The sequence below is a fragment of the Diadema setosum genome, chromosome 9, assembly GCF_964275005.1.
Source record: "Diadema setosum chromosome 9, eeDiaSeto1, whole genome shotgun sequence".
Classification (NCBI taxonomy): Eukaryota; Metazoa; Echinodermata; class Echinoidea; order Diadematoida; family Diadematidae; genus Diadema; species Diadema setosum.
The window spans coordinates 30,523,946-30,583,230 of NC_092693.1; the positions used below are offsets into that span (position 1 = coordinate 30,523,946).

At 37.3% G+C, this 59,285-nt stretch overlaps 1 protein-coding gene across 1 annotated transcript; it reads left to right on the forward strand.

Moving 5' to 3' along the window:
• The first annotated feature begins 9,704 nt into the window (after positions 1-9,704).
• Positions 9,705-54,271, forward strand: LOC140232833 (alanine aminotransferase 1-like). Its single transcript, XM_072312946.1, has 13 exons — positions 9,705-10,705; positions 12,780-12,869; positions 13,702-13,810; positions 27,087-27,220; positions 28,229-28,342; positions 32,272-32,401; positions 34,156-34,235; positions 38,703-38,836; positions 43,917-44,025; positions 45,168-45,233; positions 47,252-47,407; positions 48,641-48,753; positions 50,024-54,271. The coding sequence occupies exons 1-13, from the start codon at positions 10,445-10,447 to the stop codon at positions 50,127-50,129; spliced, it is 1,602 nt and encodes a 533-aa protein (XP_072169047.1). The 5' UTR covers positions 9,705-10,444; the 3' UTR covers positions 50,130-54,271.
• Positions 54,272-59,285: the final 5,014 nt, after the last annotated feature.

A 59,285-nucleotide genomic window follows, 5' to 3' on the forward strand; every position in this document is an offset into this window, starting at 1 on the left:
CACTATGCCATGCACAGCGCCCCCACAAACATCACAAAAAAAAAAAAAAATAAGATGTCTCAAACTTGGGAGCGGAGGAACAACAGGCGAAATAACTTGGCAAATAGCATGCAGGGAAGGATTTTACTTTTCTCAAATCATAATCTCACATGACCATTCCCGTCTCTTAAAAAATCCTGATATTCTAATCCCCTTTATCTCGCTGCTATTCATTTGTCCATTATTCATGATAGCCTGACGATGTCTGGAGCTGATATCCAAGTGCGACTTTGATCTCGATTGATTTGACTCAATTTCGATGCTTTAAATAATGACACGATGATGAAAATGTAAGGTAAGAGGTGAAAAAATACAGACCTACACGTTTAAAAGATATACACTCATCATTGTTAATGACTTTGTACGACACATTTTATGCAAATAAGCATTTCAAATATCAATACAGAAAAAAATGAGGCAAGCAACAGTCATATAAATGCTTGCCAAAAGCTGATGAAATTTACAGCCTTTGAAAATGCTAATTAACCCTGCGAATTATTCAATCAATATTTATAAGTCACACCTTCTAACACAATAATGTGCGATGACAAAGCTTGTAAAAACCCCAAAGTTGATATGGTTATTTCTCCCTCCATCTATTACTATCACTTTATCTTATACGGGCTTACAACAATCATATCCTAGAAAATAATGAGGATTGAGCAAAAATATCTAGCCCTAACCGAGCTCAAATTCTGTTGCCATAAGGCTGGGTTCACAAAAGAGTATACTATTCGGGTGGTAAAACACGGTGCACGTTTTCGAGGGCACGAGAATATAGCTTGAATCGAACGATAGGCTTTCCTAATTAGGGAGTTCATGGTTAGCGCATGTCTCATTGACCCCTACACCAGTGCAGACTTTCAAATAACATGGAAAGGACCTGTGACAGAGCATTTTTTGTTGAAGCATGCCACCTTTGTAATCAATGTCAATGAAATGCGTGTGCAGCTTTTGTTAAACATTATTGATGAATCACTTTCACCTGTGCGTTCTAACAAGGTGAAACACACAACTTAACATTCCAAATCCTCATTTGCCTGAGGATTCTTTTCGTTAGAAAGTCAATGGCAAATACACAAACATTTTCATTAATTGACCTTTATTTTGCACATGCGCAAATCGCAACCGTGAACTCCCTTATACGGGGGGGGGGGGTGTTCATAAAGCTTACGAACAACTTACGAGCGACTGGTGATCAGTTCTGATGTGCTATACTTATAAGAATTTCCATAATTCAGCACAAGAATTGATCACCAGTCGCTCGTAAGTTGTTCGTAACTTTACAAACAGCTTTATGAAACACACCCCAGGTCACAGACGTCATAAGAGGGCACTATTCGAAAATGCCGTATAGCTGCGTATCGTGCTTGTTCGATTTTCGTGCAGCGTATATCTCTCGTTTATGAAATGAAGAAAATATTGGTCTGCATTTGTTCTTTAGCAAAAGTAAGCACGTAGTCTGATATTCTGATGCAGTGTTGTGTATCATGATCATACATAATGTTTATTAAACAAATTAAAAATAATCAGTTTTAATTGATTTACCCAAAATTACCCCTAGTGGAGTTGGGTGAGTATAGCTTTCATGTAACAAAAATGGTACGTTCCAATGATATCTCAGTTTAGAAACTGTTAATAAGATTGCTGGGATGGTTGTGTGGGAAGAAGAAATCCTCCCTGCATGGGATAGGGAGTTGATGGTGCGGGTGATGGTGTAGGAATGGGTCGACTTGACGGCGCCAAAAGACGCACGCGTGCTACATGAATATACAAGACTAGTGACCCGCCATGCCCGAATAGCGTATAGCGAATAGCGAATAACGGATAGCGAATACCGTATACTAGTACCGTATACCGTATACTTCTATGTGAACCCAGCCTAAACACACAATAAATCGATGGTATATTGCATCATTATTATAAGGCCTTCTGCATAGCACCATGCTGGCAATCACATTCAGTTGTTTTCTTTCAACATTTATTTCGACGGAATTAAATGCCACACGATAATGTTCTATACACTCTAAGACAAAAAGGTTCTCAAATGGTTCTCGTCGGCTCCAAAATGGTTCTCATCAGATGGTTCTCGCAAAATGGTTCCGATGAGCACCTATAAATGGTTCCCAATCGAAATGGTTCCGTTCGTCACCATTTGCTAGTATGCGACCCAGTCCCCGAGTGTTATTTGTAGTACTCTTGCAGGTCAAACAATATCTTTAGGTCCACTTTCATTTTTCCCCTTGCTGTATATTTGAATGCCAGATGTAAGAATCACCCAAAAATGTGGTATTGGTACAAAAAAATTGTATGTGTTTCTACTGCTGTGATAATAAAAAGTACATATTGTTTTTATCGTAGACTAATGACTTCTCTTGGCTGCGTGCCAACTGACAGCTGCCAACATCCAATTTTAGCGCTCGATCAGATATGCGTACGCGTAAACGTACACATATTAGTACTGCACTGCATATTGCAACACCGTATGGTAGATCGTGCCGCGCCAGCATTTACACACACAAGATTAAAACATGTTGTGTGTGTACCGGCGCGGCACGCGCCGCGGCTATGTAGCCCTGTGCTGTCAGCTGCCTGCCTGTGCAAGCCTATGGATGCAAACCTACCACCACAGCGGACAGAGTGCCAATGCAATACCGTGCATGCTATGCTAGCGAGCAGCGACTGCAGACGGCGAGTGTAAACACGACTACACAGTAGGCCTACATGCATCACACCCATAATGAACGGCACCCGTCTAAATTAGACATTAATTTTGTCAAAGAGGACTGGAAAGGTGTCACTGTCAATTCCATTTTCGCCATGGCAGTCATCACAATTTAGGAGAATAGGTAAGATTTTTAGTTTCAATGTGGTTTTATCTCATTTTTAGATGACATTCGTTGGTACAAAATCAAGTTAGATTCATCACTAACTTTGTTTGTTTTTTTTTTCAGTCAGTGATTAATCTTTAACTTAAGTCGGTAATATCCTTTGTTAGATCTAACTTGATCGAAGCTGCTATCTTGTGTATAATGTTTACCAGGTACAGTAGATCCAGATCTAACAATAACATGTTAGGCCTAACACTTTACAATTAGACATTTGGCATAGCAATGGGTAGCCCGAACAGACACCGTGCGGAGCACGGCTGTCACGTTTTTACAGCAACTGGGACGGGCTAAGATACTTAGCCAGGCCTGCATGTAACGTTTATTGCCTATTAAAAGTAGAGTCTTCTAACTCCGAAACACAGCCCGAACGCGAAGATATAACTGTGTACAAGGACGGAGCGCCCCGGGGTGAGGCCTAGAAAATTGTTCTGTAAAGTTATAACTGTGCAAGTGCTTAGTGTTAGGTCTGTCTACAGCCCAGTAAACCTAACAAGTTAAATCAAAATCTTGTTCTAAGTAAGGAGTCACGTCATCTAATGCCATGTTCTGTTTATCAAATTATAGCAATGACTTTGTTTATTACCGCGGTGTCGGTCTATTGTATCTTTCAATTCATATGTCAGGGATGTGGACACACCAACAACATGCACAGAAACCAGGGAACAAGTAACTCCGGCCGGGACGACAAGGTAGACTCTACATTGATCAGAGAGACAGCCCGTGACAGACCATTGACAACATCGGCCGGAACCGTAAGCTTAACACTAGTCAAGAATAAGCAGGGCGGCCACAAGAATTCATCGATCAGAATAAGAGCCCGGGATAGCCCATTTACAGCATCAGCCAGAACCCTGGGCTAGTCGAGAATGAGCTGTGTGGCCAAGACAATACATCGATCAGAATGACAGCCCGTGATTCATAGCCCGTTGACAGCATCAGACAGAACCCTGGGCTAGTCAAGAATGAGCTGGGTGACCAAAAGAATACATCGATCAGAATGACAATTTTAGCCCGGATAGCCCGTTGACAGCATCGACCAGAAACCTACGCTAGCCAAGAATGAGCTGAGTCAAAGAGAAAACACTGATGCTGCCAGAGAAAACATTTGAGAAATATGTAGATAGGGTAGGTAAGTCCGTTTGCATTGACTTATAGTTTATCTTATAGCTGCTCTTTCAGAATCTGCCGTCAACCAAAAATTCATGTCTGGCGACTTTTTGTTGGTTTGTGTGATAGAGGGTCACATTATGAATTGTTATGATCCCAATACAGTATTTGCAACTTGCAATGAACCAGTGATAATGTTTCACTATAGTTTGCTTTTAACAGCTTTGTATCAATTGTATGGGGGGGGGGGGGGGGGTAGATGTAATGGGATCAGACCAGATGCCAATTTGAGAAGTGAAGTCATTCATAAAACGGAAAATGCTCTTTATACTTCTCCAGTCATTGTGTGGTCGATTTCTGCCCACCTTTAAAGTTTGCACCTAGACTGGTAAAACTTATTGCATTTATACCCACGCAGGAATTACTTATTGTGTAGAGAATTGAAGATTATGTAATTTATTTCCAAGCACTGACGCACCTCTTGTCACCAGTTTATATTGTTTTTGCAGAAATACAAAATGTATGTACGTGGTGGTGGTGTTTAAAAGACTGTTGCCAAATTTGGTGAACAAAATTAAATGGTGAACAAAATTAAATGCTAACAACATATTGTCATAGGTTATAGGACAGCAAATTCAAACCTCAGCTTTAGACCTGCATTGTATATAGTTTACTCTATAATGAATTTATGGCTCTACTTTTAAAAAAAAATGTAAACTTTTATTGATTCCCATTGTTATTTTAAATCATGGTTGGGGAATTTTGTTCATTCATGCTAGTGAAACTGTGTGGGTGTGGTATCCTAGCTTTTTTCCCCTTGGGATTCTTGTTATCCTTCACATTATAAAACAATGTGTTCTTTTTTATTGTGTGTGGTTCTTTTTTTTATTCGTAGGACAAGCTGTAAATTGTCAGAGGTCATGATTAACCTGAATTTATACTCTTGTATTTGCAGTTGTATAGATGTGTCTATGGTGCTTTCAAATTGCAGAACAAACAAAAAAAGGTCACTCGTTTGCAAACAAAAATAAGTTAATTCAAGTACTCGACGTTATAAATGTGAAGTGAAGTGAAGTGAAGAAGTGTAAAGCTTATCCTCTCCTAAATATCATACCAGCAATATAATGTATGTTTTCTGTGACAATACCAAAGGTCCTGTTTAATGGAATTGTTTTCCTGCCCTTTGTAGTTGCTTTTAGGACAAATATGCTTTAAAAGAAAAAAAAAAACCCAACACCAAACAAACTAGCAAATATGCGGAAAACGTTCCTCATACTACTTAAGTAATGTACTTGACTTCTGCATATCTGAAGACTGACACAATTACTCTATCTCATCCATGCAGGAATTATTTCATAGAGAATTAGAAATTTTGTTATGTATTTCAAAAGACTGCTGCACCTCTTACTATTTCATATATCATCTGTACAGAGATGTTTGATGGTGTTTCAAGAACTGCTCGGTACACAAATGACGAATATTGTGGGGAAAAATAGTGAACAAATGAAAATATTTTGTTAATAATATTTGACAGATTATAACATGACAAATGCAAACCTCACCTTTGGATTGTAAAAGTTAAGGTGAATAAATACATTTCTGTGAATTTGTGAAAGAGCAAATTTCTATGGTTTTCAGTTATTGAGTAATGTTTCATGAAAATATATTGGTGAATTTCATGTACATGTATTCATGCTTGTGAAACTGTGTGTGCATGAGTGTGTTACCCTTGCTTTTTTTTTTCCAGTGTCAACGATAATGTATGGCATGCTCATGTATTGCTAATTGTATGTTTTGTACGTACAACTTATGTTTGACTGATGAGTTTTGACAAATGAGTTTGTGATGCACATTTTCAATGCAGATACATACTTAAATGTCTTTAAGAATGGTGCCAGTGAAGCACCTTACCAGCACTGCATGTGAAACACACCAAAAATACACAGACATCAATTCACATACCACATTCTAAGGAAAAAAAAAGGTTCTTTTGAGCACCATTAAATGGTTCTCAGCACTGTCACAATAGCGACACCTTTTTTGGAGCCTGTGAGAACCTTTTTAAATGGTGCCTGTCAGCACCTTTTAACATTGGTGCCCATTAGAACCTTTTCCAATGAAATGGTTCTCATGAGCACCTTTTGAAAAGAGTCAAAAAGGTGCCCATCTTTAGTCAAAAAGGTGCCCATGGGCACCTTTCAAATGGTACTCACGAGCACCATTTCATCGGGAAAAAGGTTCTAATGGGCACCATTTGCAAAAGGTGCCGACAAGCACCATTTAAAAAAGGTTCTCACGAGCACCAAAAAGGGTGTCGCTATTGTGACAGTGCTGAGAACCATTTAATGGTGCTCAAAAGAACCTTTTTTTCTTAGAGTGTACCAAAAACAAGAGCATACAACTTGACACATTCAAGCATGCGTGTTATCACACAATGACACATTTACATCTGTAGACTGAGTGTTCAGTTATTTATCTACTTTTTTCTATTTATTTATGCAGTCTTTAAATTCTTTAAAAGCAGGCAGTCCAACTCTTAGCCACAAAGACCTGTATGAGCCCTGCGTCACTAACGCATTGTACCCACAATCAAAAACGAAAACAAAACGAAAATACATTATATTAAGCTAGTGACCACAAGTTTTAATACAATGTATAATATGATGATAGGGTTATCAAGTTAAGCACAAGATTTACAGGAAAACAGCTAAGAAATATACTGTATTAACAAGGCGTATGGTAATGCTGGCAGGACACGTTTTCCACTATAGCAGAGAAAAGGGTTGACTATAAAAAGTGGGCACCTCCTCCCCATCTTACAGGGCTACGGTCTGTTGTAACAACAACAGACTCTGAGTATCTATACACCGGTACAGGTCAGTATCTCTATGTATATCTCTAGTCATTATATTTCCCATAGAGTTCAGTGGTCCAGGTAAAACATTATTCTTGTTCTGAGCTGCAGTGTCTGGGACTGGTCGATGAGGGCAGGCTCCACCTTCAGTATGCTATGCAGTATGCAGTGCTTACGACACTGTCTGGACACCCGTTACTGTTGACGTAGCCAATATGCGCCAATGCAAAGGGGGATGACTGTGCACAGTGTGAGGCCTTTGGAAAGAGAAAGAAATCTAGCAAATAGTTAAGTAGGTCCTACATACCGATAGATATATAGACAGAATGAGATAAAGACGAATATATATATAGAAGAATGAGATATAGATAGATAGACAGGCAGAAAGAAAGAAAGAAAAATAGAATTTATACAGACTTTGAAATTCTCTATGCGCAATGTTCATCTCTATAACCTGTATGTAGTGGAATAATTCTTATGCAACTGTCGAAAATATACATATATTGAAGAGTTTGTTTGCAAAAACCGATAAGTCCATATTTGCCAAACGGAGATATTTGCGATTAAAGGTCAAGAAAAATAAAGAGAATAATAAGAAAATTTTTGCTTCTTTTGACCATAACTTCAAAAATGTACTTTATTATGTAGTGACCAATATATCATTTAAAAGGTATTATTTTGTACTTTATGACAGAGACCGTACTTCAAAATCTTCAAAAATGGACCTATCGGTTTTTGCAAACAAACTCTTGTATATACATGTAACTGTCACAGATAAACACGCTAAAATGAGGGATTGGTATACATTATCATAATTATTATAGATAGATAATGTATATATCTCTTATATATTATCTCACTTTGTTTGTTGGCTTGTTGGTACTTTATCTGTGACAGTTACGTCCTGATAACAAAGTTGATCTCTTGATTTGAGAAGGGTGTGATGAAAAGAAAGAAAAACGTATGCAGCAACTAACAAAATTTATTGCCCATCCATATCATAGCCAAATTACAACATTCAATCTTCGCACAAGTCAACATTAATTGTATAGCATTACAAGCTATACATAACTGTCACAGATAAACACGCTAAAATGAGGGAGTGCATTATCATAATATTATTATAGATAGATAATGTAGATATATCCCTTATATTATCTCACTTTGTTTTTGGCTTGTTGGTACTTTATCTGTGACAGTTACGTCCTGATGACAAAGTTGAGCTCTTGATTTGAGAAGGGTGTGATGAAAAGAAAGAAAAACGTATGCAGTAACTAACAAAATTTATTGCCCATCCATATCATAACCAAATTTATACAGCATTCAATCTTCGCACAAGTCAACATTAATAATTGTATAGCATAACAAGCTTCTCCAAAGGTTGTATATCCTCGTGCTTACACACACACACACACACACACACACACACATACACACACACAGATGCCAACCGATGTCGATGACAAAAATAAATGAAACTTTATCAAGTCTGTATATTTCACCCCTTTCCTTTTCACTTCTTCCAATTTCTCCGCATGCTATATGATATCGTATAGAAATTAGTTAATATTTTGCAGCTGGAGTTAATCCTCTATACGAACTAATATGGTGAGGTATTCCTCTAAGAACTAATACCGTGAGGTGGGAAATACTCTCTTTCCACCTCCTCTCTCCACTCCCTGGTTGTGGTATCGAAGGACCAAAGAGGAATTGGGGAGGACAGAGTTCAGTGCATGTACACGCACCAGTCGCCATGTAGCGACATTTAGTAGTTTATTTATTTATCTATTTTCACAGTAGTGCTCGTTTATTCTGAAATATTTCTTATAGGCCTATTTCAACCGTTGATCTGACTTCTATTCAATTTTAGAACAAACAACTTTGACTCAATGACTCCCCATCGTCATTGTAAACAGGCGTTCTTCATTAGATTGTGAGATTACGAGATTTGACGATATATAGACTACATGGCCGGCGCCACGTTTTCATAAGTGGGGACCCACTTCCGGGTGTCTTCAGCTAGAGCTGTCAAGCAAGAAAAAAAAACACACCAAAAAAACACAAAACAAAACAAAGAAAAACAAAAACAAAGGAAAAAAAGTCTTTTTAGCGCAAAATCAAAGGCCTTACCGCGCTTGCACTTCAAGGTATTTTATTTTTTTTTTTCTAGTGAAAAGGTGTGTGACAGTGGTGTCACCCTCAGATGTATTCAATCAATTTCACTTTATAGTCATAAAAATAGAAACATATACAGTGTAAAATGTGTCGGGGAGTTCACAAAGAAAACAAAAGGCCTGAGACAAAGTGATCCGGCCCCTTTGTTAGAGTTGAATACATATAAAAATAGACAAATGCAGATTCAGAGTTACATTCAGAGTACTTAATGACAGTTACAGTCATGGTCAGTTATAGCTATTCCTATAAGGTGCAAAAAAAAAATAAGATAAAAGTGCATGGGGGCCAATTCCCCCCCCCCCCCCCCTAGTTTCACCTTCCCTGTGGACGATATACCACCGCCGGCGGAACGTTTTCAAAAGGTGCATGGGGCCGGGGCCACTTCCGGGTTTCATGAGGTAACAAGCAAGCAAGCAAGCAAGAAAAAAAAAAAAAAAAAAAAAAAAAAGTTTCAGCTCAGCTCTTCCACTTCCGGGTTTCTTCAGCTGACAAGAAGAAAAAAAATGTCTTCAGCCCAAAAACATAACCTTACCGCACCCGCACCTTCAAGGTTTCTATCTATTTATTTTTTTCTAATTCTACAGTCCCACATACGCACTTCCGGGGTAAAAAAAAAAAAAGTTGGGGGGGGGGGGGGGCAAAGTAGTGACACCTTATGTATTCCTTTGTATGATGTAAAAAAAGGTGGGGGGGGGGGCGAGCCCAGCATACTTTATGTTTGGACTCCTGTCCTGAGTTTGGATTCCCGAAGATGGACTCCCGAGGACGGACAGTCAACTTTCTGTCCTCCCGGTCCCCCCAGCGACTCCTAAGGGGTATGGGAGGCTCACTACCACCTTTTAGTGCCGTGTACGGATAAGTACCGTGTACGAGCAAACAGGTGCATACCGGTAGTTTTTGTGCGTTCGCTAGCCTGTTGATGTAATACAACACAATCAAAGAGCTCAACTCCCTGTACGATCAGTAGGGTCCTACTGGTAAATTTACATCTTGCGTGAGAAAGTAGTGTAGCCTAAAGATTACAACCATCGATTATCGATATATCGATGGCCGACATTGTTGGTTCCATTCATAAAATGTGCACATCATGTGGTATCGATTATGACCCTTACTGACCTCGAGGTGTACTGTTCTTCCCTGTGCCACCATCTTTTCTTTCCACAACTTTACGCGCGCCGCATTCGACGAAAGAAGTGAATCGAACTGTTCATATTGTTAGTTATTATAATTAGATTCGTTCAGAAGAATTGCATAATCTTAAGGCGCCACTCGCATCCTGTAGACAGTGTGTGTTTCTCATCGTCACGCGGGGAGAGAGTGGTAGTTGTACAACCGGCGAAATCGCTCGCTCGACGATCGCCTCCATTCGATCGCCGCAATGACAGCCCTCAGACGAATTGAGCTCTCGAACTGGGCAGCACGCCTTGCCAACTTCGCGCGGCAACCTGCGATTTCCAGGATGGCTGCAGACACAAATCGCAGAATTCTCTCGACAGAAAATTGCAATGGATCTGGACATACAAAGAGGGGGAAAGTGTTGTCTTTAGAGACTATGAATCCCCACATACGAGTGATGGAATATGCTGTTCGCGGGCCCATCGTGCAGCGGGCAACTCAGCTGCAAAAGGAACTGGAAAAGGTTTGTTTTCGATGCAGAACATGTGCCGGACCGGGTCGGCCGGTCGGTCGGTTCAGACCATCGTTTATCGGGTCTTCACTCTCTGTCACTGCCCTGGACTCTTCAGTATTGATGAAGAGATGAAATAGTTCGTTTAGTTGTCTAAATAATCATATAAGACAAGTAACCAAGATTGTGGTCGTTTAGACGTCTAGACTCTATCCACTGGTTGCAGCCACCCTGTGTCCCTGCTGCATGATCATGCTAATCAATAATAATTTTGTTGAATATTCACTAAATTCACTTTCAGTGTTTGTTGATCACTGATTATCAGTGATCAACACTAAGATTAGAAATCAGTGATTATTTAGATTTGTACTATTTTAACTGTAAGACGTGTAGAACAACTCTAAACGTTAACGTTAGTTCTAACCCTGTTAGTGTTAATCTAACAAGGGTCTAACACTAAATTGGTGACAAATACTCGGTACTCCCAGTAGGCAGTAGCAGTAACTGTCAGATGGTCTAGATTCTAGTCAACCGTACTCCGTAGTGAATTGATATCTACCGATAAATGTTTGACGTCTAACATATTTCTGACACTAACAGACGTGTAACTGTCAGATATCTATTAATTTTACATTTCAAAAATAGGATCTACTGTACTGAGGAAGTGTGGAATGAGCTAACAAGTGTTACATCGATGAGGTGTAAACCAAGTGGCTCTGTACATTTACTTTCACACACACCCTTCAGGGATTTGAAGTTCTAATTTCTAAGATTCTAAACTAATGTTATGGAATGGTTTCTAACATTTTTGTTAGATCTAGACACCTAACGTTATCCATTTCCAATGTGCACTACCCTCCCCCATTGCCCCATTAATAATAGGGGGCTCAGCTCTTCCCACCACCTCCCTGGTTCTACAATACAATCTTTTAGTTACTTAGAACACTTTCGAAGATTGATAACTTTGCCCCAAAATTACTTCAAAGCTAAACACATGTTTTGTTAGGCAATGTTTTGTCAAAATGCCCTGCTTGACAGACATTAGATCTAGAGGCATAAGAGCCTAATGTTGATAGAGCCTGTAGATGTTCTATGCATTTATTTTTAGACGTTACTAGAGTCTAGAATGTTATAGAAACATCCTACTATGCTTTTCCTATTAAACAGGTCAAATAATGAAGATTGAAAACCACTGTTGCTTTTGCCTAGAAATGCTATTGCCTACATTGTATCATTGTATTTCACACAAAATCATGTCACAAATTATGAGAAATTCTTTTGCTAGCACATTAGATTTTCTAACTACATTTTGACTGCTTAATTTCTAAGCATGATTCAGTACTATTAATAAATATTCTGCACATTGTGTAAAACATTAAGCATTCTTGAGATCATTGCCTGAATGCCCTTTGGTTATGATTTCTTTTTTTTATTTCAGATTCCCAAAGATTTGTCATTTATTTTTGATATGTACAGTGTACTTTTTTGTTTGTTTTTTTCGTTTGCTTAATTGCTGTTAGTAAGTGTTACAATGTATGAGCTACAAACACAATCACTGCTAATATCTTGTTATTGTGGATGTGGGAAGGAATTCAGTGTTGGATGTCAAGCATATACTACACTGAGTTAGATATCTAACTCATTGCTCTATTTTGTAAAGGTTATAGAAGCAAAAAGTAGACTGATTTCTCAGAATTTTCTAGTACAATGTAGTTAATAATGCTACCAATTGTAGATCTAATAGTGCTCAAGGCATTTAAAGAGTGAAAAAAAAAATGCAAACAAGCAAAAACACAATTTGAAATTATTAAGATGAGGAATGAGATTGATGTTGAGGCAACAATGCTCAAAATATGAACACGAAAGACATGATAGAATTCCATCAAGGACAATAATAACGTTCAATCATCATAATGAACTTTTTAACTTCATTTTTTTTTTTAATTGCAAAAGATCGAAGCAGTTAAGTTTGTTTGGTGTTGTACCTTTTAATAAATGGTATCCTTGCATTTTGTACTGTGTCCCGTTTCCATAATATTATTTACTTTTACACGTATGCATCATATTTTTATCTTTTTATCTTCAGGGAGACTCGAAGCCTTTCACATCAGTCATCAAGTGCAATATTGGAGATGCTCATGCAATGGGACAGAAGCCACTAACATTCCTGAGACAGGTAAAAGTTAAAGGGAATGATCTCCACAGTTCCATTTCAGAGCAAATATCAAATATATGAATTCAAATCAAAGCAGCAAGAACAGTCAAGTATTCATTTAACTTCCTCATTCATTTATGGCTGTTCAGTTGTGGCTTCTGAAAGTCTTGGCATAGCCTTTGATTGTCCATTCAAAAGAATATTCTAAGAACCTGAAATTGTGCCTTTTGTAATTAAAGCAAAAAATAAAAATTCATCTACCTGGCTGCACATCAGAGTGAGACCCAGTTTAACATGAAGATATTGACATTTCATCATCACTAGATGAAATGATAGAAGATGCTCAAAAATAGAGTTAAAATGATACAAGAAGATGATCTGTAACATTCTGTAAAGAAAAAATCTACAATATGTGCGGGCTTGGGTCATGCAGACGTATTCAATCTAATGTGCAGTGGCAATTCTATCATTGCACAACTTTCTTTGTTGATTGCCTTTGCTTCTATGCCTAATTTGCTTGTGATTTCAGTATTACCTTGATTTTCACTGCATGTTGATGCCTCATTGATGATACATACACGTATGATAAAACTGGGTTCATGAAAGTATAATAATATGCTTGCAAGTATTGCTACTTGTGCAAAGTACAGAAGTTCCTTATGTTAATAACCAAATTTCATGCAGAGTGTTCATTGCTAGTCAGTACAAGAGCATTGACCTACGTGTACAAATACCAAACTGCCTATTGTAGTTTTGTTTTTGTTTTGTTCTTGCTTTGTTTTGTTTTGTTTTGTTTTGTATATATAAATTATCATCTCATTATTTCTGGTATTATTTTGACCATGCACTGTAGGTGGTAGCTCTTTGTACATATCCTGCCTTGCTAGATGATCCACAGTTCCCACCTGATGCCAAGCAGAGAGCTAGAAGGATACTTGATGGCTGTAAAGGGGGCAGTCTTGGTAAGATAAATAGTGCAGTAAAAAGAAAAAAGAGGGAAATAAATTGCATTGGCGCACTGAAATTAACTGCTATAAATTCTGTTGCCTCTTTGGTTTCTCATGTATATTTTGAGGTAATACGTTTTGTCCCACATTTAGAACTTTCAAATTAGATGTAAATACAATATGTACAAATTATAGGAGTGAGTAAACAACTTTCCGATATTAACGGTGGCCAGAGTATTAACAACTCCCTATGAACTCGACTGTAAAAGTCACATACACACGTTTGTAGTAGCAGTCAGACCAGGGTCAGAGCTCACCAAAATCAATTCTGTTGATTGCAAGCACTAAATTAGGTAATACTAAAACATTCTGTGCTGATGGCCTGCTGTATGCTATTGTATGGATGGTTCCCCCATTTCTGTGATATTTCTTACCAAACTGAACATTACTTTTACGTGCACCTGTAGGTCCTTATTTTTGTTTTTTAGCATTTGGTCTAGTTCTTGTGTCAAGAGGCCTACTAATGTACTCATCAGTGACAGTGCACTATTGTACTCCTGCCTTTGATTGTTTTTAACCAAGACATAGTTTGTTTGCCCTTTCAGCTTTTACCACTACCACAATATTTGCTTGCAATCTGTTTTATAATTTGTTCTCGGCACATTAATATCTTTGTAATTGGCACACGCAAACAAGATGGAAAAGTACCAATTGATGTGCATGATCCGATGTGTTACATGTGATGTTTTTACTGCAGAACGGGGTTACTGTGCCTTTTTACATTTTTTCATTTCTTTCAACATGAGGAATGGAAGACTTAATTCCTTATGGTGATAATCTTTTATCAACACTCACCCAGAGTTCACATTTTTGTGATAGCTTTATTATTCTGATAACCTTATCAGATGTCACTTGAAAAACAAGTTTTTTCTTTCTTCTTTTTTTTTTTTTTGACTGTGTACTCTAATTATACATTGTAGTTGGAAACGCCTACCACTTATGGAATCAAAGTTCAGTGTTATGATATATTATTTAGTCACAGGCAACCTGAAGTGTAATAAAACTAGCTGAGATAATGCACACATGCTGTTAAACAGGGCTGCACACTGGCGCCGGTCCGACGGTCAAAGACCGGTAAAAGTCACTGTCGGACCGGTAACTTTTCAGGAAATCCACAAGTTACCGGTCCGACATGACCAGTAAAAAAAAAAAAGCATTGGTGGGGTCAGTAGAAAGAAAAAGAGCAGCCCCGATCAGGGAGAAATAGAAGGCAAGATATCGCACTGTTCAACAAGTTTACGCAAGTTTTCGTTTATGTCTACCGGTGCACTTTGTACAGTAAACATACATTAGTTTTGAGCAGTAGCAGTCGACCAGTTATTCGCCCTCGCTTGCGCATTTGGCGCTGCTCACGCACTGCCATGCAACGCAATACATGCAGAGCATGTACAGTGTAACTGCTTTTCGTTTGCTTGCGATCGGTGGTCATGCCAGACAAGAAGCATTGATAGAAGCGCACGCATTTCTGGGTCATTTTACTCATGATTTTTTAACGCAAGATCGATCCGATCCCGGCTTCGCAGCAGCGTGGCAGTTATGTTAGAACTAATCTACTTGTGTCGATTTTTAGAAAAAGTAAAAACACATTTGATATTCAGCGATACAGTAAATGGATCTGATTGCGTTCATTTTCATTTTACACAGTCATTTCACAAATGAATATTTTCATTCGCTCAGAATGGTCTCATAATGAAGATAGGCGCAAAAAGGATCACGAAATCGGCTCTTCCTTGTACTTTTTAAGAACGCATGCACAAAATATGAATAGATAATCAAGGGAGGAAAAAAAAATCATGAAATCATGGCAGTCCCGCTTACATATTTGAGGTAGAAATCGTCCCAAAAAGGATCATGAATTCGACCGGCCGCGTCGTATCTTTCAAAAGCTTATGTACGAAATGCGAAGAGATTATAGAGGAGAAAAAAAAAAATAAAGGACACATTTTGGTGAGTGCATCATAAAAGATTACAGCCGAATAACAATTCATGAAATCAACGCAATCCCATTGAAATTTGAGGAAATAATAGGCGCAAAAAGGATCTTGAATTCAGTCCTGCCTGCCGTGTGATGGTTATCAAAAACGCATGCACAAATGCGACGAGATTATCGGGAGAAAAAAAAAAAAACACACATTTTACCCTTTTGGTGCGTGCATCATAAAAACATTACATCTGAAGTAATTCATGAAATCGCCACAATCCCGCTGATATTTGAGGTAGAAATAGGCGCAAAAAGGATCGTGAATTCGGCCGTGTCGTATACCTTTTAAGAACGCATGTACGAAATGTGAAAAGATTAGCGGGAGAAAAATAAAGGACACATTTTCATCCCTTTTGGCGCTTGCATCATATAGATTACAGCCGAATAGTAATTCATGAAAATTTCGCAATCCCGTTGGAATTTGAGTAAACAATAATAGGCGCAAAAAGAATATCGAATTCGGCCCTGCATGCAATGTATAATTTTGAAAACGCATGCACAAATGCGAAGAAATTATCGGGAGAAAAATAAAGAACGCATTTTCAACCCTTCTGGTGAATGTATCATAAAAGATTTCAGCCGAAATAATTAATGACATATCGCAATCCCGCTGATATTTGATGTAGAAATAGGCGCTAAAAGGATCGTGAATTCGGCCGTGACGTGTAGGCATGTACGCAATGCGAAGTGATTATTGGGTGAAAAATACAGGACACATTTTCAAACCCTTTTGGCCCGTGCATCATAAAGATTAGAGCCGAATCTGTAATTCATAAAATCATCGCAATCCCGTTGAAGTTTGAGGAAACGATAGGCGCAAAAGAATCATGATTTTTGGCCGTGTCGTGTATCTTTTAAGAACGCATTTACGAAATGCGAAGAGTTTATCGGGGAAAAATACAGGACACATTTTCAACCCCTTTTGGCGCGTGTATCATAAAAGATTGCATCCGAAGTCATACATGAAATCATCGCAATCCCGCTGATATTTGAGGTAGAAATATACTAGACGCAAAAAGGATCGTGAATTCGGCCGTGTCGTTTACCTTTCAAGAACGCATGTACGGAATGCGAAGAGATTATGAGGAGAAAAATAAAGAACGCATTTTCAACCATTCTAGCTGGTGCGTGCATCACAAAAGATTACATCAGAAGTATAATTCATGAAATTGCCACAATTCGGCTGATATTTAATGTAGAAATAGGCGATAAAAGGATCGTGAATTCAGCCGTGTCGTATACGCATGTACGAAATGCGAAGAGATTATTGGGAGAAAAATACAGGACACATTTTCAACCCCTTTCGGCCCGTGCATCATAAAGATTAGAGCCGAATCTGTAATTCATAAAATCATCGCAATCCCGTTGAAGTTTGAGGAAACGATAGGCGCAAAAGAATCATGATTTTTGGCCGTGTCGTGTATCTTTTAAGAACGCATTTACGAAATGCGAAGAGTTTATCGGGGAAAAATACAGGACACATTTTCAACCCCTTTTGGCGCGTGTATCATAAAAGATTGCATCCGAAGTCATACATGAAATCATCGCAATCCCGCTGATATTTGAGGTAGAAATATACTAGACGCAAAAAGGATCGTGAATTCGGCCGTGTCGTTTACCTTTCAAGAACGCATGTACGGAATGCGAAGAGATTATGAGGAGAAAAATAAAGAACGCATTTTCAACCATTCTAGCTGGTGCGTGCATCACAAAAGATTACATCAGAAGTATAATTCATGAAATTGCCACAATTCGGCTGATATTTAATGTAGAAATAGGCGATAAAAGGATCGTGAATTCAGCCGTGTCGTATACGCATGTACGAAATGCGAAGAGATTATTGGGAGAAAAATACAGGACACATTTTCAACCCCTTTTGGCCCGTGCATCATAAAGATTACAGCCGAATAATAATTCATAAAATCATCGCAATCCCGTTGAAGTTTGAGGAAACGATAGGCGCAAAAGAATCATGATTTTTGGCCGTGTCGTGTATCTTTTAAGAACGCATTTACGAAATGCGAAGAGTTTATCGGGGAAAAATAAAGGACACATTTTCAACCCTTTTTGGCGCGTGTATTATAAAAGATTGCATCCGAAGTCATACATGAAATCATCGCAATCCCGCTGATATTTGAGGTAGAAATAGACGCAAAAAGGATCGTGAATTCGGCCGTGTCGTATACCTTTCAAGAACGCATGTACGGAATGCGAAGAGATTATGAGGAGAAAAATAAAGAACCCATTTTCAACCATTCTAGCTGGTGCGTGCATCACAAAAGATTACATCAGAAGTAATTCATGAAATTGCCACAATTCGGCTGATATTTAATGTAGAAATAGGCGATAAAAGGATCGTGAATTCAGCCGTGTCGTATACGCATGTACGAAATGCGAAGAGATTATTGGGAGAAAAATACAGGACACATTTTCAACCCCTTTTGGTCCGTGCATCATAAAGATTACAGCCGAATAATAATTCATAAAATCATCGCAATCCCGTTGAAGTTTGAGGAAACGATAGGCGCAAAAGAATCATGATTTTTGGCCGTGTCGTGTATCTTTTAAGAACGCATTTACGAAATGCGAAGAGTTTATCGGGGAAAAATACAGGACACATTTTCAACCCCTTTTGGCGCGTGTATCATAAAAGATTGCATCCGAAGTCATACATGAAATCATCGCAATCCCGCTGATATTTGAGGTAGAAATATACTAGACGCAAAAAGGATCGTGAATTCGGCCGTGTCGTTTACCTTTCAAGAACGCATGTACGGAATGCGAAGAGATTATGAGGAGAAAAATAAAGAACGCATTTTCAACCATTCTAGCTGGTGCGTGCATCACAAAAGATTACATCAGAAGTAATTCATGAAATTGCCACAATTCGGCTGATATTTAATGTAGAAATAGGCGATAAAAGGATCGTGAATTCAGCCGTGTCGTATACGCATGTACGAAATGCGAAGAGATTATTGGGAGAAAAATACAGGACACATTTTCAACCCCTTTTGGTCCGTGCATCATAAAGATTACAGCCGAATAATAATTCATAAAATCATCGCAATCCCGTTGAAGTTTGAGGAAACGATAGGCGCAAAAGAATCATGATTTTTGGCCGTGTCGTGTATCTTTTAAGAACGCATTTACGAAATGCGAAGAGTTTATCGGGGAAAAATAAAGGACACATTTTCAACCCTTTTTGGCGCGTGTATTATAAAATATTGCATCCGAAGACATACATGAAATCATCGCAATCCCGCTGATATTTGAGGTATAGAAATAGACGCAAAAAGGATCGTGAATTCGGCCGTGTCGTATACCTTTCAAGAACGCATGTACGGAATGCGAAGAGATTATGAGAAGAATAAAGAACGCATTTTCAACCATTCTAGCTGGTGCGTGCATCACAAAAGATTACATCAGAAGTAATTCATGAAATTGCCACAATTCGGCTGATATTTAATGTAGAAATAGGCGATAAAAGGATCGTGAATTCAGCCGTGTCGTATACGCATGTACGAAATGCGAAGAGATTATTGGGAGAAAAATACAGGACACATTTTCAACCCCTTTTGGCCCGTGCATCATAAAGATTACTGTCAGCCGAATAATAATTCATGAAATCATCGCTATCCCGTTGAAGTTTGAGGAAACAATAGGCGCAAAAAGAATCATGAATTTTGGTCGTGTCGTATATCTTTTAAGCACGCATTTACGAAATGCGAAGAGTTTATCCGGGAAAAATAAAGGACACATTTTCAACCCATTTTGGCGCGTTATCATAAAAGATTACAGCCGAAGTTATTCATAAAATCATCGCAATCCCGCTGATATTTGAGGTAGAAATAGGCGCAAAAAGGAATCGTGAATTCTGCCGTGTCGTAAACCTTTCAAGAACGCATGTACAGAATGCGAAGAGATTATGGGGAGAAAAATAAAGAACGCATTTGCAACCATTCTCGCCGGTGCGTGCATCACAAAAAGTTACATCCGAAGTAATTCATGAAATCACCACAATTCCGCTGATATTTGACAAATTTGTTTGAGGTAGAAATAGGCGCAAAAAGTATCATGAATTCGGCCATGTGGTGCATCTTTTTAGGAACGCACTTACGAAATTCGAAGAGTTTATCGGGAAAAATAAAGGACACATTTTCAACCTCTTTTGGCGCTTGCATCATAAAAGATTACAGCCGAAGTAATTTATGAAATCGTCACAATCCCGCTGATATTTGAGGTAGAAATAGGGGCAAAAGAGTATCATGAATTCGGCCACGTGGTGCATTTTTTTTTTTTAAGAACGCACTTACGAAATTCGAAGAGTTTATCGGGAAAAATAAAGGACACATTTTCAACCTCTTTTGGCGCTTGCATCTTAGAATATTTCAGCCGAAGTAATCTATGAAATCGTCACAATCCCGCTAATATTTGAGGTGGAAATGGGCGCAAAAAGGATTGCGAATTCGGCCCTGCATGTCGTGTACCTTTCAAGAACGCATGCACAATGCGAATAGATTATCGGGAGAAAAATAAAGAACCCCTTGAAGCGCGTGCATCAGAAAATATCACAGCTAAAATAATTCATTAAATCGTCGCAATCCAACTGACCACCAAGAGCAGGTTACGCAACAAGTTCGTGCGCCGATGTTTAGAAAAAGTCACAAACGCATTTGATACAATCTGATTTTGTTCATTATCATTTTACATTGTAATTCACAAACAAACATTCTATTTTTTCCCATCTTTTTTTTTTTATTTCTTGTGCAATGAATAATGCAAGTTTAAAAAAAAAAATTAATCTGTAAAATGTTCATGGGTAAGGGGGTACGTCCATAAAAAACAAGAAAATAAGTTTGCAAGTCATTTAATGCTTTTTTAGGTTGTCGTTGTTGACCGGTAAATATTCTGTTCGGACCGGTAAAAAATGGTAAAACGGGGCATTTACCGGTCCGACAGAGACAGGTTGGACCGGCAGAAAAAATGGGTTAGTGTGCAGCCCTGTGTTAAAGATAAGCAAAAACCTCTTATTAGAGTCTTTGATACCTTTACCCTCATTATCTTCTGAAGGCATAGTGAAATAAACCGTTTAGCGTGTCATTGTCAGCTGAGTTCTCGTTACAAATCTGTTAGCATGGGGAGACTATATTGCAAAGGTTAGCTTGACTTTCAGTCTGATATATTCAAAAGTGTCCACTACAATTGTGTTCCGCTTAATATGCAGCACACACACAGCCAAAGGATTTTGACTGGAGTGGAACGTTACCAGTGAACATACACTTCAGTGTACATATTTGCTGATGGCCAATTCTTTTCCAGCAGACCTTCGCTATTCACACTTTTATGAATTAATCCTGGTTGGCAGCGAATGAAGGTCAAATTACATTGTAGTTGGACCATCCATCCCATTAATTGTATAGATCCCCACTCTACCAAGTCTTTACAAGCAATACAAAATAAATTCAAAAACCCCAATCAAAACAAGCAAAAGAGAACTAAAGTAAAAACAGTGTATATATATATATATATCCATGTATATAATTTAAGATATATATTTGCAAAGACAGGATGCTTCAAGAGGAATACTAAGTATTGAACACACAAACATGTTCCATGAAAGTGACGCAATTGTTTTCTTCTCTCATGCGTGATATATTGTATGGAAAAAGATGAAATTACAATTGCATGCCATTACGTCATATAAACAGCATCTTAAATTTTTATCTTCAAGATATAGGGGGCATGTATAGGGTTGTACATTCATAACCATATTTTTGCTACCAACAGACAGCAACTAAAAATCAACATTATTACATTTGAAATGATATGTACATATCATGAGCTGGATGTATGAAGTGATCTACAAATGATGGCACTTGTATAGCAGCTGGGACTTGCATTGCTTTATTTTCATGTTTTCTTTGGTTTGTTTACATAATTTTTTTTGGGGGGGGCGGCAGGAGATTTGAGAGGAAGAGGAGTGTGAAGTACAATATTTAGGCAGAAAATTAATGGTCCATGTTGCATGAAAAAAGCAACAGACACGTTTACTGAATCCGTTCGTGCAACAATTTGTGGCCAAATGCCTCTTGCTCTTTAATCACTAGAATACATGCTATACATTGTAGATAGCATTTACTTTCTTTTGTAAAGCTGCATACAAGTGTGTGTGTGTCTTACTTTTGCATGTTTAGAACTACACTACATGTACTTTGTGGCAGAGGCCGCAAAAAAAAAAAAAAAAAAAAAGTACTCTATACCTTTCTACATTACATGTATCTCTTTAAATATTAGTTACATTGTAAATGAAATGCAAGAAGCAAAAGAATCAATTTTGCAAGCCACTTTTATCATCCCTTGTTCTGTTTCGGCTTTCTACTGAATCTTAGACTTGGGGGGGGGGGGAAGGAGAAAAAAAATTGATGACATGTCTTTCTATCAGTGCAAACAAAATGAACAATGAAATGTGAACAGTCTCCCTGATGTAAAGTATGTGTAGGTGTATGAAATAATTCTTCTTAATACACACTGACACTTGACAGCAGTGGATGGAATTATCAAACACATTGTGTGTTGAGGGATGTAGGGTTGGGATGAAAATCTCAAGCTTGAAGCAAGTTTAATGTTTCAATTTAATTGTTGCATTCACCAATGTTTTTTCATGCTTTGTTTATGCAAGTAGAGCATACTTGGCTCTCAAAGACAATAGTTGAGCACATTCAAATTTAAACTCAGGATACAATGTGTAAGGTTTTACTGCTGAATTTACAAATGTAATGTACATTTTATGTGTGGACATTTATCCTATGTGACTATTGGGAGTGTGTGTGGGGTGTTTTTTTGCTACCATATTGATAATGGCTTTGCTTTGTGCTGCTCATAGTATTAAAAGCATGATACTTGATATTAGATTTAGCTTGTTCAGAAGTTGATGATAGCAGTCTGCAAAAGTATTATCAAACCTGTAGGAATGTATGATTGGTATCATTTATTACTCTTCATCTTTAAGATAGACATTGAGTTTGTTAGTGGGGATTTCAGACCCTGTTCATTTTCATCTGATTATGTGCATTGGTTTTTGCCTGTTACTGGGTTCAAGAGTACATTGTACACAGATGTATTCATGCCTCTGCCAAAAATAGACCAGAGGCATTTCCATGTTTAGAAATGACAGTGTTTTTCAACATTGAAAGTGACAACAAGAATGAGTAGAAAACTGTGGGAAATAGAACATTTTGGAAATTCATGATTGAAATGCCATACTCAATATGCACCGAATTGACATGGTGCCTTGAATATGAATTAATGAATATATTTTTTGCCTGTTTCTTGAGAACTTTCTGGCACTTCTTCATATTTCGAAAAATTAGTATGTACACACTGTAGTTTGAGTCTTGGTTTCACATTGTTTTCTGGTACATTGTATGTCAGTCACTTTGCGAAAACTCTGGGAAAGTCAGTCTTCAGCAAGTTTGGAGTCTTTTTTCCTTTTCAGAAGTTCAGTGGTCAGGGGCAAAGAATTTCATCAAATCTTGAAAGGAGTAACGTGTATCCATGAGTGGCAGAAAACATACTGGTACAGTTTGTATATCAGTAACGAGTCAAGGGATTGTGTACTTTTCATTTAAAAAAAAAAATAGATTAAATTTTGTGGAAGGCAGAACAGTTCGCCTACATGTGAAGAGTCACCAATTAGATTCTTTAATTTTCCTTTTTCTAGTACTAAGAGAAGGCAAGAATTCCAAAAGTCTGTCAGGACACTGCTGGGAGTTGTGCAAGTGTTGCTCTGTGTTTTACACGTATGTGCATTTAATAGACATGTATAGGGACATGCATTTCACTCTATTAATCCTCTTCGCACTCCCCACTGGGTTAGACTGTCCTCCCATGCATAATGTCCATGTACATCTGTTCATCATGGTTGAAATTGTGATCGTGATTGCAACCGCTCTGCCTCCCCTGTGAAGCTAGGCCAGGTAGTGCACTCATTCATATTACGGCCAATTGGAGGGGAAAAAAAAAAGCTAGGACTGGGATCCGGTATTCAATGAGATTTCATTGTTATGAGATTTGATTGTAAATTCCGGTCACAGTTCAAACATGGATCACCCCATTTCCATCACAAATAAGTGGATATGCAATGCTGCTTTTTCTGACGCTTTAGATTCAAACATCAGTGGTCAAGCACCATATAAGTTTGGCTGTTGTTCATGGGCTGAGAGTAAACATTAGCTTGATAGGGTGGGGAAACTTAATAGCCCTTGTGTGCAAGTAATGTGATATACATATATGTACTCGTATGTATGCATGTGATATGTTATGATAAACTACCTTTCCTATATACAGATGAGTGGAAGTGACCAGTCACCTATTGAATTAAAAGGAAGGGGTACTGTGAAACAAATTTTCACATGCATGAAACTTTTGCACATTTCTCTAGGAGCCAAGATTCGCGAAAGCAACATGTTGCAAAAGTGTTCATCAAATTTTTATGCCACAAAAAAAAAAAAAAAAAGAATGAAAGAAAGAAAGAAAAGAAGCCCTTGGCTCCAATTCAGGAAAGTTTCATGTCGGGAATGTTTCTTGTTTTACAGAATTTATTAAAGCTTTCAACAATGAATTAAAAAAAAAAAAAACATCTCTCAACTTCATTGTCTTGTGCCTTTTGTGAAAAATAACTTCAAAAAATGTATTTTCAAAAAATTACATCATGTTAAGAAACTAAGTGTTCTTCATATGAACAGGATACATATGATTGTATGGTGCAGTGTTTTGTTTTGTTTTTCAGCACTCTAACTACTCCTGCTCAGTGACATTGCATTGTTGTGGTTTAACCATTTCACACATGTATGATAGTCATATTATACTGGCGTGAATGTTTAGTAGGGCAGATCTCTGCACCCTGTGCTGTATTTTCAGTTGCATGCATAGCTGTCACCAAAATCTATATGTTGAACGTAGCACAAGGACATGTGTACCTCCAGGAATGTGTACAGTAGTATCATGCTGATCAATCAATATGAGCCTGGCATATTGCGTTTTGTGTACAGTGCCAGACGTGTTCTAGTGAGAGGAGGTTTAAGGTGTCTGCAAGTGAGACTGATGTATACATCACACTTGTAGTTGGATGCATTCCTTCGGAGGTGATTCTCTCACAAATTGTTTGTGCTGCCCTATTCATGTATTGTTTTTGTATTTGTTTGCCTGTAATCAGTGAAAAGAAAAAAAATCCGGTATTGATTAATGATATGCACAATAATCAGTACACAATCCCCCCCCCCCCAAAAAAAAAAAAGATACATAAATAAATAAATAAAAATAGGGGAAACTGTGAATGACTTCTACATGTATCTTTATCAGTTTGCAAATGAACAACCATGTACAACTGTACAAGTGTATGCACATAATTCACCTTCATTAACATAAGGATTGAGAGAATGTCGCAATATTAGTAGAACACATCATTGAAAGTTTGAGGAAAATCGGACAATCCGTTCAAAAGTTGTGAATTTTTGAAGTTTTTGTGCAGTCACCACTGGATGAGAAGACTACTGCAGTGTATGATGTCACATGCATACAACAGTATAAGGAAAATAAAAAGAGAATTTCACAAAACTTTTTTTTTTTAATAAAGTGCACATTTCTTCGACTCGTAACTGACGTATGTTAAGGGAAATATTAATCCCCTTGCCTTCTGAAAGAGGGAAGTCAAGTGTTCTTTTGTTATGTGAGAAAAGTTAAAATATGTTGAATTTTCTTTATACTTTCTTTATATCGTTGTACTCATGTGACATCACAAGCTTTAGTAGTCTCCTCATCCAGCCGTGACTGAGCAGAAACTTCAAAAATTCATAACTTTTGAACGGATTGTCCGATTTTCCTCAAACTGTCAGTGATGTGCTCTACTAATATTTCTGCATTCACTCAATAACCCACATGTCTATGAAGGTGAACTTGTCCTTTAATGTATTACCTCTATCAATTTTGTGTGTGTGTGTGTGTGTGTGTGTGTGTGTGTGTATGTATGTGTGTATGTGTGAATTTGCCATCAGCATGGAGATTTCATTTAAAAATCAGAAGAAAAAAAATCAGGGTTCTACAAGTATTGTACATGTGCTGAATACTTCATCAGGATTTTAGTTGCACCAATTTTGTGTGTTTAAACATTGAAGAATTTGGCAACTCAAAGAAAATGTCGCCCCCTGGTTGTCTTGAGTACAACAAATGAGAGCAGTGCACGTACAAACACCATACATGTACAGTATGCAACATGGGCAGGCAGTTGTTCCAGACAGATGACTAGTCTACCATGCACACCTATGCATACAAGATTCCTGCAATTTAACCACCAACAACTAAATTGTGTTAGAATTCACAATCACAGGGCACAATCTTCTCTAAAAAGTACATTTTTTATCTCTGAAGTTTGTGTATTAATGAGCTTGTCAATTGATGTTGCCTCTCCTCCCTTGTTGCTCCCAAACAACCAAAGATGCATCTTTATTTCTACAATATGGCTGGCATCCTAATCACCGATTTAATTTCATGCTTTGTAAAGCACTTTTGATTTTTTCCAAAGGTTTTTTTTTTTTCCCCCTCTTGTTCTTCATCTTCTTCAGCAAAAGTTTGATTCCTATGAATATAATAGTCATTGACATGCCAACGACTTGGGCTATACATACAGCTGTATGGTTGTTGTTTTTTCTTTTTGTGTGTGTGTGCATGTAGGTCTGTGGTCTTATTCTACAAATGTATGCTTAGATAAACACTGTGAGATGATATTCTGTAATGGACATTACACTCAAAAGTAAGATGCAGGATGACTAATGGATCTTAGTTAGATGTGAAGTGCTAGTATCTACATACTGTACATATAACAATGAGTGCTTTTATACCTCCCAGTTTGTCATATTTGTTTACAGATCTATCTTTGTTTATATGCATTTAAACCATATATATGGAAATATCTTAGCCTTTCTGTGTTCTTAAAATAGGTTGTGCAATTTTGAAAACTTGATCATGATTTAAAAGGTTTGAGAGACTGTCTGTGTGGTTGTTATGACTCATGGATACGCTGCATCTCAGAGATTTTTCCATTTGTCACTGTAAGCTCCACAAAGCAGTGGCAGTGCTTGAGATGCATGGTTGTGCCTAATGGGGGAATAATTGATTTGGGGGTATCTTCGGAGGGTAGTGCCTTGACGTCATCCAAGTTGGGTTTATTGTTGCCTGCATTCGTGTTTACCTTAGGTTCATACAGCGAGAGCGTTGGCTTGGAAATAATTCGGCAAGACGTGGCTGAATACATAAAGCGACGAGATGGTGGCTTGGAGAGCAACCCTAAGGACATCATGCTATCGGCTGGTGCAAGTGAAGCAATCAGGGTAGAGCTACAGAATCAGTTCTTTTTTTAAATCTAACTCTTGAAGTTTATTAACAGGAGGGATGATTAGTAATTGAATTTTTAAAAAAATACATTCATATGTACAATTACAATAGACTGGGAAAAAAATGCATATAATGATGATATTTGTCAGAACTTGTGATCAGGTAGTATTTGAAACATACGTTTTCTAGAGGATGGATATCAATTGCCATTGCTGTTAAAATATTTGACAGCACAGTGCACAGTGTAGGCCTATGCAAAGACTTAAAATGAAAGTAAAAATTATTGTGTGTATGGCAACTAACAGTACATGAATAACTACATTTGTACTATGTACATGTACATGTATGCAATTGTAGAGATAGACCATCTACATGTATATTAAAGGGGGAAGTGAAGTATTCAATTAAATAACCTTTTTTGTTTGATTAGCATGATTAAATGTAACAAAAGTTTTCTATTAAGCATTCAATACTTTTGGACAAAAAAAAAGGTTTTATAACATGATCTTTGTTGACATTGCTATGCACAGCACTCCACTGATGTCCTTTATTCCATTGTTTCTTATTGTAATGTATAGTGATGTAGCATGCAGGGGAATATGCACTTATTTTTTTTTTCCCCATGTAAGCAAGATACCAAGTACAATACAATGTATGTCTGAACTGTACCATATAAGCTAAAGGGTATTGAAATAAGTTCTGTTATCTTGCGATAATGTATCCACTTGTTGGAAGTAATTCAATCTTTGAAATGGTTATGGTACAAAGTGAGAGGAGAGTTTACCTTCAAATTTTGATAGATCATACATCTGAAATGCAATGGTTGTACGTCATGTTTCTTCTATTTTAGCGTTGTGACATTCAATTCATGGAAATGTTAGTGCTATGTATTGTGATAGGTGTGGTCTGCAGGGACAAAATTGACACGTGGCTACCATACCAGCAGGTTTTCAGTAAGTGTAGCACTCTAATCAGCTTTGTACCTTTCCGTATCCTTGGTTTAGATGGTGCTCAAGATGCTTGTCTCTGGAGAAGGCAAGGGTAGGACAGGAGTGATGATCCCCATTCCTCAATATCCCCTCTACTCTGCTACACTGGCGGAGATCGACGCAAAGCAGGTAAGGACAAAAATTTGTCTTCAAGGTACATCCATTCAATGCTTGCAGGGGAAAAAAAGAAAATAAGTATTTCTTTTTACCATCTGACCTTGATGCTATTTGAAGCATGTTGTGAATTTTGCAGGCAGGTAATAACAAATACAAATATGTGGAACCTTCATTTGAGTGTCATATGATTTGATTTACGAAGCACAAGATTGATAAACAGCCATTTTTAATTTGCCAAAAGTGTACCGGTACTTGCATGTTACGTGTGCTTGCTTTTGAATTGCCTATTATGCTGATTGGAAAAATTCAGGACTACTGATATTTTTCACATCCTATTTGTGTATGCAAGGAGATTCAAGAGAATGGAGTCACAACCTTTGAAGCCAGGTTCGATGCCGCCACTCGAAAGTATTTGAAGCATGTGGCAAACTGGATCTGCCGCGCAGATAGGAAGACAATTGACTCATGTCTCATTGCATAATCATCAGCCACTTTCTAAGGAAGATAGTGATGGTAATTACGTGTACTTTTCGCCATCCCTGCTTATAAAAGATAGGTGATAGATAATGTTAAAGACACGGGGACGCGCGAATAGAAATTGGGCAAAAAATGATTAAATGAAAATGAAGATTACTCGACTGGCCATGCCCAGCCACTATTAAATCTGATATATCTATTAGGAAAGAATTATACTTGAAGATTATTCCATATCAGTTTTATTTGTCGGAATTAAGTGGAAAAGTGATAAAACTGTAGGGTACAGTTTTAAACACTTTCACATGATACAGCTCTGATTTACACTTTTGCACATATTTCTGGAAGGGATTGACCTTTGTTTAATGTGCTTTATCATTAAGTGAGATTTCATTACATTTAATAGATAAACAAGGAAAATATAGCCAACATTATGTTAACATTCAAAATGAATCTTTAGATTGCTCAGCAAGATGGCGGCATCAAACCCCATCATCAAAGACACAGATGCACCTGTGGAATTCTTTTGTACATCAATAGAAAAGTGACAGCTGTTTGAATAATTTATTACAGCCAGTTGGAACTCCATCTCGTAAAGGTGCATACTGTAAAACATATATTTGCGGCATGATTGAATTTTTCGCGAATTGGAGCTGACGGCCTTTTTTGCGGCATGAAATTTTCGCGAACTGCCACTGGCATTCAATGCATATAGTCATGAATCTCCGCGCTCGCGAAATTCGCGAAATTAAAATGCATGTGAACATTCCTCGTTTTACAGTAGTCCCGGTAGTGTAGAGGGCACTGTTGATGATACTGCCGATCACCGTTAGCATTGATACGAAGATTGCCGAAGTTGAGCTGAGTAAAGCGCGTACGTGTTGCTAAGTAACGTTGCCGTCGTTTTCTTTTCTGCGCATCACGCAGTCTGTAGTAATGCCAGGGTGCATGCATATGTGCTTCTTATTATGATATCACAAAAGAAGTTTGCTAAAGCTGTCATCCCCCTCAGCCGAATCATGAACCGAACTGTGATCGGACCACTGACTACAGTGGATCGGACTTCTTCGGACTCGGGGAAGTGGGCCACAGCGTAAGCGCCAAAGAGGAGTCGGTAGCATAGGTCTCTATAGGAAACTTGCGCCATGTGCCCATTTGACTAAAACACCGGGACCATGCACCTTTAAACCTTCTTGGTGGATGATATTGTGTGTGTATTTGTGTGGATGTGCATTTTGTACCTTAGCATGTTCATGTCATGGCTACAGTTTTTGTCACAAAACATTATGCAAGTGAGTACTCTACGGAGCCTAAATGTAATCTATGACTGAAAAGAATGATTCTGTAAGGGTTAAATCCCCATAGATTAATACCTTGATCTACAAATATACTATGGATCTTTCTCACACTTTTCGTCTGTTTAGTCTAATATACAAGAGTCTCACATTGATATTCAGTGTGAAGTTCAGCCAGAACCTTGTCTCATCTAAATTCGATTGCCCTTCATGGTACGTGGTGTACAGTGTTATTCAGATCTGTTTGTTTGGCATCCTATCAAGTGAGGGTCACACTCAATTAGCAAAGGTCTCATTGATGGCCAACTCGAGCTTGGTTGCGTACGTGAGAATGCAAGCTGCTATAAAGGGTAAACATTGCATGTCCTTACATTAAAGCGTGTACACGTACAATTTGTACGTGTACATAAAACAAGTGCAAATGCATTGTCACCTTGTATCCGCAAAAAACTCATTTCTGTGTCCTAAACTCTCATGTATATATTCTTGATTCCAATAGTAGGCTATTTCTGAATATCAGCACATTTGATGGGATGATTTTAATTCTTTCCTCAAAATCTACCACTTACCAGTCTAATATTTGATTTTGAAAATGGACTGTATAAATCATACTTCATGTGACTTTTCACTACATGACTGACTGCATTATGCAGAGCATACTATTCAAGAATATTAACTTGATCTTTGTGGCACATGGGACTATTCTAGTCTATGAAAGAAAAAAAAAAAAAGACGGCTGTCGTTTCTGCTCCAGCTAAATGTAAATGTATGGTGTATTACTGATGGAGTTATCTTGAGTTTATGATTTGAGGTTTTTTTTAACAGTGATGTTTTTTTTTCAATCTATTTACATCTTTGATATAGACTTTTAAAAGGTCAAAAGCTGTTGGGATACTTTGTTGTTAAGTTGATTTTTCATTTCATGTTCACATTCTAGTTCAGTTTTGCTCACTTTCTAATGAGACTACATGGGCATTTTTAGTTTGTATAATTTGTGCTGCTAAAATACAATGTAGGTTATTTTCCATATTCCAAAGTGGGTCAGTCATTCTTGATCTACTAAGAATTTCTGAAAATAGCTAGAATGCAAGTCTAATGCACCATGTACGGTGATTTTAAGTCTCTGATGAGCATGAACAGCATCATAGAACACATAATCACTAAAAGAAAAAGAAAGAAGAGAAAAAAGATAAGCTAGTAGTTAGTCATTTCATTACAATTACCTGCATGTAGTCTACACTGTTTGCTGAAAACTGATGAGGCTATGTAATTCTTAGTTTTATGACTCATTGACACAGCAGAATAGCATGTGAGTATTAACCACCTGCATTTGTGCCTCCACAATCCTAGTCATGTACCGAGGTGTTGAATGTGATATCTGCACCATGTCTGGTTGATGAGAGATGCCATGCACCCACACACTCTCTTGGGATAATGAGGTTTAGGCAAGTCATGAGGTAGAGGCAATGAGACAAGTGTGTTCTTCAGTCTGGAAAATGACTAGACCTTGACAGTTCAGACACTTTCATATTTTGCAGAACTTGACAAGCCTACATGTTTTCATCTTTATACAACCAAAAATGTTTGGATCAGAAACAGCAGTCATACAGTTTCATATTACATAAATCCTGTTTGAATATGAAATTCATTTTAAACATTTATCGGATGTTTAAAGTGGTACGGTCAAACCTGTCTATAGTGGCCACCCAAGGGAGACAAAAGAAATGGCCATTATAGACAGGTGGGCGCTAACATGGCTCTTCTTGTGGGGGGGGGGGGGGGTTAAGTGGCCATATAAGGCAGGTGGCCTGTGTAGACAGGTGGTCTCTGAGGCAGTTTTGACTGTATAAAGGGTTCGTAGCCTGTTCTTCTATTTGACACGTGAGAATGTATACAAATACATATGTATGCATGGTACATGTATATATGTGTGGAAATGGCCTGCTAATGCATATACTTTATGTGGTAAATAGAAATAGAATCTTTGATTTAGTTTTTAGCTGCTCAGGAGAACTTGCTCCAGGAATACGAAAAGCATGACAAATTGAAGACATGACAATACAAACAAAACTAAACCCATAATACACTTGAGCAGTCAATTTCATCATTTTTATCATATGGCTAATTATGGCTGAAATACATATGATATCTCACTTCTTTTTTTTTTTTCAGATCAATTACTACCTTGATGAAGAGAATGGATGGAGCTTAGACATCACTGAGCTGCAAAGGTCAATTGATGAAGCAAGAAAACACTGCACACCCAGAGCCATAGTTGTGATCAACCCAGGCAATCCAACAGGTACAACGTACCACCTCACTTTCATTACCCATAGATTGAATGTTTCTGATCCCATGAGAATCCCTGAGCGGGAGTGATGGTGTCTAGTTTCCTTCGAGTTATCTTAGCATGTCCATTACCAGAGTAGGGGACATTTTGTCACAATTGAATGTTATGTTTTCTTTTCACAACAATGAAGATTGAGATAAGATCTCTTGGATGTACTGTATTCATTACTGTGCTGGAAAAAAAAAATCAACAACAACAACAACAGAAAATATTGGTTTTCTTCATAATTACACTTCCTAGTGTTCCAAATGCAAAAGAAAAGTCATGTGAATTTGGAAAAGTGGCTTTTTGGTATTAAAAGTCGTCTGATTGTATTTCTTTTTCACTTACAGTCTGCACACTCTGCATTGTTTGGTGCAAGCTATGCAGAGTTATAGTGAGAGCTCCCTTTGATGCTATGTGAGATCACACTTACAGGGAGAATTTGTGGGCACACGTTCAAGGATGCAGTATGCATACATACGTGCAGACATGCATGTTAACATATGGCAGCACAGATAGTATCAGTCACTTGTCATCAAACACTGCATTTGTTTGCATTGGAAGTTTAGGCCTCTGTGCAGCGGAGATGTGACCCGGCCACACACCCCTGTGCTGTTTGTGACTAAGCTGAAATATAATCCGACTATAAGCTTGCATCATCTGTGTGTTGTCTCATACGCTCAAGGGGTTCATTCTCTCGTACTCAAATTTCAGAGAGAGAGATCTTGATTAAAAAAAACCCTCAATGTGCATATCCTCAACTCAGAAGGAAAGGTCTCATTTCATCTGTTCATCAAAACTATACATATTCTCATTTCTCCTTGAAAATTTGGAAGTTGAGTTCTTTAGATATGATTATTATATGTGATTTATCAAAAAGCATCAGCTCTAACCACAAAAGTTTAACTTCTATAAATCTGTGATTGTATCATCATATGTACAGATGTTCACTGTCAAAGTTCTTATGAATATTTTCATATCAGACTATTTCTTTGTAATGTCACCATATCTCTTCGTTTTGACAAGAAAGAAAGAAACAAACAAACAAGTAATTGGCAACCTGTGAGCGATGGATATCAACTGTTAACGTTTTGAGAGGGGCAGGAACTACTTGGTTTATAAATGAATTGTTGGGAGTATCATTTTATGTCACTAGATAAAATGTCATTAACAATTTAGTAATTCATTTTATTAACATGTCGTAATTCAGATTAGTGTCAGACAGTTACAGTTGTAAATTGACATTAGAGTCTCCTTTTGGTCAACTTTTTTTTATATTTTAAAGTTTTAGTTGGAACACTAATAGTTCAGTTTATATAGGTGTTTAGGTTGTCACCCTTTCTCATTGATCTGTCCTTGATATCTCTCATCACCTTCATTCCTTTCCTATTCAGATGTTTTCATCCATTGCATCCCACATCTAATTCTTTTGTTTGACATTTTGTGATATGTATTGGCCCCAGCTAGTTGCCATCTATTCATCGTCATCCTGCAGTTTTGGTGAACTAGGTTCTTACACTAGTCAGGGGTGAAAACCCCCACCTGTCCTATGTATTCGTGTTTATTTACAGGGATCATTAAAGAAAAGGTTTAATAAAAGAAGGAAAACAGGCATGTGTCTAAATCTTGTTTAATGCACCTGTTGAAAATAGCAGAATTCAATATTGATAAAATCCTCTTTATCCTCTTAATCTCATAATCTCAATGTTCTCTTCCCATCATAGGGCAAGTGCTGAGCCGACAAAATATCGAAGACATCATCAAGTTTGCATACAGGGAAAAGCTCTTCATCTTAGCTGACGAGGTAAGAAATCATGATAGTGTGTCATACACATTGCACAACAGTTGCAAGTGCAAATAAATTTGCTGACAGAAATATTATTAAATTTGATAAAGAAAGAAAGAGAGGTGCCAGAGATTCAGTCTACAGCTCTTCACAGCACACTGTGTTTAATTTCATCAGTAAATTTTGTGAAAATTGATTGATTTATTGATTTATTTAGTATTCTATGCCGTGAGTAACCCCATTTGTTGTTTGTACACTTTTTCATGGGAGCCCTCCAACATGTTTACAAAATAAAAATTAATGAAAAAAGCACTACCAGTATTAAAGTAAGAAATCAAGGACATTTAGTTCTACCTAGCAATATACAAACTATGGCAATATATTATGTGTAAATAATGCAAAGTAAGTTATTCAAAAAAAGAAATGATTGTTAAGGAAAACAGAGTGAAACCTTGACACAATAAAGGGATACCAAGTTTGCTCGTTTTTAGAGATATGCATGCTCTAATATGAATGTTTGAAGGGAGGAGGTACAGGGAGCTGATTCCAAAGACGGGCTGCATTGTGTGAGAAAAATGTTTTCCTGCTTGAGTGTAAGCTGATTGGATTACAAGACCATTTTTAGTTGCTTTTCATGTACCATATGAGTGTGTATTACCTAGAGGTATGATGAGTTTTTGCATGTGTGCAGGCACACTGCCATGAAGTGTCTTAATAACTGATTTACAAGTGCTCAAACGCCACCTCTCTTCAAGCATCATCCACTATGTAGCCTTCCGAGCAGCTGGCTGGTTGGCACCGAGTGGTCCACGCTTAAAACCATGCTAGCCATTTTCTTTTGTCGTATAATGAGCACATCTTTCATGCTTTGCGAACAATTTGACCATATACAAAAGTGTGGTAGAATGAGTGAATTTGCCAGAGTTTTTGGTATCGCTTTGGATTAAGGTGTCCTATTAAAGATGTTTTAGCAATGCCAGTTGTATGGCCTTTTTTTAAATTTCATCCATCTTACCACGTAAGTACTTGAAGTATTCAGTACCTCTGTCAATTTGAAGTTTTAACTCATCGGTGCCTAGCAATCTTCTTAGTGTTCCAACTAGCGTGAATTGAATTTTCTTGACATTCAGCATCAAACGCAGCATCAAATGAGTGTATCCTAACCACCTGTTTTCATCATTTAATTCAATATTCAAAACTGATTCAATCTCACGTGCATTGTTTCCACTGTAAAACAGGGCCATGTCATCTGCGTATAACATAACTTTATACTTGTTTACTGCTTTGGGCAGGTCTTGAACACAACTGAGAATAAAAGTGGCCAAAGTATTATACCTTTGGGAACACCCAAGCATACATTGATGTGATCAGCATGCTGTAAAACATGATATATTCGCAGCATGAAAATTTCGGGACTTGCCACTGGCATCCAATGCATATTGTATATGTAAGAACTTTTGCCTGCATTTGAATTTTGCGAATATTGCCACTAGCGAAATTCGCGAAATTAAAATGCACACGTACATTCCTTGTTTTACAGTAGACACCTTTTGAGCTCTAACCCGTTGAGGATGGGCTGATTTTGCTTCAACATGCATTTCCCATAGACACCTGCCTATACCGGTACTTGGAACTAGTCTTCAACTGGTTAATGAGGTTCATTGTGCACAACCTCTCAAGTATGAATGAAACTGTCTCAGCTCAATTCCCTTGACTGCATTCTATGCAAATTTGTTCGAGTAGGAGCTCATGGTTTACCAAGTTCAGAAGCTTTCTTTAGGTTCAAATATACCACTCCTGTTTGATAGCCTGTCATGGTGCATATACTTTTACAAAAAAATCAATGAAGTATGTAAGCACTGTGTTGGTCAAGTGATTTCTTCCTCTGAATCCAGATTGTTCTGGACACAAGAAGGTTGTGAGTAAAAAAAAAGTTGCAGCTGATTGTGGATTACTCTTTCGAGAATCTTCATGACTGTGGGTATTACAGAGATAGGCCTACAATCGTTAATAGCTCATTTTTGTCTTTGCCCTTACGAATTGGGGTAACTTTTGCCTCCTTCCACTCTGTGGAATTCCCATTTATAAGAGAGAGATTAAAGAATCTGATCAAATGACTGATGCTGTGAGTTTCAACAGTTTTGAATCTATTCCATCAATTCCAGAAGCCTTCTTTATATCAATCTTTTCCACAAGTTCCAAGACATAAGTCATTTTTATATCATCGAAGCTAGAGATGTCCCTTTGATATGGGTGGCCACACCAATATCTCCTCCCCTCTGTATTTTTTAACCTGGCATTGATTTGACACCAAAAGAAGCAAATATTTGGTTCACTTCATTTGCCATTTGAGTAAAATCTTGAACATGAACTCCTTTAATCATGAACTTTCAGTAGATGAATTACTTGTGTTTCCTTTAAGGCTCTTGAAGTCTTCAAAAATTGTAAAGGGTTACTCCTATTTGCAACAATGTTCAACACATATCACGATTTTTAGCTCACCTGAGCCAAAGGCTCAAGTGAGCTATTGCGATCGCCCTTCGTCCGGCGTCCGTCGTGCGTCGTGCGTCGTCCGTCGTGCGTCGTCCGTCGTCCGTCGTGCGTCGTCCGTCGTGCGTAAACTTTTACATTTTTATCTTCTTCTTGAAAACCCCAAGACCGATTTTCATCAAACTTGGCAGGTAGCATCCCTAGGGGGTTAGGAACTCAATTTGTTAAAATGGGCACCATGCCCCACCCAGGGGGCCCCCAGGGGGGCCCAAACCCCCCAAAATTAAGGAATCTGTAAAAATCTTCTTCTCTAGAACCAGAAGTGATAGAGCTAAGTTAATACTATGAGTTAGTACATTGATGACTGTAGTTTCAAGTTTGTTCATGGCAGAATCAGGGGTGCCCCCCTTGGGACCCAGGGGAGGGGGGTGGGGAGGGGTCCTAATGGGGCCTAAATTATACATTTTCATCTTCTTCTTGAGAACCCCATGACCAATTTTCACCAAACTTGGCAGGTAGTATCCCTAGGGTGTTAGGATCTCAATTTGTTAAAATGGGCACCATGCCCCACCCAGGGGCCCCAGCGGGGCCAAACCCCCCAAAATGAAGGAATCTTTAAAAATCTTCTCTAGAATCAGAAGTTATAGAGCTAAGATAATACTATGAGTGAGTACATTAATGACTGTAGTTTCAAGTTTGTTCATAGCAAATCCAGGGGTGCCCCTCTTGGGGGCAGGGGGGGGGGGGTTGGGAAGGTCCAAATGGGGGCCTGAATTGTACATTTTCATCTTCTTCCTGAAAACCTCATGATGGATTTTCGTCAAACTTGGCAGGTAGCATCCCTAGGGGGTCAGGATCTCAATTTATCAAAATGGGCACCATGCCCCACCCAGAGGGCCCCAGGGGGCCCCCAATCCCCCCAAATGAAGGAATCTTTAAAAATTTCGGCCCTTATTGTACATTTTCATCTTCTACTTGAGAAGCCTGGTCAAATTTTAGTAGAGCTGTGAATAATTTAGATTAGTGACTGCGTGAAAGGTGAACTTGCGATACTCAGGTGAGCGCTAGACCCGCGGGTCTCTTGTCTTCAATATAAACCTGAAGTTATGATTTCTACATGAATGATAGCATCACTACATTCAGCTTTATGCAACAATGATGCATCTTCATTGTTAACCTGACTATATTCTTCCCTCTCATTCTTATTGTGACATCAGGCCCATGTATGTTAGAAATTTCCAAGAATGTCTGTGTCAATGAATTCCATTGACTGTATATCGTGCTGTGATTCACGACAAGTATGTAGTGGCAGAGAACTTGCAAGTTCATGTAAAGTTTGTGCATCAGATCATTTAAAGCAACAAAGTGTAACCATTTTTGGCTGCATATTTGGCTGATAAAGCTTAAATGCAATCATCTACAATATAGCCTCAGAAATAAAATTTTGTTCGCAGATGTTGTTTTATGTGTTCGTTAGTATAATATACTGTAACTCAAGCTCTAACTAGCCTCTGTCACTCTTGTTGGTTATTGTACAACCTGATCAGTCACATGTCATCTAAGAGTTTCCAATAAGATTTAAAAAAAAATCCAAATGGTATATATCAATTAGCTTCTCTGCCAAAAATCACATGCTCCTAAAATACTGTGCACAATCCAATGTGCAAGTTTTAACCTCTTCATTCTAAACATTGATAGCTGTAAGGTTTCAAGTGTCACTGATTGTCTCATCCTGTGGGTTGTTGTAGTCTCCCTTCGTGTTTGCAGTTTGGTGAAAATGGATAATCCTCCCTTCTCGGATTGCCTTGTCCTTCAGCAAGCGATCTTTTACCATACTGTCATTCCTATTGAAAAATAGGTAATAAAGAAAAAAAGAAGAAGAAGTGTATGTGTCTTGTTAGATTTCTGTATGTACAAAAGTAGTATCTCTTTATACCTGATAGTTACATGCATGATGATGACTGTTTTTATTGTTTTCTTTGTAAATTTCCATAGGTGTACCAAGACAATGTGTATGCAGCTGGCAGCAAATTCTACTCCTTCAAAAGAGTCCTTCATGATCTGGGGCCTGATTTTGCTGGCCAAGAACTGGCATCCTTCATGTCCACCTCCAAAGGCTACATGGGAGAGTGAGTGTCAGACACTTCTTTTTAACCCTCCCCCTCCCCCCCCCCCCAAAAAAAAAATAATAATAATAATAATAATAATGATAATAAAAAAATATATATATATGATTCGCCTCAATTGTGCCTTACATCCTTCACATAGTTCTTGTGTGTTTAGAGCTGCTCCATGACTCAACTTATAACTGACCCTTCTTTTGTAATCTGTCCAGAATAGGATACCAGTACTTGCATACTTGCCAACTAGTAAGATTTTATCAGATTCAGTAAGATTTTTTACTTAAAAAATAGCAAAATCAGATTTTCTGTCAGAGAAATCAGATTTTCAAAAAATATTTAGATATACCTTTCATGTGTATTTTTCTGAAGATTTGACCGAAAGTAAGATTTTTAACTTCAGTTTGCATATGAAATAAGATTTTTGCAATCCACGAGTAAGATATTTCATCTTGAAATGTTGGCAGGTATGTACTTGTCAGTGGTTGCAGTATGCCATTCATAAATTACTGTAAAAGTGGAAATTTTCGCGGTGTTGAAATTTTCGCGCATTTCGCGCAACCAGAAACTAGCGCGAAAATAAAAGCCTGCGAATACTTTTGCTTGCAATATGTTCCTGTGCGTGACGTCTAGATTCCGCGGAATTAAAAACACGCGAAACTCTTGTGACCAGGCCAAGCGCGAAAAATTAGTCGCGCGAAAATATCCACTTTTACAGTAGATAAAATTCTGTGTTTGTTATGTCTTTGTGTACACATGGACATATTACAATATAAAGGTTGATTACAAAATTCTGCAAACACATTTTTCTCATGAAAAAACAAACAAACAAAAACCACGTCAAATGAAATAAGTCATATGCTGTGTCAAGGGAGCTGTAATGTTGGGGATTTGCTTGGAATCTCTGCTAGGATGAAAGGGATTACTGGTACACTGTATTATGAAATAAGATACAAATGATTACAGGAAATGAGAAATTTATTTCACCCACATTAGTATCTCTTTAGAAACTTAATGTGTGTTTAATGTAGCAGTAGAATATGGGGTGGGGGAATTTGTAAAATATGTGAAGCGCCCAATAATGTATGTAACCTTGGACATGCATATGCCAAAATAAGCTTATCTGTATTACAGCTCTCGGCACTTTCATACTCCCTTGCTACAGTAATTTGTAATAACTTTCACCTCCATTTATTGACTTGGTGTATATCTTCTTTTGTTTGCTGCTGTTCCCCCTCATTCCTCTCCAGTAGGCACTTTTTGATAATTCTCTCTTCCCTTCCTTAGCCTTGGATCTGTTGTTGTCTTTTGTCACACCATTTTATTTCATTTCTGACACATTAACCATGAGGCCAGAATTAATTTTCCAGGAGTCCTTCATAAAAAAACCAGAGATCTGAGTGGAACCGTTCGTTTTTACCTTTTCTTCTATGTTCCTTGTGCATGTTCAGGATTATGATACTGGTACTCTGAGACTTTTAAATATTCAGTAGGATGAGCAGCTTTATTCAAAAAGTACTCTTGGGTTCATTTGAAGGGCCTGTGGTATAGCTACTGAGGGCTCAATAATTTCTTTATTATTATTTCTTCTCCAGTAGTATATGTTAATTTTACTGTGTGTAGAAACCTATTAAAAGGTAGAAGAAGATACTTGGTGATTATTTGTGCACCTGTGAAGAGGTAGTTGCATTTAAAGTGCAATTCCACATCATGATAAAGTTAAGTTTCATAAATAGACAAATAGAGTGAAAGAGGTTTAGAAAAAAAATAGATTTAATTAAGACAAGAAAGTTTTGGAAGTTCAGATGTTCATATTTTTACTAAAGACATGCAAATTGTAAAACATGGGGATCTTTGTAATTCTTCAACTTTTTTTCTATCCCATTTTCTTTGCTCAATTTTTCACTAATAAACTTTTTTTATTGTTAGATGTAAGGTCATGTTTTCATGAAACTCTTGCCATTCTGTTTGAATTATCTCTGTTCATGAAGCCAACTTGGCCATGATGTGGATTTGTACTTTAACCCGTTGAGGACGGACTGATTTTGCTTCAACACGCATTTCCCATAGACACCAGCCCGAGTATACTCGGGACTCGTCCTCAACGGGTTAAGTGTAATTGCCGCTTCACAGCTGTGACTGCACTTTAATTGAATAACATACCATCAAGGGGCAACATAAGGTTGCATTGTAGATGAATCTATTATCTTGAAGCTTAGGCAAGCTTGATGCCCCCCCGAGGGGTCTTGTTATGAATATCTGTGAGAGTGCTCACATGCAACAAATGTACAATGGTGCATGACTGGAACCTCTGCCTACGTGGCATCAAATCCTTATGACTACTTTGTCACATGTTCTCTGTGTGAGACAATACAGAGCTCACCAGATCTTTTATGTTTTCAATGCTCTACTGCCCAAGTCTAGATAAATCTTGGTTCTTTGTTGTTCTCAGTCTATGTGTACAACACCTTGGCAAACCACATTTCCGACAAGCGTTAACCCATTGAGGAGGGACTGATTTTGCTGTAACAAGCATTTCTCATAGACACCTGCCCGAGTATTGTCAGGACTCGTCTTCAACGGGTTAAGATTGTGGATAGGCATGTATTCTAAATTCATGGCAATGCTGCCTATGCTAATGCACATTTATATCATGTTCTGTTGCTCCTTATGCCATATTCATTTGTATTCCTGGTCAATAATCTAGCATGTTCAGACTTCTCCAGTTACAGTTACAGTTTACTAGTTATGAAAATGGCAAGCTACTTTAAACATCTCTGGAACAGTGCAACTTCTTTAACCCGTTCCATATGGGAACCCGGTGGCCTGTGTATTAAGTCTAAGGGCATTTCAGAATTCAGTATGGAACAGATTAACAAAAATGTATGTACAACGTCAATAAACAAGTACATTTTACAATAACAATAAGGGTCCATGTGTTATTATTATTGATGTGATTTAATAATGATTATCATCAACACTTTTATCATTACTAGTGGTATTGTTAAAATTCATGAAGTCAGTGGTATTATGTCATAATCTCATTTGATTTACAGAGAATATATTTTTTTTTCCGTTGATGAAGCCAGATATTTTAGAGGTGTACATGTTGCAAGAAATTCCCTTTACAAAATTTGATTACTGCACAAGCTGAAATTTTTTGCATGCAGATTCTTTTCCCGATTTGCTACTTGTTAGGCATTTTGATTATTGTTCATTGAAGATACCAAGGGTCTAGAACTCATTACTTCACATTTTATCAAATGTAAGAAGACTTAACAAGCAAGAATTCTAGCACTTAATGTTTTCTCTCTGATTCCCTGTACGTAAACAAGTGGTGTGTTCTGTATTCAGAGCAGTGATTATTTGAAGTACTGTACCAGCATGTTGTTAAGCCTCAGATTTTGCTATGTCATGGCCTACGCAGTGTGCTAACGTACAGTAGTTTAGTTACACGTAATTTTGGGCTGGCATAGTTTGATTTTTATGCCTCCGCCACGAAGTGGTGCCGGAGGCATTATGTTTTCGGGTTGTCCATCCGTCCGTACGTACGTCTGTACGTCCGTACGTCCGTCCGCTTTCGTTTACGCGATAACTTGAGTAATATTTACTGGAATTTTACCAAACTTGGTCCAAGTATGAAGTATGATGGGGCAACGATTTGATAAGATTTTGGGTGAAATCGACTAAAGGTCAAAGGTCAAAGGTCAAGGTCAAATCATGAAATTGTATCCGTTTACGCGATAACTCAAGACTGTATGGAGCAAATTTCACCAAACTTTGTTGGAGGATGATGTATGATGGGACAATTACTTGATTAGTTTTTCAGTGAAATCAGACAGAGGTCAAAGGTCAAAGTTCAAGGTCAAATCCTAAAATTTATCTGTTTATGTGATAACTCAAAACTGGATGAAGCAGCTTTCACCAAACTTGGTCCAGGGATGATGTATGATGGGACAATTAGTCGAGTAGATTCTAGTGACATTGACAAGAGGTCAAAGGTCAAAAGGTGAAGGTCAAATGCTAAAAATGTTGCTATTTCCCCCATATCTATGCAATGCCCGCAGTTATTTTCTTGAAACTTAGTGTAGACATGTACTACTGCGTAAGGATTCTCCAGAGAGAGTTTCATGTCATAAGGTCAAAGGTCAAAAGGTCAAAGGTTAGGTGAAAATGTTTCAATATCACTTTTCTCGCAAATGGTTCAATGTATCTTCATGGAATATGGTACATATGCATGTACTGACTGGCAGGGATTATCTAGGGAATTTAGGGGTCATGGGTCAATAGTCAGGGGTTCAAAGGTCAAGGTCAACTCCTCAAAATGTTACTGCTGTATTTCCCTCATACATGTATACTAGTATATATGCAATGATTGCATTATTAGTTTTAAAAGTGTTTGATATATGTACATGTATTACTTGATGGAGATTCTCTTGGAAATGTCCAGCCAGAAGGTCAAAGGTTAAGGGTCAAAGGTCAGGTTTAAATGAAAAAAAAAAAAAATTTGTACTGTAATTACACTCTTCATACCTTGAAAATTATACTCAATGCATAAACTTATAATAAGGTCGGTCAGAAGTCAAGTAAAAATTTTCAATTCCCCAAATATGTGTACCTGCACTCTTTAATAGACAATTATAGCAAACCCAGTTCGTGGAAAGTGAACATTCAAGATATTTCTGACAAACCTGTTATTTTGATATTTTGCCAGTTATGTGAAACTGTCATCACACATTGTCAAGACATTGTACTATACACCTATTGGGAGAATCATGCATTATGGCGGAGGCATCAGTCGCCGTAGCGACATTTCTAGTTGGATTTGTTATGATAATGTTTTCATGCATTGTTGTGTGTGTACATTTTTATATTTGTTGCATTTGTATTTTCTTAGTTCAAAAGCAAAATCATGAAAATGAAAGTACACAAAACTTTCATCTTGTACAATAGTCTAGTAGAAAACCTGCATCTTTCTATGGCATTTCCTCTCCCAAAGTGTATGTGAGGTGTGTGATTGTTGTTCAAATGTGTCAAAATGTCATGTCAACATCAACCTTTCTTAACATATTTTCATGTCTGTCTGCAGGTGTGGGCTGAGAGGAGGATACTGTGAACTGCTCAACATTGACCCTGAGGCTCAGGCACAAATGTTCAAGGCTTGCTCAGCAAAGCTTTGTCCTACTGTCAGTGGCCAAGTAAGAGTTTTTGCTGATGAATATCTTTGTGGTCCTGCAGTCGTCTGTTGCTAGACGGCCAAATTTCCTATCAAAGTGACAAACGTGGGTCTTCATTGCAGCTGTCTTTAAGAGTATATGATACATAAAATGATATATATTCATGATATAAATATATATATATATATATATCATGTGTACATGTATTGTATCCATACTCTATGATTAGTTTTTATAAAGGTTTTTGAATATACATATAGTTCTTTCTTTTTTGCTTCTTTATCACGCAGTATGTCATATTTACTTTTTTCTGATGAATGATTAGTGTAGGTCAAACAGATGTGACATTCAGGATCAGGAATCATAGCTTTGGATAAAGTTTGAACATCACCGTTATTTTAGAGCTTTCATTTCTGTGACCCTTCACTTCATAAGTCTGATACAGTCTCTGAACATTGTGTTCTGGCTTTGCCATCTCTGAATTTTCCAGACTCAAAGCTTTCCATTATTACGATGAGTTGTCCCACTTTATTTCCAAAAATTTGCTGCAGAGATGGTGTAGAACCCAGTTTCCGAGAAGCAGATTTGTGAAAAAAGGGCTTTGAATTTCAGATGTAGTCGAGTGCACAAGTACAGATAATTAGTGCATGTTACTTAAGTGCACACCTCACACACACACACACACACACACACACACAAAGCACTTTCAGATTTTTTTTTTTTTTAATTGTACACTTTTAATTTGGACAGGAAATGGGTGAAATGTCAGATTTATTTTGTTTTTAGTAAATAGAATGTACATTTATTTGCAGTTTCTCAGCATTAGTAAATTCTGTTTCATGAAGGGAATGTGTCAGGTCACATACTGTCATTCTATTATAGGTCAGACTCTTTGAGCAGTAGAGTGTGCATCATTGTGCATGAACTGTGACTTAATGGCATTAAGGCATATTAAAGCACATGTACAATCTAACAGTTATTCATCTTACATGTAGACAAGAAGGAAAACAAAATTCAAGCCTCGAGGAACTGTTGGCTTTGGGATTCCTTGAGTGCAAGTGGTCTGCGTTCATCAGGTTGCATTAAGTGCACTTTGTTCACTTTCACTCCCCTCACTCTCATTTTACATCTCTCTTCACTCTTCTAATCCTCATCATGGCCAGGCTGTCATGGACGTAGTCGTAAACCCGCCACAAGAAGGAGAAGCATCATATGAGCAGTTCTTGAAGGTCAGTTCACACGTCTAAGTACTTGTGTACTATTGCTGTAGGAATAGAGCAACATATATATATATATGTTATTTCTTCTTCTTCTTTTCTTTCCTTTTTTTTTATGTAGTTCCATATCTTTCTGATAATTGTCCATATCCAGATATTTTTCTCCCAAACTGAGATCAAAAAATAATTTCCATTTATTATGACAGAAATATATGAAGACTCACATGTGTACAAGCATGCATAATTGTCTTCTGCAGTTATAGGAGAAAATAGTAGTACGATGTATGTACACATTATGGAAATCTTTTGAACACTTCATCAATGAATGGACTGATAAAAGCCTTGTTTTATCGTTGCTTCTGGGAATTGGACAGTCGCTTGTCAGCATGCATTCTTACTAGACATTTTCTATGTTGTTTTTACATTTCAAATGAAAAGGGATTGGGTATGCTTTTCAGAACACTGAGTTTCCTTATTTTTTATGTAAATGCAATCCAAAAGAATATGTTAATATCTACAAAGAACTCCCCTGTTATTGAGCAGGTTACAGCATGTATGAGAGGATGATGAATGATATCTGAAACGCCATCAGTTCAAGCCATTCTTATCATCATACTGTATGTTGTGTGGCATGCCATATGAATCGCCACATGAGTTTAGTGCATCAGACTGCCAGAAGCTCATTGTGATTTTGTACACACAGCTGCGGAGGTGTGCAGTCAAGTATGACAGAGAGAAAAAAACTGAAACTTACAAAACCTAGACATTGTTTATGCTCTTTTGTGGTTTTTGTTCTTCTGCCTCTGTATACAGTGACAGAAAAATGCACACTCTTGAGACAGTTGAATTTTAGAGGGAATACATATGCGTGAAGAGATGTGATTGTGATGGCATTCAAGATGAGAAATGCAAGTAACAAAGGCCCTTACCCATATTGCCATTTAACAATTCTGCCTGCCTGCCTCCATCTGAATATTTAAGTCAGACAGTGCCATTCAGTGGCAAATTCAGTTCTTGGCTACGGATGGTAGGTAGCGTAGCTTGAGTACCATGTGTGTCTGAGAAGTGCTTGTTTAAGATGTCTTCTTTGAGCATAGCTTACGGAACATCAAATATCTGGGTATTGTATGTGTAATCAGCGAAACAGCTGAAAAATGTCACAATAGTCATAGCTCTGATTTCCATTCATTCATAGGGTGGATAAAATAAAAAGCTCCTGGATGGTCCACATCACTCGTTTTGAAATCATATTTTCACTGCTATTATTGTGGCATACTATTCTCTTGAAGTATCATGCTTCATTTCATCATGCAGGCAAGGGCAGGGGAGTGAATGCACCAGTTAGGCAGGCCCAGAGGCCTTTAAAAGTGAAAGTGACTCACAAAGAAAAAACAAAACGATAAAATAAAAAGCACACTAAATGCTAGAGTCACATGAGAACTATTACTTGCTATTCATGACTGACCATCAGAAAAAGTAAACATGTTAAAAGTTTGAAAAGCCCAGTGCCATCTGTCGACATGTAGATACACGTGCATGAATTATGGTATGTCAGTATACCAGCTGAATAATGAATGAAAGGGTCCAATAAATGTTCGTTTTCAGACGAAATGGGATTATCATAGTACCTTTAAGCATTGTTGGGAGAGAGCAAACTGGCTGTCTGATGTCTGGCCCCGTCATCCAAAACAACCTAGATTGTTATCTGACATGTAAAGCCCTGTTTTATCAGAACCTTTCAAACTAGAGTTACTGCAGCAACGGCCTGGTAACGTCAGGGTAATCTTCTTTTTTTTTTCACCCTGCGTGTTAAAACAGTACCTGCAAAATGTTGCTCCGATGTTAACACGGTATCTTTTGACAAATTCTACCCTAGATAGCTAGGTAATTATTGTGACACTACCCAGACATTGCAACACTGCCCTGGCAACTCTCTTATTAATAATGCAACTGAAGTAACATTCATTAAGAAATTAAAACAAGAGTTTGATGAATAATCAGCAATGCAAATTTGTCTTGTTTCCCTGCAGGAGAAGAGACATGTACTGGACACTCTAGCAAAGAAGGCCAAGGTAGTGGCAGATGGTTTTAACTCCATGGAAGGAGTGACGTGTAATCCAGTCATGGGTGCCATGTACTCCTTTCCACAAGTCACCATGCCCCAGAAAGCCATCAATGCAGCAAAGGTGAGGAAGGGGTTGCACTTGTCAGTCAGTCGTAATAGACATGTATGATATGTAGGAAAATCTTCAAACATGTAATGAACGAAAACTTTTGGTTTGCTTTTGATTTACATATTTATGATACAAGACGTGATATATGATTTGCCTGAATAGATTCAGATGTCAATATCCCTTTAGAAACAAAATAGTTCAATGACAAAAGATTTTTGAGGAACAGCTCCGGATCCCCCATACCCAAGTTCCTACTAATTTGTTGAGTTTGTGTGTGTTTGTGTTTTAAGCATAGAGTATGCAGGCTTAAAGAGAACAAAGATGTGCTGTACTATTTTTATATCCACCTCTTAATGTCACTCTGAAGTCCTTTTCCATCAGTGTAACTATTCTAAGGGCTTCATTGTTACTCCATCGGAAGCCTCGTAATAAGATTTGCGTGAAATTGTCAAAAAGTTGATGATGCAATCTTCAAGCAGACATTCCTTCACATGCTTGGTTTGAAGGGGTTGTGCTTGAGATAGAGCAAACAGTACATATAAACAAATGGAATGTGAGTGCAGGCAACTCCCATTATAGCAATGTCCTTGGGATGGGCAGTTTCCTTTTGTTAAAATGAAATTTTATTAAAGCTCAAAAATAAAGAGTATGCACAGGTATATGGGCAATAATTTTAGGACCTGAATTTTCACTCTGTTGTAACGAGAACTTCATTATACTGTGTTCGCTATAACAGGAGTGCACTGTACCAAGTGAAGGCCGTATAGTTAATGTCAATGAATAACCTAATTTTACATTTAGTGAGCATATCAAAATACTTCATTGATCGCATGACTGTAATTTTCATGGACTAGTAGTGATGCTGTATGTTTGTTTTGTTTTTTGTTTATTTTGCCTGTGCTGTCATTCTTTGTTTGCAAGTTCTCCACCCCCATGACTATCTGCATGACTTTGTTCCAAATCCTTTCTCTGAGATAAAAACTGTGTCTTTTAATTATTGAAGTGTATGTCTTCCTGCTACACACTAATAATTGCCATAATGTAATACATTTCCTGCTTTAAAAAAAAAAAAAAAAAAAAAAAAAAAAACTTTGTGAGGTGAAGTAGAATAGTGCAGAGTATTTTTAGCGTAGATGCCATGTGATAGATTAGTGACACTAATAGAGAAATAAACTCCAATAAGTACATATTATTAATAGTCTTGGTATTTGTGGCATTGATTGATATCAATCTGTCTTAATACAGGAATTAGGCAAGAAACCTGATGCATTCTACGCTGAGCAGTTCTTGGAAGAGGCTGGAGTCTGTGTGGTTCCTGGAAGTGGATTTGGTCAGAGGGATGGAACATACCACTTCAGGTAGCTTTCACATTCACTCATTTGTCTTCTATGTACAGAGGACATGCAGCAAAATTAATTTCAAGAAGAGAACAAGGTGGGATAAATGATTTATTAGGAAGATACCAGCTAACATAAAGACCTTGGGGCGTGGGGACACCATGGTATGGGAAGGCTGCCCTGGCTCAGATATATTATTTGAGGATCCCCACAACAAATTGTGTACAGCTTTGTCACTGATACCTATGGAAGTTAAACTGGAGCAGAAATCAGATCGCTATTAACCCTTTGAGGATGGACTGATTTTGCTGCAACATGTATTTCCCATAGACACCTGCCTGAGTATACTCGGGACTCGTCCTCTACGGCTAAAGACATTCCCTGTATTTTCTTCTTTTATCATAGGGTAACCACAATGCTGCAGAATATCAGTTTTAAACACCATGTGTAAGAATTCAAACTAATACCAGGCTTTGACAAAATTTTATTATATGTACTATAAGGGATGACATGCAAGTTCAAAAATATTTTGTATTTGTATATCCATTAATTTAACTGTTGTGTGCACTGATGCTTCTAATTAGAAGAAATTATGAACTGATTGATTAAGTGTGACTAATTTTCACTTGTGATTTACTGTATACGCTATATATTTCGCGGGGGTTTTATTTTCGCGAATTTCGCGAGTCGGGAGCTATTCGCGAAATTAACAACACGCGAAAATATTACCTTCCAAAATGAATCCCTTGCCTTGATGATACGAACATTTCAGTACTAGTATACCATGTCACTGCTTTCCGAACAGACCATACTGGCTAAGCTTGTTTACGTTCCTATAGCACGTCCACGTCTACTTACGAATACTGTAACGTAGTTAGAGAGCCAATCCATCATCGCAAGGGGACCACTCGTCACAAATCTAATGTTAGCGCGATTCAAAAATGTTGAATTCCACCTTACTAGTTCGGAGAGTTTGGTAAGTTTTTTTCATGCAGTGTATAACTAGTATCATTCTTATTTGCTAGTAAGTTGAAAATTCACACTTTCTTTGCCACTTCATATTTTCTCTGGTCCCCCAATCGCGAATTTAACCACTCGCGAAAATGTGTGACAGCGACAATTTGCGAAAATTTATGTACGCGAAAATTATAGCGTATACAGTATAGACTGTCTTATCTTTTACTCACTGACATGACCTCCTTATAGTTTCTGCCACTTTGAATGACTCCACGTTCCCTCCTGGATCGGTATCATTCTTGAGTTCTTTTTTTTTGTGTGTTTGGTCTTCCAGGATGACGATCCTTCCCTCGGTTGAGAAGATCCAGGAGGTTATGGAGCGGTTCAAAACTTTCCACACAAAGTTCATGGAGACATATCGGGATGACGCCACAGCATGAAAGACGTAAGGGACTGGTGAATGTCTGTGCAGGTACTTCCTGACCTGAGCTGCAGAGGCCATGCAAAACTGAAATTACATGTATGCGATGGTTGCACCCAAATCGATTATCAGTGAATGCAACTTAAAAGAGATTATTCCCCCCACGAGGAGATTTCTTACCTTTGTATCTTTGTTTTAGTTTGAAAACCAAAACCAAACAAACCCAGAGAGTTGAATGAAACAAATGTATGACTGTTTCTGCAGACAGAGTTAAGTACAGTATTTTACTGTCAGTAGATAAAGAGGAACACTTTATACTCGTACAAAGTGTATCTTTCAGATGCCTTTGTGTTCCACAAACTGTTCAATGAATATTGACCCTCAGTAGCTTTGTTTAGGTTAGACATATTAAGAAAAGTATTGGACATGATTATGTCTTTGCTTTTCAGCTAAGGATAGGAAAAAAACTTTTCTTCCTCTGTTATTTTATAATATTGGGTGTATCTGTGCACTACAATAGAGGAAGGTAACATATCAATCCCATTTAGAGGTTCTAGAAAAGTGTTATTTTAGGATTGTCTTACTTCCAAATTTTTACTCATTTTCATGCTTTGACTGAGCCCTCCAAGCCTTCGCTTTCTGTGTGTGCTGGTGAAGGGTGTATATTATGTACAATTACAGATTCTGCTAGCAGCATCAAAATCACACAACCTAACTTTCAAGTTTCCTGAGAATATCTTTACACCAGTCAAAGCTCAACTAAGGCAGCTCAGTGACAAACATTATGCATGTGCTTATAACAACCTAATATCTTTGTCAATAACTTGTGATGTTATCGGATTTTGCCCATTTTGTCTTGATGTTTAATCTTCAGGGAACAATCAAAAGCTGCCATAGTAATAAGAATAACAAGAGCATGGCTTGTCTATAGCTGTGTTGGTACAGTACCTGATTCTGTTTTCAGTTTGATGCATTTATTTAGTAATTTGGGATTGGTTTTTGGAAAGATATTATTTGGTTTAGCTGGGAAATGTGTTTTGTTATCTTGCCACAGTCTTTCTGTGAAGCTGTCAAGACAGAAATGAAACGAACAAGCAAACAAAATAAGTGAAATATTTCAGTCGAGGATTAGTCATGGTAGGTATCACAGGGTGAGAGTTGACAGAATAACCTCTCTGTGATATCTTTGTCAGGAAATTGGGACTCGAAAACAAGAATTTATTGTTTGTGGATATTCGGTTTGCAAGAAACATGTTTAAGATGATTGTGTGCCATCGTGCTGCCGAGTAAACAATGACTATTATATAATTTTTTGTGCTAGGGCTGTGCATAGAATGGTGTACAAGTGTCATGAATTCTTACACCAAATTTAGCCCCATTGGTCTTCTAGTGGTGGCATATATATGGCGATATACCAGTAATCGCATTCAATGGCTATCAATGCACTTGCCAGCAGTTGACAACGACAGTTATGATATAAAGCTACATGTTGGTACTGCATATGAAATGTTGCAATTGAAGCAACAGGGCCTGTTGATTGATTAAGAATCAGAAGCAGTACCATAGAAAAATGGAAATCAGAAATCAGTATTGAGATTTTGAAGTATTCTGTTGGTCAGTTTGATGTTTGTTCGTTATTTTTTTTTCTCATGTGCAATTATAACATATTGACGGGCGAGATTTCTTTGTAAAGATATACTCAGGCCAATGCACTGCATGTGTGAATTAGGTGGTACTGAATATCTTTAAAAGAAGAGGTTATATGCTGATCTCTCCTCCTCCCATACATGGTGTAAAGCAAATCTTTGGAGAACAACCACATGCCAAAGAGAATTTGCAAAGGAGTTTTATGTACGTGTAGATCACCAGGTCAAAGTTATCTTCTTGCCTAGAAATACATGCCAGCAAGAATCGAGTACCAGTATGTAGTGTGCTCAGTTGATAAGCTGTTGTGAAATGTGAAGCAGAACGCCGAGTACAGAATGCAGCCAGCTTCCAATATGCTGTCATGAGAAACGTACAAACAGAGAATGTATGAAAACGAAAGGCTGCCAACTTCCTATATACACTGCTATGAAATGTAAAAACGAGAAATGTGTGAAAATTTTCTCCTGTAAAATTATATAGTAGCCCAAGTGTGCAGGTGTCATTTGTCTTCTAAAGATTATATTCTAAAGGCTACTGATTGTGTGTGATGCTGCATATGGCAGATATGCCTCGTCAATTAGCGATATAGCAAGCAAATGACATCCAGGTGAAAAGAAATGCATGAAGAGTATTGGAATATTGCTGTGTATCTCCCAAAACTGTGTATTGAGTAACCCCTCATGGTGAGCAGAGCTCAATGAATTCACCATGTGAATGGTGAGTGTATGAATTAGAAATTAATGTGTACTGGATGTTTCATTGTACATTACGTACTTAATTGATATGACTGCAGTGAAAGACTTAAATATGTTACAGACTTACAAGAAAGCACTGAAGTAGGGTTGATATGAAGATATGGATTTAATGTTTATTGGTGGGTAAGTTAATCCACTGCCATACCACTCCATCATTTGATGCAAATGCGTACTTAGCCCATTGAGGACGAGTCCAAGAATACTTGGGTAAGTGTCTTTGGGAAATGCGTGTTGTCGCAAAATCAGCCCGTCTTCAATGGGTTAAAAAAAAGTAATCTACTCCTGGAAACTTTCTTAGTGTGCAACAGATGGTCAGTGTAGATGTGAAGAGTGCTTAGAGATTTACTGATTCTACCAAGCATCAAGATGCTTGAACTTGACTCTCACATAAGTGAGGTGGTTAAAAGGTAGGGGGGAAATGGTGCTTTACGGAATACAAAGTCTTTTGACTGAGATACTGCTTTTCCCCTCATCATGAATATCATACTTTTTTTTAAAGCTTGAATTTCTGTCGAGTTTTCACAGCTCTTCCTGGGTTTTTTTCTTTCTTTCTTTTGATTCTGATGTTATGTACATAGAGGTGTATTATTTCTGGTTTTGCAAAAGATAATTCTTCTGTGTCAGAGAATTATATAGGATATATTCTTCCTCCGTGACCCCTGCTAAAAGTTGTAATTCATTCTAAAAGCACGGGAAGGTAGTCTTTGGGGCCAGTCTTTTCAGATTTTCATTTTAACTCCAACTTGAGCTTTGGACATTGAAGAAATACCAAAGAACAAGATTGTATTTCATATTTGCTTTTATTCACTTTGAGAACACCAACTGTCTCTTATGTTGCATGGTAGCTATATAGTTTTATGAATGTATGTTTGATGCTTGTCAGTATGAAGGAGGATCCCTCTTTTGCTGCTGAGATGTTGTGAGTTGTTTGAAAGGGACTGTACAGTACTGGTTGAGGTAGGGATTCATGTTTTGAACATTCCCAAGTGAGATAATGAAAAGCCTCTTATGAAATATGCAAGAGCATGTAATTTTAAGAAGGATTCAACGTTTATTTGATGAAAATTGGTTTTCAAATGGCTGAGATATAAAAAAAAGTGCTAATAATAAAAGGCGACATGCCCCAACTTTATTAGTATCTCTTTGTTTCACTTTGTTTTTGGATATCTCAGCCATTTCAAAACCGATTTTCATCGAATAAACTTTTGATACCCCTTAGAACTGCATGCTCTTTGACATCTCATAGAGTGGTTTCTGAATATCTCACAAAACGTTAAAAGCTAAATCTTCACCTCGACCACAACTGTACACACCCTTGAAGTAAAATTTCCTGTTGAAAGAGCGTTATTCATTTTTTATTTGCCTTTTTTATTCATTCTTTTTAAATCAGTTTTGTCCTCATTAGGATACAATGACTTCTGCAACATGCCTGTTAGCAGGCAATTAGTCCTGAAATTTACACATACTTGTACAAACTAACATCTTGTTATATTTATCTCCCAAGGAAATACTGTGTGTTAAGTGTTTTACTCTCATTGGCTCAAGAGACTTTTTTCTTGCAACTCTATTTAATGTTAAGTAAGTTTAAATGCAGAATGAGCCTAATACCTATATCTGCTATGGGAAACCTCCATATAACAGCCTGCTTGGGACCATTGGAATGTCCTTGTTTATCTGGAATCTTGTAAAAAAAAAAAAAAAAAGGAACAATATTTAAGAAAAGGGACCTGCAAATTTACCTCATTATAGTACATAATATCTCACTATATCTGATCTCGTTCTAACAGCGTTCAACTGTACCGTCGTTTTGTTGGTCTGCAGTTTAAAGGATCTGTACGACAGTGTTAGATACAGTATGTGATTACATCATTACTTTGATTTCTTCATGGCAAGTCCGTTGATCGACTTTATGGGGGAAGTTTACCTAAATATCTAGTACGGATTGAGTAAATGCTGCAATATCAATAGAACACGACAAAGTTTGAAGGAAATCAGACAATCCATTCGGAAGTTATGAATTTTTAAAGTTGCAGTGCCACCATCACTGGATGAGAATACAGCTTTTGACATCACTCCAGGACGATAATAAAGAAAATGTATAGAGAATTCCACAAAGTTTCATATTTTGTGAAACATACACATTCCCTCTACTTGTTAACTGACACATGTTAGGGGAAATATTGTTCCCTTTACTTTCTGAAAGAGGTAAGTTAAGTTTTTTTTTTTTTCGCTCTGCTGGAAAAATTGGAATATGTTGAATTCTTTTTATGTTTGCTTTGTATCGTTCTGCAGTGATGTCATGATCTGTGTAGTTTTGTAACCTTGTATTTGTAACCTTTTGAACGGATTGTCTAATTTTTCTCAAGCTTTAACTGGTGTGTTCCACTAGTATTGCTGCATTATCTCAGTCCATATACATTTGGTTTAACTTTCCATTCACCTGATATGCCACAGTATGTTGATTCCTTTAAAAAAAAAACACACAATAGGGATGTTACTTCCTTCACATTTGATATTGATCTTTCTTTCTTCCCCCACCCTCCCCCCCCCCCCAAAAAAAAAAAAAAAAAAAAAAAAAAAGCTGGCAAAAAACGAAACAAAAAACAAAGCCAAGAAGTAAGTAAAGAATTTGTAAGTGGGAGGGTGTTGAAAGACAAAGAAATTCCATAATGATGGCATTGTAATGGTAACGGGGAATATTTCTTTGGTTAAGCTTGATGTTTCTGACACATGTTTACTTAAATATATGATTTATATATGCCTATTGTGCCTTGAAAGCATGTTATAGGTGGAGTTGAAACAAATTGAATTCTCACTGGGTTTTTTCTTCTTTTTTTTTCTTAGCCTCAATGCAGAGTGGCTAGATCAACTATCCAAAGATTATCACAATTTATGGTTTTCACATTCTTATGTATTCTTTTCATAAGAATTTTTAATGTTATAATTTCATGTCAGATACATATGTAAATTATGCTTAGAAAATCCTGCACATCAGCAAAGTTAGTGTAATGCATAGAGAAAAAAATGAACTGATAAAACTATTTATTTTTGTATAAAATAATAAAACAAATCTGGTGTGTCTGCCAGTTAAGTATGTATTTATTCACTTATTTTTCTCTGTTAGTTATATTGGATAATTTGACATGGTTAGGATTTTTCCTCCCTGTTTTTTAACATGCTATTTGAGCTCATAGTAATATATGCTCACTGTTGGCTACTTTTTCCCTTCTTATGTTTTGTGCTTGTGTGTAAATCCAGATTTGATTCACTAAAACAAAACCTTGAAAATAAAACAATGCTCTCTAGCAAGTTATGAAGATATTTTGTGTGTTGCCCAAACCATAGTCTGATTAAAGTGTATCAGTATTCATACACGTACCTTCTCTTTGATCAATATAGATCTGAGTTTGATAGACTGTATTTGTTGCCTCTTGTTTGTTACCAAGTTACTTGCATACACACTCATGGTAATTTCATAATATGGGTAAATTAAGTACTGTGTGTGCTAGAGAATTATAGCTACAACATGAGAAATTAAGTATTATCTCTTTAAGCAAAAAGTTTGGCAATATTCCCAACTTGAAGGCAGTAATGTATATAGAATTTCTGACACAGGAAGCAAGTTTGTTTTTTTTGTGAATTGTTGATTTCATGCCATTTTTGAAAATAACACTTTGAATTGCCTGGCATACACATACTCTAGATAATATGTATCTGATGTAGAATTGACTGGAATGTGGATCAGTGTGACTCTTGACACTTCCTGTGGTTAAACCAGATGCAGAACAATGCAAAGCTGGACTGCATTCACACAAGTTGAAATTTTGAGAATGTTAAGAACCTGCAAAGTGTACTATGCCATGCCCCTCCCTCCCCCCAAGTTTCCCATCCTTTATATGACCACTAAAATTAGATCTAATTACAGTGTATGTACTTTTATGGAGCCAAGTGGTGGCTTTGCTGATTACATTGGATGTGACTTGTGCATGGTTGACGGTACGAAACATGTTAACATTTGTTTGTGTGTACGTGTGTAGGTTAATACCATGTTTACTTTAATTAGCTATATGGTTTCCTTGTGCCACCTCATGTCAGGTGAAATATATTCCTTAACATATTTATCTGTGTCCGTGTGTGTGAGCATTTGAAGTGTTTCAACAAATATTGACAATGAATTCCAGTGCAAATAACTGTTGAGGAAATTTGCTGTTGTGTTCATCATTATGAGGCTTTGAAAAGAATGATTGTAATATGAATCTGATTAGCATGAAAGAGTTCCTCCTTGTCCTTTGAGAAAGACAAAAAAACAACTAATAATATCAAAGGGTCATATTTGATGAAACAGAATGAATACTAGTAGTGCTTCCATTCAATGTTGTGCCCAATTTGTATGACTTGTACTCAATATTAGATGGCATAGCGGTTAAAGCATAGAGGGAGGGGGTTGTATTCCTTTGCTGACACCATAGCAGGCATTTATGGTATGAGAAACAAAAGTGAACGAGTTAATGCCGCTGTGACTGCAGTAGAATGATTCCTGTTGATTCCCGTTGATTCGCTTCTGTTTTTACGATGATGTACAACTGAACCTACTCCAAGCCCACATATTCATATATGTATAAAAAAAGAAAAATCCTATTTACTCAATTTTGTGTGAGGCAGAACCACCAAAGACATATGCTATCATTATTTTGCTTACTTTCATTTAGTCAGTTTGTAAACAAAAATAGTTCTATTGAAGTCCAACTGGTGTGTATTTTATTCTGGACATTTTGTTGTTATTTACAGTGAATGGTTATCATGAATTATATTTTGATAATTGTTTTGAAGTGAGATGTACAATGTATATCAAAAGTGAGAAAGTAATGAATCTTTGTGAGAATGTTCAAGTTGTGTATGAATGGCCAGTCCAACTTATGTTTGTCAAAAATATCAAGAATTTCAAGAATTTGACCGTAACACATCCATCAGCACTGTAGGTTGGGATGAATACTTCAAAATCAGCATTTTGACCTGCAGCAGTGAACAACAAAACTTGGCATTCAGTCCTTCAAATCTGACACGATTCACATCCCATATATTACAATTTCATTGTACAAATGGTATTGAATATGAACACGGTTAACTTCTCCTTTTTCTATGGTTGTTCCTTTCAATTTGGTATTTTGCAGGGAGTTTTTCTTGGGATATTATTCAACCACTATAATGTGTACCCATTAATATTCTGTAAAAAAAATAAAAGGCAATAAACAATGTTAAGCAGTGGATGTCATGGATTGTAGACATGAAAATGGAATAAACTTAAGTGAGTGTGTGATGAAAGATATTGTTGAAAAAATTGTTTTCCATCTATGATTTTACCTTGTGTGTATGTCTTTATGTGTGTGTGTGTGTGTGTGTGTGTTTGACAAAGAATATCACTTGCCAGGGAAAGACAAGTACAATGTTTATTAAAAAATTTCAGCAACAACAACAACAAAAGAAGAGTCTTGTCCAGATACAATGTACTTGTAAGCATGTTATGTTCCTCCGCCATTTTAATTATGACATTTGCAATAATTGCTGTAAGATGCAATGATTGTGCTGTAGCTACCACAGTGAAGTTATTGCTACTTGTAACAAATATAGTGCATGTACATGTACAAATCTTTTCATGACATGATAAAAAAAAAACCCACATTAATGGGCTCACAGTACCATGTTTGTTCCAAAAGAGAATGACAGAGTACAATAACAGTACAGTTATTATAGTCCAAAATGATAATTGTGTCTACCCCTTGCCTTCATGAAGAAAATGCTTTTTTCATAGTGTACAAACAATGACAAGACCATGTATTTGTGAGAATTATTACACTCGCCCTTTGCATTAAAAGGAAACAAAGAGCTCATACATGTCATGCATTTCATTTATACATAACTGTTCTGTCAATAGAATAATTATGTGAAATGTCTTACACTCAGTTTCTGAAAGTTTTCATTGAAAGCCATATTTTGGTGATGCCAAAGATATGTGATCATGACATGTGCAAAGTTTTGCGAAACAAAAGTATGGTTTTCATACACCCCTACAAAGGTAAGCCAATATAAAAAAATGAGAAACTTCAAACATACATGCGGTAATGGTGATTTGAACCTATAATGTATAGAACGTGTCATCACTTCACACCGAACTTCAGCAATAAAAAAGCACACAGATGTTCTGTAGAGTTCTTTGTTTTTCGCCCCCTCAGATTTGAAAGGAATCAGAGAGTTTTCACATTACGTAATTGCAGAGGTGCAATCATCCCTGCAATGATGCATATATGTTTCAAGAAAAGTTACAGTCGCTAGGTCACAGTGACAAGAAGGGGGTTGTTTGAACAGTTTATTTTCGTCAATAATGTACAATCGATGAAAGACTTTCGAGGTCATATTGCATGGTACACCTGTATACATGGTTTTATGTAAGTTAGGAATCAAAATCACTGTTTCATGACGTCAGGTGAAACCACTATTTCAGTTTTGTGACATCACAATACAGTGCTTATTGCTATTACTGTATTCATTTATTGTTTATTTATTAATTATTTGTTTTTAGATTCTATCGATTTCTATCATACTTATTGATTATCGAACTTATGTATTCACCTATTTATCTATTTATTTATTCATTCATTCATTCGTTCGTTCATTCATTATTCATTCATTCATTTTCTCCCTTTCATTCTATATAAAATTATGCCTACATCAGCGTCGGTTCGGTGTAATAATGTCAGGTAAAAATGTCAGAGGTA

Coding starts and splice junctions, on each gene's coding strand:
- LOC140232833 (XM_072312946.1), top strand. CDS start 10,445: ATGACAGCCCTCAGACGAATTGAGCTCTCGAACTGGGCAGCACGCCTT. Junction 10,706..12,779: donor TGCAAAAGGAACTGGAAAAG/GTTTGTTTTCGA, acceptor TTTTATCTTCAG/GGAGACTCGAAGCCTTTCAC. Junction 34,236..38,702: donor TCTTCATCTTAGCTGACGAG/GTAAGAAATCAT, acceptor AAATTTCCATAG/GTGTACCAAGACAATGTGTA.